A 72089-nucleotide genomic window follows, 5' to 3' on the forward strand; every position below is an offset into this window, starting at 1 on the left:
CCAAGTGCTATAGTCCAGGGTCACCTGAAGCCCCAAACTTGCGCCTGAGTGGTCTCTCCCCGTCCTGCCTGCGGCACGTGGCCGACTCAGGCGGGAGCTTCGCGGCACTGGGGGGAAGGGAGCAGCGTGGGACGACGCCGAGGGGGTCTAGACCGCCAAGGCTACGGTTGAGCAGGCGCCGACTGCGCAGGCTCAGGATAGACGCAACCACTATGCGAGGATTCGAGGGTGAGGACGTTAACCAGGTTCTACGCTCTTTCTCTCTGCTAGCGGAGAAGCTTGGGCCTTCTTTCCTTTTTTTGAAGACTATATACGGTACCATCCTCCGCAAGTTATTCATCACTAGCAGGACACTTGTCCCAAACCGGAAGCGGCCTCCTTGACCAGCTGTGCCTCTTCCCTCCCCCGTGAAGGCCACAGTGGATGCGTCCCGCCTTCCCCCGGCCTCCGGAGGTGGTTTGGCGGCCCCCTCCCCCTCCCCAGTGTCGCGAGTTGGCGCCGCTGCCACCCCCAGCTCCGTGCTCTTGGCCCCTGGGCCGGGCGGTACCGAACCCTCCGGCGTCCCCTCTTGCCCTCCTTCCGACCTGCCTTTCCCTGTGGGACTGTCACCCCTCTCCGCCCCTCAGCCCTTGTGTCTCTCCGCCGAGCCGCGGCGGCAGCAGTAAAGGAGGAGGAGCCGGAGCCGGGAGGCGGCGGTGGCCGGCGGGTCCATGGCGTACAGTCAAGGAGGCGGCAAGAAGAAAGTCTGCTACTATTACGATGGTGAGAGAGCCGCCGAGCGGCAGAAGGGACGGCAAGACTGCGGCCCCAGGCCTGGAGCTGCTCGGGGCGCGCGGCCGTCGTCGCGAGTGGGCGCGGGTGGTGAGGGGTGGGAAGGAGGAGGGACCGACGCCTGGACGCATCTTAACCCGTTCCCGGCCCGACGTTGTGGGTGGGAGACGCGAATTCCCCGGGCGACCCACTTGCCTCCTGCCTGTCCCTCCGGCCTTGCGACCCCAGGCCGGCCTAGTCTGGCTTCGTGGAAGTGGGAAGGGGCGCCCCGCCCCTGCGGTTGTCGCGCCCGCCGCCTGGGCCAGCGCAGGTTTAGGGGCGTCCGGTCCCAGCCTCCTGTACCCGGCCTTTTCCTGCTGAATCAAAATTTGAGCTTGGCCCAGACTACACAAAGCCTCGCGGCCTCGAGAGCTCCGCCCCTCTGGCCCTCTCCCCCAACCCCTTCCCGGCTCCTCTGCTCCCTTCTCCCCTGCTCCCAGTCTGTCTGCACGAGCGTCTGTCCTTTCTCTCTGCTCGCAGCCGCATCCCGGACCCCTCGACCCGGGTCGCTGGTGCAGGGTAGTTTGAGCATCCCCGCGCCCCCGCTCCCCGGGTTCGGCGAGTGGCGCCCTCACGCTCGTGTTCTGCGTGGGCTCCATCCCTCCCCTTTGTTCGCCGGGTTCTTTGAGCGCCACTTTCTCAGATTCAAATGGAAGGGCTGCGCTTCCTGAGTAACAATTAGGGTTTTGGAGTTCGAGGTAAGTAGTCGTTAAGGAAAGTAAAAGGAGGTGGTAGGGAAACGTGGAACTGTTAGTGCCTGCGTTGTAGATCAGACTCGATGAGTCCTGGCTTGCCTCTGGGACGTGGTTGCCACCCACGTCTTTGTTGCTCTTTGTTCGATTAGGAAATATACGCCCTGCTCTGGGGGTGTAGAAGAGCATTGGCATTTTGCTTGTCAAGGCTGTTTGTAGGTGGTGGGAGTCTTAGTATAAGAAAACCTTAAGAAGTAGTGCACAAAGACCAAGTAGGTAATCAGGTAAGTTTGAGGTCACAGTGCAGTGAGTTATAAAAAGTAATTTTAAGGGATCTCGAACTTGAGTGTAAGCAGTAACATTAGATCTCTGAATCCTGTTTCCTGTGCCAGTCTTATATTAAATGGAGTACTATCCTGTTTCACAGATTCCACAGACTTTGGTAGATAATCTTGAGAGATGGAATAGAAAATTTAACAAAGAAGCTAGTCTCGGTCACCTGAAAGTCCTATCAGATTTGTACAAGGCAGTGCAAATTGTGGAGCTGCTTCCTACATTTAGTGTACTAAAGTTACGTTGTAGGTCAGAATGAACCTGACTTTAACTTGAAAATGGCCATACCATCTCTTCATTTGGCAAAGATTAATCTTTTAATGCCTGTTTTAAATAGCCACCTGTGTCATTTGCTGGAAAAAGCTAAAATCTTAGAGAAAACTAAGACGAAATGGAAAAAGTCCTTTTTAATATTTTTGAGAGGACCACACCTGTTACGTAAATGGGTTTGACATTATACCATCATAGAGAGGTGGAGATGGGAGCACCTTTTAATTTTAACATGAATTACATTGCATATTTTGGGCTAATGGCAAAGTCTTGTCCTGAATTCACTGATGGAGATGGAAAGGAAATAAACTTGTTAGTGTTTTAAAAAATTATATTTTTTCTAAAATAAACATTTATTCTTCTATAGATGTGTAAAGGATGTAAAGGGAAGAGGCTTAATTAATGGTTTGGGAAAACTGGTGCTGGGACTTTTCTTGGAACTATCAGTTAATGTTGACAGTGATAGGCTCAGAAGGGGTAAGCTGCTTATAACTTGTTATCACAAGGCTTAGACTGTGGAACGAGGAGGTGCACTTTTGTAGCAGTTTTCTGAGCAGGTATTTGTTCCTTGGCCCCCTTTGTTGAGGAAGGGGACAGGCACTGTTTCCAGGGATAGGATACAGGTTTGACTGGTAAAGTGGAGATACTTTAAAAAGTCTTGTGATTATGGCTTAATACTTTAGCCCATGCAACTGCTTTACCTGATAGTTACCAACCAGATACATAACTGACAGTTTGGAAATCTGGTGGGTTATGTCTCTTACTTGTAGCTCTTACTTGATTTGTTTTTAGAGTGGACTTTCTGGTTGCTCACATTCTGAATATTCTTTGAGGGGTTTGGGGGGAGGTGTAGGGAGGTAATAAAGTTTCAGAAACTATTAAATTGGATAGTTAAAATTATGCTAATTGATATGTAATTGCATACTAAGCTCTGCACAAATAATATCCAAAATTTTTATCTTCATTACCAAAAACCCTACTTTGCCAAGCTTGGTGTCATAATTCCAACACTTGAAAGCTGAGGCAGGAGGCTCTCCAATGCCAAGGTCAGCCTTGGGCTATATAGTTCTAGTCCAGCCTGGGCTACATAGCCAGACCCTGTCTCAAAGAAAACAACTTTGTCAGTTTATGAAAGTAGTAATACGGGTGTGGCTCAAGTGGTAAAGGACCTGCCTAGAAAGCATAAGACCCTGAGCTCAAACCCCAACACTGCAAAAATAAAAGTAGCAGCCAGGCACTAGTGAGTTAGACCTACTTGAGAGGCTGAGATGGGAAGTATTGGGATTCCAGGCCAGCCTGGGCAAATGGTTCTTGAGACCCCATCTCCAAAGTAACCAGAGCAAAATGGACTTGGAAGTGTGGCTCAAGTGGAGCTCCTCCTTTGCAAGTGCAATGTCCTGAGTTCAAACTCCAGTTCAGCCAAATAAAACAAAAGTAGCAGTAGTTTTTCTTTTTTTAATTATGAAAAGAGGATGCGAGTAAAGTAGCTTCTGGTACTAAAGAACTAGATGACTTTCATGTATACAGAGTGTTTGGGTTGGGAGTGGGTAGTATCAGTAGTAATAGGTCCTGAAAAATCTAACCTAAATTAGCTGGTATTAACTTGTTGACAATAGAAGTAAAAGAAAGGAGTAAAGTAGTGAATTCTATAACCATTAGGTGTCCTGGCTTTCTGCTTACCAGGGTCATAGGCACACTCTGAGCCTCTTGCAATTCAGAATGCTTATCACAAGCTGGATGCCAGTGGCTCACGCCTATAACCCTAGCTACTCAGGAGGCAGAGATCAGAAGGATCACGGTTCGAAGCCAACCCAGGCAAATAGTTCATGAGCCCCTATCTTGAAAAAACCCATCACAAAAAAGGGCTGGTGGAGTGGCTCATGGTGCAGGCCCTGAGTTCAAGTCCCAGTACCTCAAAAAAAAAAAAAGAATGCATATCATTGAGGTTGTGTGCTGCTTTCTCAAAGAAAGGTACTTCTAAAGATACAAGTATTTTTCTTTGTATGGGTTATAATCTTCAGAATTGTATACTTTAGATCACTGTAATGCTGGTCCCAAGTGAACCTTCAGGCATCCATGCCTGTGCCTTCAAAGTTTCCAAACACATATTTCTAAATCTTGATAATTCTTTTATATACATACAGCTAATTACAGTCACTAAGATCCCCTCTGACCCTAAAATGATGTGGTTTTCCTCTACTCAAATGTAATTAGCAAACTAAGCTGGCTCTGTCTAATTGCAATGCTTTATTTAGAAATGTTAAGTATACATTGTTTTGAATTAAGCTTGGGGGGTCTAGGATTATAATGCAATATAAGAGTTCAATTGCTCTGTGCTCTTTTTTCTTCCTCTGATAGGGTTGCATAATGAAAACGTTTGGAGACAAGTGGCCCCTAGAAAATCACTTAGCACTGTACAAAGATAGAATTTAACAGTTACCAAATCATGCCTCCTAGTGTTTTCCTAATTTACTTAACAGATACAGGACTTGTACTCAGCAGCTGATTGTTGTCAGATTTTTTATATTTTTATTTAAAACAGTGGTGCCAGTGTCTTTTGTTAGATAGCCTTACTACAGCCGCATGTATTCTTAGCTGTGGTATAAATCCTTACTATCCATAAAATGCATAGTTATTCTTTGGGACATACCAGTGCTGAAGGAATTACAGTAACAGTTCAGGAATACTAATGATACTGTTTATACATAGTAGAACTTATATTTTAAATAAGACAGATGTCCTGTGCTTGAATCCTTGTTTCTTCCAGAATTCCTTTACCACTCATTTCATACTTCACCTTGTCAGAGATTTGGTGCTATTACCTTGATCACTAATTACTGCTTTATTTTTTTTATCACTTCTATGAATTAAGTTTTATCTCCACCATCTGAACTTGAACTTTGAGTTCTTGATAAATAAATGATTAATTCCTTATGGATTTACAGATAGAGCACTTCCACAGAACACTTTTTTTTTTGTAGTACTGGGATTTGAACTCAGAGCCTCACACTAGTTAGGCAGGTGTTCTACCACTTGAGCTACTCTGCCAGCCACTTTTTTTGTGTGTTGGGCTGGGGTCTGGCAAATTATCTGCCTGGACTGGCTTTCAACTGATAGCCTCTTTATCTCTGCCTCCTGACTAGCTAGAATTACAGGCATGAGCCATAATTCTTACAGCTACTTTTGAGACACAGGCAGGTAGGATAGATGTGATTTTGTCTGTTTTATAGATGAAGACAGATTTGTATTTCCTCAGTCAACCAAATTCCTTTTCCACATTCTCTTAGTTGTCCAATGAGAGATGAACACCTGGAATGTAAAGATTCCCCCCCACACACCTTGTTTATAGAGTTTCTGCTACCAGAAACAAATAAATAAATAAAAATAGTATTAAGTTATTATTTCTTTTCCTTAACAAAAGCTTTAAATGTTGACAAATCCTTAAAACAGTTGGAATTGGGGAAAGGAAGGTATGATTTCTTAAGAGAATGTTAACAAAGGGAAATGCAGGTATCATCAGATTTAAAGTCCCAGTCTAAGGGTGTTATTTGTATTGATTAGTAAGTCTTATCCTCAATTTCAGTAGCTTATACTTGTTCATGAATTCAGCTTTGGGCTCAGAAATACCAAATATATGTTAAAGTCATGTGTGCCAGGTAGACAAAAAAGATTATCTCTTAAGAGAACAAGAGGGCTGTAGGGATTATAGCTCAGTGGTAGAGAACTTGCCTACTTGCCTAGCATTTGCAAAGCCCTGGGGTTGATCCCCAGACCTGGAAAGGGAGAAAAAAGGATCTTTGATAAGAGAATCAATCAGACAATAGAAGGGCCTGAAGAAAGAGAATGGGCCAGTTTTAAAAGTTTCCATCATAATGACATTGCAAACTGCAAAGGCCAAGTAGTTAGAACTTGGCATGCCAAAGAGAAAGCCAGCCAAGAGGAAGACATGAGGGACCCATGGGATGCTCAGCTAGGCAGTAAAAGACCAGATCACATGAGGCTTTGTGTTAAGAGATTTTGAATTTATTCAGGGATTGGAAAGCTAGTGAATGTTCTGGTTTTGTTATTTTTTTTTCTTTTTAAGTAGAGGCCATTCTCATAAAAGAATTGTAAGTAATAGAATGTAGGCTGAAAGCATGAATTAAATGTGCACAGGTCTACATAGAATGAAATGGTTGTGTTTTAGATGGAAATGGACATATTTGGGGGAATAAAGGAGAATAATGGAGGGGGGTGAATTCAGCTATGATATATTGTAAGAACTTTTGAAAACGTCACAGTGTACCCCTAATACAACAATAATATAATTTTTAAAAAGAAATGAACATATTTGAGAGAGGTTTGTAGAAAACCAACAGAACATTGATGAATGAAGTTGGAGGTGAGGAATGGTGGTAAACAATAAAAGATGGCTCCTACATTTCTGAATTGAGCAGTCAGGTGGGTCTTAGTACCACTCGTAGAGATGGTAAAGACTAATCAAAGGCTCTGTTATTGCCGTCTTATATTTGAGATCTTTATTTAGTTCAAATGAAAATACTGAGAAGAGTTACCTCTTCTGGAACCCAGCAAGGAGAGGCCTACCTATAGCTGGTAAAATATTGAAGCTTTAAAAATATAGGCAAAAGGACCTAGGACTCATTCTTGAGAGATGATTTAGGGCAGAACTCTTTATTCGCTGATGTACTCAGGTATCTAGAACAGTGCTTAACTTGCAAAGTAATAGGCTCTTAATTTGTTTTCTCAGGTTGAAAAAACACTGATATTTAAAGGTTGGCAGAAGAATGGGCATGAGGTATTAGGAAAATCCAGGAGAAAATGGTATTATGGGATGTAATGAGGAAGGACCAATTACGTTAAAACCTGCTAGCTGATTAAAATTTTATCTGTGGCAGACAAAAATAACACAGTAACTTTTTCATACTTTTTTTTGTTTTTCCCTGAATCTTTTTTTAGTTAGTTTAACTTTGAGGGTAAAAGTTTATTTCATAGTCCTAAAATCTAAAATGATCAGAAAATTGTAAGGGTTTTTTTTTTTTTTTTAATAACTCACTTGGAATCAAGAGCTTAACCAGAATTAGCAATACAATGCTATTTATGTTTGTTTGTTTATTGCAGTACTGTGGTTTGAACTCTGGGCCTACACCTTGAGCCAGTCCACCATCCCTTTTTTGTGATGGGTTTTTTTGAGATAGGGTTTGGCATGCTAGTTGCTGGAGCTGCCTCCTGAGTAGCTAGGATTGCAGGCATGAGCCACTGTTGCCTAATTTATTTATGGTCTTTATTCCACTTATTGTGAATATTTACATATTTTTTGTGTTTAGAATTCTGCCAAGGCTTTAGTATATTAATACAGCAGATTGTACCATATTACCTTTAACAAAATCTGAGTAAGTCTGAAATTTGAAATGTATCTAGTTTCCAGAATTTAAGATAAGCAGGGTGTGGTGGCTCAAGCCTAATTGTAGTTATTTGGGAGGCTGAGAATGGGAGAATCACAGCTCAAGGACAGCCCAGGCCAAAAAAAATAAATTCATGAGATCCCCATCTCTGGAAAAAGTTGGGTGTGGTGGTCCGTGCCTGTCATCCCAGCTACAGCAAGGAAGCATAAAATCATGATATAGGCCAGACTAGGCAAAAAGCAAGATCGTATCTCAAAAATAACCAGAGCATACAGGGTTGGAGCTGTGGCTTCATGCGTTAGAGTTCCTGCCTCATAAGCACAAATCCCTGAGTTCAAACCTCAGTACTGCCAAAAATTTTTTTAAAAGAGGAACTTCAAATAAGAGATTGTGGACTTTAGTAACCAGTTTCATACAATTCTGATCACTTCTTGAACAGTGATCAGTTTTTAAAGTTGCAGATAAATTATTCTAAGTGGTAATTTCTTTGCATTAGCAAGAAAAGGAAGGTTGTGTTTTAAGTATTTTGATGGAAATAGGATAACATTTAAAATGCTGAAACTAGATAGCTGGCCATTTAAATGAAATGAATGAAAACTATAGGTTCATCAAACTAGGAGACATTTTGTCTTTATTAACAGGTAGATGTCTACAAAGCAGTCATCTAGAGGACTGACATTAAGCAGGAAAAAGTTAGAAGCAGTTCTTTTGTAACTTTCTTTCATTTGGAGGAATTCCTGATAAAATAATCTGTAATTTGGCTGCCCTTGTAGACATGTGTCATTTGGGCTGTACACATATTCTTTGTAGAACTAGGGTCTCAAAATATGGCAGAGAAAGCTATGTACAGTAATATAAATTTAAGGACCCTGTAACAATTAAGTTACTTTGATAGATTAGAATAGGTAACTGCTTCCCTTAATTTTCTTTAAATTAACAAAGACCCTCAGTTTTAGTTAAAAATATGTATATTCCATATTATGTCATTTTTGCCTTGCTCCTACTGTTTCTTGTGACTATAAGTGCCATTCTGCTAGTGACTACTCCTTAATAATTGACTGTGAGCTGTCATTTCTGGGATATAATGTAGCTCCTCTAGTTCCTAGTTGTATGACTGATGATTTTACTTGACTTGTCTATATCTCCTGCTTCTTCACAATTATAAAATAGGAATATTCCTGCATCACTGAATTGTTAAAAAAATTAGAAAGATAATGCATGTGAAGTGCTTAGAGTAGCGTCTTCTCTACTCAGTAAATCTTAATTGCCCCTGTATATTTTCTTATAAGACACTGAGAAATTGTCATTATCTTTTCCTTTCCATTGGATTCTTAGTATGCCTATTAACCAAAATAATTTGGTTTTAAGATGTAGATGTTAGAGGTATTTCTTCTTGTTAATACACAGAAGCAAATGAAAGTTATGTGAAGACTGGATGTTCTTCTTACTGTATTCTGTTTGTAGTGATGATAGCTTAGAAATATCTTCCTTGCCTTAATTTAAGTACTTGGTGCTTTGTAACCTTAATTGATTACCTGATGAGACTAGGCTGCTTTCAAGAAACTAGTTGTACTGCCACCATGTAGGGCAGAGCTTTATGGCAAATCCTTGGTGTAGGTAGTTTGTGTCTTGCCTTAGTAGCCAAATGCAGACTAATGCTGCATAGTACCCATAGCCCTGCTTTGTGACTTGTCTGTATTGTTTCTTAGTGTCATTGTTGGCACCTGTGTTGAAAAGGTTGCTCTTCCTTTTAAGCAGCTGTGTGTCTGTGTGTGTGTGTTTAAATTGTTTTTAAACAAGAGCTTGGGTTGCAAAAATAAAATTAAATAACTCAGAGGTATTAGTCATAATATTAGAAGCATGAATTTTTATAATGGTGGATATTCACTCAGGATGGAGGTAGAGGCATGAGGATCTTGAGTTTGAGGTAGGCCTGTGCTACACAGTGAGACCCTCAAGAAAAAGTGAATGTTCATCCTGAACTATTGTCAAGTAGATAGAGAGTATAAAAGTTCTTAGATTTTTGTTTTTGTTTTCCATTAAATAAACAAACACAAAAAAGTGTGTATTTAAGGAAGACTTTGAAAGATTTATTATCTCAAAAGTGGGTAAATGACATTTTTTATCCTAGCTTGTATTGTATAAACCTGTGTTGAAACAATAGATTTCCAAAAATTAAAAGTAGCTTAGCTGTCCTAACTTTTGTGTGTTGTGGGGGGGACTCAGATTCAGCGCCTCATGCATCTAACAAAATTTTTTAATTGTTAAAACATTGTAAGCATTGCTAAAAATGATCTTTAACTTTATAAAGGCTGTTGTAAAAACTGCACCGTACATAAGAAGAATAACTTATATTTAAGAGTTCTTGCTGGCCCTTTCTATGATAAGTATAGCATGTTACCTGGAAGTATTAATTTTACGAAATTTGATGAAAATCTGATTTCACTATTATTTGCTTATTTTACACACAATTTTTTAAGACATTGGGTCATAAGATGTTATTTTAAAAGAAAAGTTAGGAACTATAACTGTTTAGTCACAAGAAATGAGAACATAAATACCTTAAAGAATGTCATGAATACATTTTAGCATAGCAGAACTTACTTTAGAACCTAAGTTTCAGTTACCAAAACTTCTGATAGACTATGATGGGCATAGAAGAATTTAACCCTCATAATACCAACTATGAAGAATTTCTGAGGTGTCAGTAAATATCTAAGAAGCAATGTTTGCCAGAAAAAAATTTAAAAAAAAATTTTTTAATCACATGAAAGCATCTGAATTTGCAAGAATATACTAAAGTATCACTTTAGGGAACAAAAACTTTAAAAAAGGAAACAAAAAGTTAGTACAACTTTCCTTGATCTACAAATAGTAATGGAGTCGTTAGCATGTAAAAGGTGCATGATAGCTTGATTTTCTAATAGTTTGAAAATTGCAAAAATAATTCTAAAATCACTAAGATTTTTAATCTTACTTAAGCAATAAATGCCTTTTAAGGTTGAACATACTTGGATTTGAATAGTTCTGTGGTCTGTATTGTTTACTTTGTATCTTTATTTTAGGTGATATTGGAAATTATTATTATGGACAAGGTCATCCCATGAAACCTCATAGAATCCGGATGACTCATAACTTGCTGTTGAATTATGGTTTATACAGAAAAATGGAGATATATGTGAGTATACCTTTTGGTAAATATTTAGCACTAATTTTTTTTTAAACTAGTACTTTGAAATTTCATTATTCCCCTCTTTTCATCCTGTTCCTTTAGTCATTTTATACGCAGTTCCTCCTATCTGTAGCTGCCCTGTTTCTGGAGAACAACTTCATCCAGCATATCAACTATTTTTGTTAAAATAATTGTTGAGTGCCTATGCTGATAAAAAGGGTTGACCTGGGACTGTTACAAAGGAATTGTGTAGAAAATTAACCTTACAAGTATTTATTGGTAATACAATACATGAAACTTTTTTTTTTTTTTTTTTTGCAGTACTGGAGCTTGAACTCAGGGCCTACACCTTGAGCCACTCCACCAGCTCTTTTTTGTGAAGGGCTTTTTCAAGATAGGGTCTCACAAATTGAACCCCAATCCTCCTCATCTCTGCCCTCCTGAGTAGCTAGGATTACAGGCAGACTGCAGATATCTTAAGATATAACAGCTACCTTAGAGTTTTTGTGGATAAAGCAAGGAGGTATATGTAAACAAATATAAGACGCAACAGTACTTATTTATTGCATGAGAAAAGAAAGACTTGAAGCAGTTGACAATATTAGACAATGTTACATGAATTATTTTCTTGTACATATAGATATTTTTGATAGGAAGATTTTGATAAGAATTAACTCTGGATGAAGTTACTCTTCATCCAAATGTGAATGAAGTGTATCATATGAAATGGAGCTCTTCAAAAGAAGCAAATTAGAATAAGCAAAGAAAAAGGTGGATCGTAAGAATGAGTTCTTTTTTTTAAATTTTATTTATTTTCTTTTATTCATATGTGCATACAATGTTTGGGTCATTTCTCTCCCCTTCCCCCCACGCCCTCCTTTACCCCCCCTACCCCCTCTCTCTCCCCCCCTTACCCCCTCACTACCAGGCAGAAACTATTTTGCCCTTATCTCTAGTTTTGTTGGAGAATATAAGCAATAATAGGAAGGACCAAGGGTTTTTGCTAGTTTAGATATACAGGGAGTTGACTCACATTGCTTTCCTGTACATGTGTGTTGCCTTCTAAATTAATTCTTCTCGGACTAACCTTTTGTCTAGTTCCTGGTTCCCTTCTCCTGTTGGCCTCTGTTGCTTTAAAGTATCTGCATTAGTTTCTCTGCATTGAGGGCAACAAATGCCATCTAGTTTTTTAGGTGTCTTACCTGTCCTCATATCTTCCTTGTGTGCTCTCGCTTTATCATGTGATCAAAGTCCAATCCCCTTATTGTGTTGGTCACTGAATTTAGTGGATATACAGCAGAAAGTTTATGTTGAAAAATGAGTTTATTAACATGAATTTGATTTTATATGGGTTGAGCTGTTTCCACTAAAATATAAGAAGCAACTAATCACTAGTTGGTTATGCCAGTCTGTATTCATTAATATTTCCTAAAACAGCCATGTGTGAATTTGGGTTAGCTTTGAAATTCATTTTATTTGGTGGACCTCATTCTTTTGAAGGGACTATTAAGGGAAATTGTATATTCTGTGTGATAATTCTTTTGTAACAACTAATTACAGTCTGATTTTTCTTTACAGAGACCCCATAAAGCCACTGCTGAAGAAATGACAAAATATCACAGTGATGAGTATATCAAATTTCTACGGTCAATAAGACCAGATAACATGTCTGAGTATAGTAAGCAGATGCAGAGATGTACGTTGTAAAAAGTATATCTTAATATTGATGAATGTAAATGAGCATTTTTCGAGGTTTATAATTAGTTATGCAAATTGATAGTTAAATGTTAATGTAATTATTGATTCAAAAAGTTAATATAACAATTTTGAAGCTGCTTTAAAAAAAATCTATCTGAATGGCAGGTTGGATGGTTTTTTTAAAATTTTGCTTCAGTGATAACTTTGGGATAATGAATATTGGTAGGGAAATCTTGCTGTGTTGCTTCAAAAAAAAAATTATATTTTAAGTACTCTTACCCTGATACATACCTTTCACCTTCTATTTGTGTGCTTTAGTTGACCTGTACTTGTACTGTAATACATACAGTGTTTCCCCTTTGTTGAGATGATAATGAAATATTTTATTCTCTACATAGTTTTTTCTTTTTTAAGTTAAAAGCATCTTATTAGAGATGGGAAGAGTGGATTGAAGGTAGAATGCAGAATATCCTAAAATAATTGGAACAGTCTTTTTTAAAACTTGATGCTAGAATCCATTCACATCAGTGAGAGATGGACTTTTTATTGATTAACTTAGTGATGATTGTATTATTAAATTTAGTGTAGTTGCTATATTTCTCACAAATTACTAGGACTTCATTCGTACACATTTCCACCATAGCTTATCTTACTTGGTTCAAGGATGCTACAATTAGAACAAGTATTATTTATCCATGATTTTTTTAGTGGGGATTCAGATTTACACGCATGGGTAGCCCTTGTGCAAATAAATTAACAGTACTGATTTTAAAACTGCATATAAACTGGGCATAGCTGTAATCCCAGCTACACAGGCCCTATGCAAAAGCACAAGACCCTATCTGAAAAATGACTAAAGCATAAAAGGCTCAGTGTGTGGCTCAAGTGGTAGAGCAGCTGCCTAGCAAGCATGGCCCTACTCCTGGGGAAGAAAAACAAACCATAATACTGAGTTATATTAAGTTATGGTCATATCTGAATAGTGAGAAACTAAGGTTTATTCTTAATAGTGCTTGTAACTTACAGGTTTACATGGCTATATAAAGCACTGAAGAGGTTATAATTTGGACTATGGGGAGTAACTGAGAATGATACATCTAGTATATGCTTTCATTGTCTCAGTATTGAGAAAGTAACCACATCATGATGTGTCGTGTGTCTGTATGTAGATATACTTACCTAAGTATCTTTTCCTTCTGTATTTTTGCTCCCATGAGCTTAGTTAATTTTTACCATCTTTCAAGATCAAGGTTAACTATGGACATAGCCAACAGCTTTTAAGTCATAAGTGGGATGCTATGTGTAGCTAAGGCGTTTTAAAGTTAGGAAATGGGAGTTAGCTTAATTTTTAAAATCTTGATTACTTTATTGTATATGGAAGAAGAAATGTCCAGAAAACTTGTTTTTTTTTTTTTTCAAGATAGTTCTGGGGGTACTTTTTGAATTTTAGTTCATTTTTCAGATAGGATCTTGCAGTAACTTTATCTGACCTCAAACCACAATCCTCCTACCTTTACCTCCCCAGTAGCTAGGGTCACAGGCATGTACCACCACACTCAGCCCTGATATATTTTGGATTATTATTATTATTATTATTACTATTATTTTGGTAGCAGTGGGGTTTGAATTCAGGGCCTTATTCTTGTTAGGCAAGTGTTCTTATTGCTCAAGCCACTCTGCAAGCCTCATGTTTTGGGGTTTTTCTGAGACAGTCTGTATGTAGCACAGGCTGATCTGGAACACTGTGTACTGGCCACAAATCTTCTGTCCACTTGCTTCAGCCATCTGAGTGCTGCAATTACAGGAATGTAATTCCAGCTAAACCTATGTTTTAATTAAACAAAAGCAAAGATTTTTTAAGCTTTGAAAGTTTTCTTCCCCTGCCCCCTTTTTTTTTTTTTTTTTTTTTTTTTTTTTTTTTGCTGGGGATTGAGCCAAGGGCCTTGTATTTGCTAGGTAAAATGTTCTACCACTTTAGCTATGCAGCCAGACATAGTCTATTGACTTTTTATTAATAGAGCAGAACTATTTCACAAACAATCCTGATAAGGTTCGGTGATGGCTTTTCACAGGTAGCACTTTAATTACCGTGAGTAAATACTGAATTACATTTTTAAATTGGAAATTTTTGATTTCTACTATAAAGTATATATTTTCAGATTACAACAAACAACAGGTTTTGTGGGAAATAGTTTCGTAAGGAAAAAAGCTTTCAATAATTTGCTTAATATATGGAGATTCATGAAATTCATTTTCCACAGTTAATGTTGGAGAAGATTGTCCGGTGTTTGATGGGCTCTTTGAGTTTTGTCAGCTCTCCACTGGTGGCTCAGTTGGTAAGTATTTTAAATCAGTCAGGTTTAAAAGTTGATCTGAAGGGATCCTTTGGGTTATTTGTATAAAGCAGAAGTTTGGTTTAGTTTTGCTTTGCTTTGCTTTTTTTGTTTTGTTTTTTGAGACCGAGTGTCTTTGTACCCCAGCTGACCTCAAAGCCTCAAACTCATCATATTCCTGTCTCTACCTGTAAGTGCTGGGATTACAGGCATCTTCCATCATGCCCTGCTTGATGGTAGTGAATTTTGATAGCAAAAAAATCCCAAAACACTGGTCATAGTATTGTGTTCTTGAGGCTTCCATTACTACAACAATATACCTGACATAATCATCTTATAAAGAAGACAAGTTTAAAGAACCCACAGTTTTGATTGATTGACCCTGTTGCTTTGGGCCTGTGGCAGTGCCTGATGGTGGGAAAGAAGAGAATGGGCCAGAATCTCAATATCCTCCTTTATGGTCATGAACCTTCAATGACCTAAACCCTCCCACTAGGCCTCATCTCTTACTTAAAGATTCCATCATCTCCCAATAGTGCCATTCCAGAGCCAAACTAGCAAGTATAATTGTCTTTAAACCCTGTGTTTATGATCATAATGGCTTAAACTTTTTTTATTAACTTTATATTTACAGTTAAAAGACTTTATCCTTCTACCTCCCATTGTTTCCTACCGCTTTCCTTGAGTACATTTCATCAGGTCACAGCTATAAAAAAATTCCTATCTAAGGAAAACTTCTAGCTATTAGAGTCAATGGTTAGACAGTATTACTGCTTACCTTTAATGACTTTGAACTCTTTTGCTTATCCATGACGTGCTTGGCTTTACTAATTTTTTAATGTTAAAAATTTTATAAGGTTGGGCACTGATGGCTAATGCCTGAAATCCTAGCTACTCAGGAGACAGAGATCAGGAGGATTGTGGTTCAAAGCCAGGCCAGGCAAATGGTTCACAAGACTCTATCTTGGAAAAACCCATCACAAAACAAAAGGACTAGTGGAGTGGCTCAAGGTTAGCCCTGAGTTCAAACCCCAGGATGCAAAACAAAACAAAACCAAAAAATTTATAAATGCCTTATGTTTCTACTTCTTAGCTGGGGCTGTAAAGTTAAACCGGCAGCAAACCGATATGGCTGTTAACTGGGCCGGAGGATTACATCATGCCAAGAAATCAGAAGCATCAGGATTCTGTTATGTTAATGATATTGTGCTTGCCATCCTTGAATTACTAAAGTAAGTTAACTTGCATTGACATGTTTCCTATGATAAAATGTTTTAATTAAAACATTTTAAAAACCTTTTAAAAACTATCAAGTTAAAGGTAATAGATTGAAATGTTATCTTCTTCTATGAATTCATTACAAGCCAGTGTTGAAATGCAAGAAATTTTGTCCAATCCTTGTTTAAGAGTGAGAAAAATGTGTGTAAATGTCTGAAACTACCATTATCCTTTGAAAAATGTTAGAAGTAGTTGACAAGTTAAATGAATTATAGTTTTAGCTAATAAAAATCATAGATATGACTTTGGAAGTTTATATGTCTCACTTGAGGACAAAAATTTAAAACCTTTTTTAAAGGAAATCTGTTTCCCTATTGAGTGAATCTAGATAACTGCCTAACTTCTACATTCAAATGGAGCCTTACTCTTTACTAACGGATATGAAATTATATCTCCGTTGCTGAAGGGTTTATATTTTTAAGTCATCCTGACTATAGTTTGAGATAGATGAAGGTACTTAGAAATTCACAGATTGCAAAGTTAGATTTTTTTTAACCATTATCAGTTGTAACATCTTAGCAGATTCTACTTCAGATTGTTCTTTTTTTTTTTTTTTTTTTTTTTCTCCCACACCACGTCTCCCCATTCACAACACATATTAGGCATAAGGGCTGGACTGAGCTGTATATGGGGGTACATTTACTTTGCCTCCTTTTTTCTATACAGTCAGTGTAAAAACTCATCCTGTGGTAAATACCAGGAAGCTTTCAGATTGTTCTGAATTCATTTTTTCTAAGCTTTAAAAAATGTTTCTGTTTATAGTTATTCCAAACACAGTATCCATAAAGGCTAATTTGTCACTTAAAAGTTGGTGTTGGCTTCTTAAACTGTAACTGACTAGGGTCTGTAACATCTTGTTGACATATCAAGGATCACGGAAGACCATTTGAAATTTGAAAACTGTTTTTAATTGTCTGTTAATGCTGGTTCCAGTGACTCCAATTCTTTGAGCAAGTTCTTGGTGACTAGGCTATTAGACTTAAGCTTAATTTTACTGAATATATTTCCTCAGCAAGTAAAATCAAGTAAGATTTAAATATTTGCCTGAACAAACCACTTTCTTTGCTTGTCTAACACATGAACCACTTGGAAACTTAACTTTAACTTTAATCACAACTTCACTTTTACATTTTTAATTTTGTGAAGAAATTCTGCTATAATGAGAAATCTGAGTTTTCAATATTCTAGGTTTCTAAATGTTGCTTTCCAGTAAGTTGAGAATATTATGGGTGCCTATTCTGGCAGTGTCAGCTGGCATTGTATTCTTTTAGCACAGCTAGGATATCACTGGATAGTATCCACTGTTTTGCCATCTAATGGGATAACCAAATAATAATCCTCACGTCACTGTACTTTAAAAAGATGACATTTGAAGTGTATTTTGCCCTTTTCTTGCTTTGAAGTGAGTATGAACTGGTAATAAAATACTATTTGGTATCTCCTAAAGTGCATGTGAGCTGTAACTGTATTGCTCCAATTTATAGTGTTCCAAGTATCATTGTGAAGTGCTGAGAGTACTACATGTGGTCTCTATCACAATTACTCAGCTCTGCAGTTGTAGAACGAAAGAAGCTGGAGACAGTATATAAACAAATGAGCAATGAGCATGGCCATGTTTTAATAGAACATTTTACAAGCATGGGTGTTTGAGTGATATATAACTGATATGTCACAAAATAATCTTGTTTTGACTTTATTTTTCAACCATTTAAAAATGCAAGCACTTAATAGCCCAAAGGTATAAAAAGACGGTCAGACTTGGTGTATAGGGCACAGCTTGTCAATCCCTGTTTTGTAACGTTGATGGTATGCTATAGAGGTGTCTTAGTTAATATAACACTCTTGAGTATGGTATAATCGTCTGTTGTAATATATTGAAACATAGGCAATTTTTAAAGCATACAGAACTGGATACGTTTCACAAAGAGAGTAAGCACATTTTCTCACCAACATTGGTTCCAAAGGGGAGATTTAAAGGTTTTAAGTTTAAAACTATAAGTTCAAATGCTTGAATGTTCTTTTAGGCTGATGTAAGAATGGGGTTGAGCATTCTGGAATGCATGAACTCAAAAATTTTCTGAATTCATGGTGGTTCTTCCCATCTTAGAACCTTTCTTAAAAAAACAAACTTACTTACGGCTTTGTTTTCAGGTATCATCAAAGGGTCTTATATATTGATATAGATATCCATCATGGTGATGGTGTTGAAGAAGCTTTTTATACAACAGATCGTGTAATGACTGTTTCATTCCACAAATATGGGGAATACTTTCCTGGCACAGGAGACTTGAGGGTAAGATCAAATTCTGTCAAAATGAATATGAAATTAAAATTGCAAATTAGTAGTCTTGTACTTGAGCTAATATTTTTCATGAGCCACTAATTTGAAGTTTCAGTGCAGAATTAAAGGACTATAAGCCGTAACATCTGCTAGAATTCACTTTGTTGACTATAAGCAAAAATTTAATGAAGATTGCAAGGACTTTTTGGGGATTAGCTATATACTTTGGTTGAATACCTGTTTTTGAACATCCAAGGACCATGAAGTACTTTTTTTTGAAACTATCTATTAGTAGCCTACATTGGTATTGATGTAAAGATGAATGGGATAAAACAGGTCTTTATAGATGCTTTTGGTGCTCTTTTTAGGATTGTTCCTGACTTGATTTTTTTTTTAAGCCTTCTGGAATTTGCAGTGTATATCATTTGGAGAGAGAAAGAATAGCATACCTTAGTACTGCTTGTCTTTTACATTAAATGCATTTATTTCTATTATATATTTTTTACTTTTCCATTTGATGTTTTTGTTTTTTGACTCACTGCATGCATGTTGAAAAGAGTAGCCTTAAAATACTCTTCATATTCTTTTTCTTACCACAAGGTGGTACTCTTTCCTGGCATTGAATGTTCTAAACTGCTACAGTTATTTTTCCAACTATGGTTTGTCACTTTTTAGCAATCAAGAGTTTTAAAGAGTAACCTTATGCTTCAAAAGTATTCCTTTTCTTTATTGTACCACAAGGTGGTACTCTTTCAGTAAATTCATACAGTAAGAGCTTTGATGTTAAAACATTTCCTAACTTTGTAATTTCTTACTTTTCTCACTTGGCCTTCCCTATAGGTTAGTGGTTCTCAAAGAATGATCCCTAAGTGAGCAAGGTCAGCAATACCTGAGAACCTGTCAGAAGTATACATTCTCAGATCCCAGAAACAGGGTGATTATGCCAAAGTTTTAGAAAATACTGGCTAAGCCTATAGAATATATTTTTACAACCCAGTAGAAATCAAGAAAAATCTCTTCTGGCTTTTAAGTTTGAAGAACAGCATAGTGTCTTTGTAGTATAACCTCAGAAGTGGCAAATGGCTGTCTCTTAACTTCTGAAAGTATATTGTCACCATGGTCTTTTCTCATTTATTATTTTTTTTTATTAAAGTTTTTGGAAAATATTAGAGAATGCATGTCTCAGAAGGACTTGAGAAATACTTGCAACGTATGGTTTTCTCATTTAAGGTTTTATAATCTTATATGAAATTTACATGAAAAGATTCTACAAATAACATTTGACTGTTTTAAATGTGTCACCAAAATTTTGTGAGAAAACTTAACCCAATCATTTCATTATATATGTAGCTATGTTTAGACTATCTGTGAAATTCATGTGTATCTTTGGTTATGGTTAAATGAACATTCCCTTTTCTGCCTGATAATTCATTCTAAAGCAGGAAAGAAGGCTACTCTGCATCCTGCTGATTGTTAAGACTGTTTGCTTTAAATACTCTAGGTGGAAGAAGGAAATGGAAGTATAGTAAAACAGCAGTTGTGGGATAAGAATAGGGGTAAAGTTTGATTCAACAAGGGTAGCAGCTCTGAGTTGCCAGCTTTTAGTTAGGGTGAGAAGTGCTGACCAACTTTGTTATATATTGTAAAATCTAGGGGCCAAGTGTATTCTTTCTGTTTCAGCTATGCAGGAGACTAGGGATTTACAGTACTTCAGTTTATCCACATTTGTATAGTTAGTATTTAGTGCCACATCAAAATTTAAATTGCTTTAAGAAAGGAGGATGTGTGATTCTGTTTGCTTTCTCTCTATTAAAAAGTTGAGTCATTAAATCTAATATTGAAGATAAACTTTGCTTTTGTAAAAGTGGATCTATGCTGAGATCATTGTAGGTATGGGAAGAACTTGAACAAAATGTTAGTATTCCTAAAGATTATACATCTTGAGATTTAATTTAAAACACATAAGAATTAGGTGCCTCTGATAATTCGGTGTTGCAGTTAAAACACTATCTGTAGAAATGTCTCCACTGTACTATCTCTGTTAAGTGTATATATCTATACACACAGAAAGGTACATATGCAAACACACAGAAACATATACAAATAATTTTAAATATGTATTCATTTCAGTAAGATACAGTATATCTGGAGCCTAGCTCTTACTTGCTGTTCTTTGCATCTTTGGAGAGGTATTAATCTCTTGAGCAGTACTTAATAAATAGAAGCAAAACCATATTAAAAGAACAGATCTGATGCTTTAGTCTATATCTGTTAAAACCTGAAGAAAGTCTGGACCTTTCTTTCATCATAAGTAAGCCCATACCAGAATGTGAGCCCACAAAAAGGATCTTGCATTAGAGACAGTTGTACTTAAAGTGTATATTTTCCACAAGTTAACATTGTTTCCTCACCTTATATATAGTTTTGCTTGTGATGAATTTCTTGGGTTGATGTTAATGATGTAATTTAATACTACCTTTAACTATGTTAAATGTCTTTTCTCAAAAATTGTCACTCAATAATGAAGCCCGTTATTTTGTACAATTAATATAAACTAATAAAGCTTTAAAAATGCCATTGCAGATTAATTGGGAGTGGTTCTTTTAGTCTTTACAAGCAGTCTATAAGTATTGGAACATTTATTTACTTTTTCAATATGTGTTGTTTCTATCTCAACTTTTAAGATACATTCAAACTTGGGTCTTGTTATTTGGTCTTTTAATCTTTTAAATATTTTAATTAATATGTCAAGCTTTTCATTATGAACTATTTTGTAAGCTCTGTTTATGTGTTTTAGGATATTGGTGCTGGAAAAGGCAAATACTATGCTGTCAATTTTCCGATGAGAGACGGTATAGATGATGAGTCATACGGACAAATATTTAAGCCTGTAAGTGTTACTTTCAGAATTGAAATGGAATTTTGAAATGTTACTAAATGTTAATAGTTGTTATTTTGTGTATAGATAATCTCAAAAGTGATGGAGATGTATCAGCCTAGTGCTGTGGTGTTACAATGTGGTGCTGACTCATTATCTGGCGATAGGCTTGGTTGCTTCAATCTAACAGTCAAAGGTAAGAAATTTAAAGGGTGATATTTCTCCCCCTCTCCCCAAATAGTTTAGCTTTCCAAGACCTTCCCATAAAAGTTCTCGTTGTAGGTTTTCATTTGCATTTTCACCAAACTCTGTGATTTGTAATTTTTTTCATGGATTTTTTTCTTTGTGTGTGTGTGTGTCTGCAGTTATAACCTTGTTTCAATTCATTTTTATTTTGTTGAATTATATGTGAACAGATTCATGAAGCTTGTTACCGTCCCAACTGCAATAACTAGTTTTGATCTTATTGATTCTTTTGGTTTTTACCTTTCTCCAGATAACATGCATACTTTTGTTATATAATTAGATTTTAAAATTTTTATCCTGATATATTTGTTTCCCATTATGGAAGAAGGGTTTTGCTCAGCTCACTACTTTGTTCCCAACATACATGCATGCTTTCCCTATCCATTTTTACATATCATGTGGCACTCATTGTTTGCAACAGCAGCAACATCTTTTTAGCTTACCCAGTTTTTCTTTCCTGCACAACCTGTTTTTGCTGAGTTTTTCATCTGCTTAGTTTTTTTCTTTACTCATTACTAAACTACCAGTGTCTAAATGGCTTCATATGTTCAGAAATGTCTAGTGTTCTGTCAGTTTTACCTCTTCCTGTTTGGACTGAATGTTCTCTATAGACCTGACAAGACATAGAGCTGTTTGTGTCTCTGAATCAAGTTGCCCTGATTGCTGTGCCTTCTAGCTTCCTCTTAATTTTTTCTGATATTCTGGTGGGTCACATTTCTCAGGTAGCTTCCTGAGAAAAGGTATGTGGGAAATGAGGAAAGATTCACCAGCTTCTTAAATTTTGATCAACTATTGAAGTCAACATATTTTTATTATTACTAAACCAAAGTCGTCATTATGGAATGAACTTCTAGGATATAAGGGTAAATCTGAGATTTTTATTCTTAAAATTTATATGTGAGTCACAAACAGTTTATCATACGTAATTTTTTTTCCATGCGAACTTTCTGATGATAGCAAGCTGACATCCAGCTTAGAATTTTCTTAATTCAATATAAAGAATTCTCAAATCGAACTTTTTCCAGAACTCTTGCTGGCTTAAGCAGAATTGAATAACTAAATACAGATATTAAAAGCTACTTTTATGTAATGTTACGATCTCTTCTGCACTGGCCATCACTAGAATTATTGTATAATCTATTACTCTCCTTTATATTAAGTTGAGTCACACAAAATTACTTGCCTCTTAGTAGTTCAACAGTATTTGAATCTAATTAATTAACTAATTAAATTTAATTGTTGAACTGAACTATCTGTTGCCTCAAAGGTTCCTAAAGTAACCAATTACAAGTATACACTCTCTCTCTTTCTTACTTTATTTATCTATCTATTTTGTCTTCTTACCGTGCTTTGGAATCAAGCCCAGGGCCTTGCACATGGCAGACAAACACTACCTCTGAGCTACAAGCCCACCCATTCCCTCTAGTGTACTCTTAAAATGTGTACTGATGTCAGTTTTCTCCTTTAACTCTGATAGTTTCTTTAGTATTTTGTACTTCAAAGTAATAATCTTCATAATAGTCTGCAGCTTTTTATGCTTACAATGTCTGCATTGTATTTCAATGAATACAGTTATTCCAGGGTCTTTTTGGTGGTATTGGGGTTTGAACTCGGGCCACTTGATAGACACTCAGCCCTTTAGCTTTAATTGTTTTTTCACCCTTTCATGAATACACCAACATTTCCAGGTCATGAAAAGTAATTTGAAAGAATTGCTGCATTCTTAACAATGCTTAAGAGAACCAGTGTTTTTGCCTGGGCAGGCCTGCTTTTCAGTCCTCTTGCGCAGGCCTCCTTAGGAGCAGGGATAAGATACTTAGCTTTTTTGTTGAGGTGGGGTTCTCGCTAACTTTTTGCCCCTGCTGGTCTCAAGCCACAGTCTTCCTGATCTCTGCCTCTTGAGTAGCTGGAAATCAGGCATGAACCATTGTGCTGGTTGCAGTTACAACTTTTAAAGTTGATTCTAAGTTTCTCTACTGCCAACTTTGATTTGGATGTCTCAGGTCTGTTAAAGTTAGTTAATTTTGTTCATCTGCCTTCCATTTTTAGTTAATCTTGCCATTTTGTTCTCCCATTCATTTTTAATTTTAGCCTTTAATCCCTTTATAGTTATTTTTGCCCTTTTCTTGGGATCAAGAAAAAGTAAATGTCTTTGCTTTGCCAGCTATCTTTACTTACTCTGTAGGCTAATTTTTTTGTATGTTTATTTTGTTTTTACAAATATCCAGGTAGTTTTTATCTATTCTAAGAAACCATGTTTTTCTAGTAGTAGTGGTGAAAAGTGAATTGTGAATCATAATGATGTACATGTGATGAAAATGCTCAGCCTGCAATTATATGAAGAGAACAGATAATTAAACTATAAATAACACTACCTTTAGATAATGGGGGTTTTAGGTGGGGGTTTTTTTGTTGTTTTTTTTAATTTGTACCTAATTTTTTCCTAGTATGCATGAATTATTTTATATTTGGGGGATTTCTTTTTTGATGATTGAGTTATGTGCCTGAATGATACTGTACCAAGAAGTTACTGGTAACTTACAAATGATTATTGAACTATGGCATTTAGAGGAAATATTTGGTTTTATATTAGGCTTATAGTAATAGGTAAGTTATGAAACTTGTCCATAATACCACTACCTAAAAATAATCCACCATTAAACTTTATGGTGTAGCCTTCCATAATTATTGTACACATGTCTGTATGGGAAGTGGAAACAAACAATTTACATAATGTGGTCTGTTTCATTATATGTGACCTGATTTTTTTTCCCACATGTAACCACCTCCTACAAACATCCTTTCATAATAAGAATGTGTATGTTCATATTTTAATCTTAATGTAATTGCATATTTGACTGTCCTATCAGATATTTACTATAATATCCAATTACATCTTATGTGTATCATTGGATGAAAAGTAATTAATAAGTTTCAAACTGGAAATTTCTTGAATTTTTAATCGCAGAAGCATTCAGAAAGCCCATTTTGGTTGAATAAAAGTTTCCTTGGCATTTTTTATTGTAGGGCATGCTAAATGTGTAGAAGTTGTAAAAACTTTTAACCTACCATTGCTGATGCTTGGGGGAGGTGGATACACAATCCGTAATGTTGCTCGATGTTGGACATATGAAACTGCAGTTGCCCTTGATTGTGAAATCCCCAATGGTAAGTGTTCATATTACAGTATATATATATATTGTAAGAACAATGCATATGTAGAAATAGGTTAATGAACAGTTAGATTCCAAAACTAAATAAGAATACATTCAGTTTGTATTCTTTTTAAAACATTTTCTTGAAATGTTTTCTTTATTTGAACTGATTCTCTCTATGGATTTATATGGAAACTATGCTTTTAGTATGTAACTTTATTTCATTGTTTTTAATAGAATTGCCATATAATGACTACTTTGAATATTTTGGACCAGACTTCAAACTGCATATTAGTCCTTCAAATATGACAAACCAGAACACTCCAGAATATATGGAAAAGATCAAGTAAGAAATCATTGGATTATTCTGAACATTTCATCTGGACAAAGCTGTAGAGAGCTTTAGAAGACCAAATGGAGTGGGTTATTTTAGCTTTATACATCGGATGTTTCCTTTCATTCTCAAAGGGATTTTAAACCTTGAGATTACTGATTTCTTTGATTTACTAAATTAACACAGTTGTGTGAACTTCATAGGTCAAAAATACTTTCATTTATTAGTTAAAATGCATTTTTAAATTGCAAAGAGCACTCTTGGTGTTACCCTTCCTTTACATTATTGAGTGATTTATTTGTATTCTCCTGACATGTTTTGTTAATGCTCTATCTCTAAGTACACAGGTGTGGGTTAGTGTCCTTTCCTACCACAAACTAGCTGTATGATACTGAACAAGTTCACTTACCTACCTTTGTGTTTCCTCATTATTGAAATGAGGGAAGCCTTGTAAGTTGTGCAGATTAAATTAGTTAATATATATATGTAAAGTATTGATGCTTAGTAAATGTTTTCAAGCTAGATAAAAGATGAAATTTTGTGCTTAATGTTTTCATTTGCATATTAGGGGAACTTTAGGGGCTGGTGATGTAGCTTTCTGGTAGAACCCCTGCCTAGCTTGTTCAGGGCCCTGAGTTCAATTCTAGCACTGCAAAAAGAAAAGAAAAGAGCTTCAAAGAAACTGAATTTGGTCTAATAACTTTGCATGTGTAATTTAGACAGCGTTTATTTGAAAATTTGCGCATGTTACCTCATGCACCTGGTGTCCAAATGCAAGCTATTCCAGAAGATGCTATTCATGAAGACAGTGGAGATGAAGATGGAGAAGATCCAGACAAGAGAATTTCTAGTAAGATAATGCCTTGATGTGTATTCTGTTACAATTTCTGGTTTATTAAAATAACACATAAAGTTTTAGTGACTCAAAAACAGCACCATGAGACATGTTTAATAAACATGTATCAGCATCATCCTTTTCTCCATTTTTAATCTTACGTAGATTTAGCTTCCTGATATCGCAAAACCTAATTTGTGTGTCAGCAGTTTTGCCTTTTATGTCTACACATGTGATTGAAAGTTAGAAATTAGCAACTTAGTGTATATTTGGGAATAAATTGGAAAACATCCATTTGTTCGAAGTAGAATCTTGTTTGATTTTTTTACAGCCTCTCATTACACTTAATAAAGTTGTTAGATTTGTATCATAATAATATACTTAAGAAAACAGTCTTCACATCTTTGGTATTAATGTATTGCCTGTTTTGTGGGCTCCTCAGTTCTGAAGTAAAAGGGCTACTTTTTAGATAAAGACATTATTCCTCCTTCCTAGTAGAAAAAAATGCAAATTTTTCCTATAAAGTTTTGCCTTTTAAAAAAAAGTCGTACTCAAATGTTTTTCATGTCTTTGAACTGTTTCTTCATAGAGCAAAGGTTGAGTTTTCAGTATTAAACAAACCATTGGTTTAATTCAAATCTTAAAATTATTGTGCATTTGTATGAGTCTGCAGTAACAATGGTAAAACCTATGGTGGCTGTTTTGATCAACATTTACTGAAATCTTTTATATATCAGTTCGAGCATCAGACAAACGGATAGCTTGTGATGAAGAATTCTCAGATTCTGAAGATGAAGGGGAAGGAGGTCGTAGAAATGTGGCTGATCACAAAAAAGGAGCAAAGAAAGCAAGGATTGAAGAAGATAAGAAGGAGACAGAGGACAAAAAAGCAGGTCAGATTTACTTGTAAAGTTTTAATTATGTCTAAAATTTGAGAGCTATGCTGTAATCTTTATGAAAGTTAATTGCACATGTGTCAGGAGTGGATATGCTTTAGTAAATAACATTTTCCCCCCATGTAGGTGGTGTTTAGCTCGCTAAAACACCTTTTTGCTTAAAGCTTTCTAAATATACGCCTACTTGCTTTTATAATACAGGATACTTTCTTTCCTTCTCTTAATGCCATAGACTGAAATTAGTGAATGCTATACTCTTATATAGATTGAGTAAGAGAAAAAGACAGTGGTTATAAATCCTGAACAGAGCTGAAATTCAAAGATAATTTTTAACTAAATAAAATTAATTTAATGGAAACAGAATAAAAGATGAAGGTCAAAATCAGACTGTTCAGAAACTGAAGAAAACATAAACTCTGAGAAAAGATAGGAAGGAGGTTGGTAGGTGGGCTATGGAAGAGCTGATTACTTTTGATGACTTCACATACATCCAAGTGCAGTTGGCTCTAGGCAATTTGCAACCAGAAATGTATTTGTGTGAGTTCCAGTAGACTTTATGTACCTATGTCATTTTATTTTACCCAACACATCATATTATAGTACCTCCTTACAGGATTTCATATGTCTCAGTGCTATATTGAGCTGCTCACAGGTAGGGAACATATATTACTTTAAATATCTCAGCTTATCATATTTCCTCATGCAAATGATGGTGATGGTACTACTTTTGATTGACCTATTAATTTTGATACTGAGCCAGTATCATTTTGCTGTTAAAGTTAATTTGAATAAACTGGGTCTTTTATTAAAAATAGAGTTAAGAACCATAGCATATCTAACACATCTAGGTCTGTTCTACTTGTGAATTTATTCAATAGGCTACAGTTTCCATATTTTTTTTGCACAATACTGGGGGATTCAACTTAGGCCCCCAGCCCTTTTATTTTGAGATAGAGTCTTTCTTTTTGCCCTAGTGGGCCTGAGCTGCACCCCTCCTATATGTGCTTCCCTGCGTAGCTGAGGATGATAGGTGCACACCACCATGTCCAGGGTGGGGGGGTCTCAATTTTTTGCCCAGGCTGGCCTTAAACTACTATGCTCCCAATTTCTGCCTCCTGAGTAGATAGGATTAAACTACCATACCCAGCTAACCATTTTCATAATTTTCACTTCCCAATATATTACAATGGTGACTCCAGGCTGCTCTTTTGTACTGATTGACATCCAAAAATTACAGTGAATAATGGAGGTAAAGGGGATTTAACTTTTTCTTAAGAGATTTCTTTAGCTTATTTTTTTAACTGGTCAGTATGTCTTTTTGGCAACTTTTTTGGTGTTTCTTCTCATTTTAAAATCTTTATCTTTTCTATGCTTTTTCTTCCAAATTGGAAAACACTAGAGCAGTTTTCTTTTATTTCCATTTTAGCTAAAAATGGCAGTGTCATTAGTATTTAGTTTAATGCCCCAGAGGTGGATTGATCTCATAGGTTTCAGCTCCTTAATACTTTTATTGCCGATTGTGGTAACTTTTTTTTAAAACTGCTTTTGTTTTGTTCAGTAATAAGAGTCATAAGACCTTGTGATTGTTAAAATCCAGTGGCCGGTAGAAAAAAAAATTACCATAAAATCTTTTTTAAAATGTATGATTTCTGTAATAAAAAATCATAAAAGTATAATTAATAAATGCTGGGAAGAGTGGGGAAGGAAAATGGAGAAAAGATTAGCTTTGCTGAGTGCATACTGTACATGTGTATGGAAATGATGTATTGACCCCCCTTTAATATGTACAATATATCTATGTTAAAAATACAGGTCACCTCCAATGCTGCCAAAAAATAATAATAATAAAAATAAGCAAAAGTTTTTAAATAAAACACAGGTCACAACCTAGAGATGGGGCCATTCTTTTTCTCTTCTTCCCCTCCTCCAACTTACTTTTTGTACTTCAAGTTAAAGTTTACAGAGCCAAAATTAAGCCAAAAGCTGAAACAAATGTCATAAAATCCATATTGTCAGCAAATGTATTTGTATTATATGCAGTACCATTTCACATGAAATACTGTGTATTATATCTGAGGATATTGATGTTTTACTGTCTCCTTATTAGGTCATTGCCTCACAACTTTGGTTTGTTTCTTAAAGAAAATTTTCAACACTTTTGGAATAATTTGTTTTCAGTTATCTGTATTATATTAACATTGTAAGCTTTCAGTATTTAGTGAAGGTTAAAAACTGCCTGAGCAGTAGGATTTGGCTTCTGCTTGTGTCTCTGGGCTTATCTTAATCTGACTCTACTTTTTCAATATTTAGCTTTGTTAGTCTTTTAGTTTTCTCCTTCCATGTTACCAATTCTTTCTTGCCTCAGTCTTTTTAAGTTTTTCATTATTGAAGATGCTTTTTCCTTCTTTGCTACCAAAAATCTCCTCATTCTTTAAAGGACATCTTTTAAATGTCACTTCATTACAGTAGCCTTTCCTAGTCTCTCAGTACTGTATGTAGGATCATACTCTGAACATTTTTATTTCAAAATAGGGTTTTAACCTTTTTCTGATCTTTGTTTTTAGATGTTAAGGAAGAAGATAAATCCAAGGACAATAGTGGTGAAAAAACAGATACCAAAGGGTAAATAATGTTCCTTATCTAGTGATTTTTATATGCTTGCTATAAAAATAATAAACACATTTATTTGATGCTCAAATTTCTGTATACATGGGGTTTTCTTTTAGTGTTCTAAGATAAAGTTAAGAAATATTGGACTAACATAATACAATTTCTAAATAAAAACATAATTGAGTATGTAATAATCATGTATGTAATAAAAACATTAAATCCAAAAACCTTACATGCTCAGTCACACATAATTTTGTGCTAGCTTTTGAAGGAATACTTGGAATAGATTGAAAAGCCACTAGAAAGATTAGAGACATTTGTTGCTCCAAAAACATTTAGATCTTTATCAACTGATGTGTTTCTTGACCTGAACCTACAGGACCTGATCAGTAGAAAAGGTTAGTGTATTTAAACAGAGACTTCCATCTTTAATATTCCACATTGCCTTTTTCAACAGAGCCAAATCGGAACAACTCAGCAACCCTTGAATTTGAGTCTTCCCAATTTTAGGAAACCATTTAAAAACGTGAGAAAATACTGGGACAAAAAAAAGTTTTCTTTTTGAAGACTTCTGGCTTCATTTTATACTACTTTGGCATGGACTGTATTTATTTTCAAAATGTCTTTTTCATTTTTGTTTTACTTGGCAAGTTTTATTGTGAGTTTTTCTAATTATGAAGCAAAATTTTTTTCTCCACCATGCTTTATGTGATAATATTTAAAACTGATGTGAGTTATTATGTCAAAAAACTGATCTATTAAAGAAGTAATTGGCCTTTCTGAGCTGATTTTCCATCTTTTGTAATTATCTTTATTAAAAAATTGTACTTGGATTGTCTTTTGTCTATTTATTATGTGGAATCTTCCTTCAGAAGCTAATGACGTGATCTTTTTTATAGAATTAGAGCACACTGGAGATGAAAGATAGTAATTACAGCTTGAAAAATAGTTATTTACTATTTCTTAAGGAAAGAGTATTAACAGTAATAATTACTTCTTATTGCAATAGAAATTTTATCACTTTTTCCTCCTCTGTAGCTTAGCCAGTCAGTATTGGTGCATATTGACATCTCATTTATCTCTGAAATTCATAATGCATGCTATGCAATTGAAGTAGAAGAGTCATCTTTGAGCTGAACCAGGGATTGATTCCCAAATAATGGGAAATGGGAAGAAAAAAAAGCCATATTCAGAAAAAGAAACCAATCTCTGTTGAACTATATGAGATTTTTCTACTGTTTTTCCCATGCACACACTATGTACCAAGTAGATAAAAGATTGTAATGGTTGTGTTTGATTGGAATGTGCTCGTATTGTCTTGTCAGTTTAAATGAAACCTGCTAGATAGGCAAAACATTGTTCTTTACTAGACTTACATGACATCTGGGTTCTGCTATAAAATCTCGGTTTCCCAATCAAGGAAGTACTTACTCAATAGCTATTTATTGTCTGTTCATTTTAAGATTTTGGGAATCGGCTGCAGCTGAGTAGAATGAGAAATGCTTTTACCTGTAGTTTACATTGTAGTGCTAGAAAGCAGGCAGACAGTGTAGTTTGTACTACTGAGATGTGTAAATGACAAAATATTTTTAGGAACTTGCCAAAAGTGGTGAAATCTTCCTTTTTTGCCAGGCTCCAATTGATTATTTTGAGATAAAATTTACAGAATGCTAGACTGTTCAATCAAAAATATTTCTCTACCAGCCTCCATTATCTATTTCACACATTTGCAAAAGCATCGTAATGAACAGTTGTGCACCAACCCAGGCCTAACAGGTGTTTCACTTCCGCCATATTTGCTCAGGTGTCTTAAGTGTAAAAAAGTTGTAGTCCTACTTTGCCATTTATACTCCCCCCCACTCTTCAGAAACAGGCAGTATTCTCAGGTTTTTTACTCTTTTGCTGCATGTTTGGTAGCAATCCATAAACGTTTTACAGTAGGAGCTAAGGAATTCAGTCCCTCATTGCAGAAATAATGAAATTTGTTTAGTGCTTGAGAAACACATAAATTGTATTACTTACCCACTTCTGAGACTTACTTTTTTCTTTCAATATTGTGATCTGCCCTTTGACACACATAAGTATGGCTTTATTTTAATTGCTGTGTGTCATAGGAGCATACTAAAATTATGTACTTCAGTACTACTGTAGCAAATATCCTTGGATGGGGGTATGATGTTTTCCTATTTATATAACTAGACGTGTAAAACCAAAACCACACCAGAATTACCTGAAATAAACCATTTCAGCCAGGTGATATGGTATATTGATACACAAATACTAGTAATTTATATATTCAAACAACCACCACATCCTCTAGAAGAATGAAGATCTTGTTTACAATAGCAATAACCAAAGTTTCTACAAGTGTGAGAAAGATTCAGGCCAGGGTCAGTGGCTCACACCTGTAATCCTAGCTACTCAAGAGGCAGAGATTGGAGGATCACAGTTTGATACCAGCCCAAGCAAAAAGTTAGGGAAACCTTATCCAATAAAAGCTGAGTGTGGTAATGTACACTTGTAATCACAGCTGTGTGGGAGGCATAAGTGGGAAGATCACAGTGCAGACTGATCTAGGCATAAATGCAAGACCATTATTTGGAAAATAACCTGAAGCATAAGGGGCTGGTGGTGTGGCTCATGTGGTAGAATATCTGCCTGGTAAGTGAAAGGTCCCAAGTTCCAACCTCAGTGCTGCCAAAAGGTGGGGCTGAATCAGTGTATGAGTAAGGTTAAGTGTAACCCAGTAGGATGCCAAGGTAAGTTCTTTGGTACATTCAGAATACTTAAAATTGGGGAAGAAAGTAACTTAATGGCAAAAAAAATAGTTTTACTTTTCCACCAGAAGAATAATTTTAAAAGGTAAAACTACTAAAAAACTTAGAACTTTTAAAAGTAACTGGAATGGACAGGCATAAATGCCTCACACCTGTAATCCTCACTACTCAGGAGGAAGAGATCAGGAGGATGACGGTTTGAAGCCAGTCCAGACAAATAGTTCATGAGACCCTATCTCAAAACCATTTCAATAAAGGGCTGATGGAGTGGCTCAAGGTGAAGGCCCTGAGTTTGAACCCCAGTACTGCAACAATGATTTTAAAAAAGTAATTGGAGTTGGGAAGGCAAACTAAGACACCAAACACAAACTAAAATAACATCTGACAACCAAGTTCTGTAGGCCAGCAGAAACTACTTTTTAGCATAGCTTTTTTAAAGCTGCCATGTTAAAAGATTCAAAAAAAAATCAAGAGTTTGGGGAAATGTATACAGGTAAGTTGATAGACCTGTGCTTAATATGACATCACAATTATACATCTCTTCATATTTTACGTACAAATGACTCAAAAGACCTCATTAGGTAGGCTTGATTAAAATGACCTAAATATTCTAAAGGGGAGTAGTTAAATGATAAGGCTGTGCAGCCATAACAAGATGTAATAGACTGTCTAGTGATGGTAATTGACTTTCACGTTATTAACTGGAAAAAAGATAGGACACATGACATGCCTTTGTGTAAAAAATACTTGAGTAAACAAAATACTGCCCAAGAAGGGTGGGTAATCATGACACTGGGGGTACTGGGACATTGAGTGCTAAACCATGTGGGAAATGTAAGTAATTTTTAATTGACAAAAAATGTAAGTATGTAATTCCTAGACAAAATTATATAAATGTTCTATACCCTTACACCTTCCTTTCCCTTGTGTCCACTTACGTCTTGAAATAGCTTGCCAATTTATCCAGGTCAGGGTCACTGGAATAATAGTGACTTGGTTTCGTATCTTCCTAGGAGAACTTACATATATGGTCAAAAGCCCCACTGCCAAAGGTAACACTCAGAGTCATGTGGAAGAATTGTGTTGAACTGGGGAAGAGGCATCAATCATTACTCTTGGTTCCAGTTTTAAAATTTAGACAAAAGTCCTTATTGAAGATACTGCTATTTTTTCCTTAATGTTTCTCCTTTCTCCAGGGTGATCTCTTGTAAATCAGAACTGATAACTGTAAAGTCATAGTAGTATAACGACTAATCTTTGTTCTGCTACCAAAGCTACTAACATGCTGTCAGTAGACCATTCTTTAAAGTTCTTAAGTTGAAGTTGTTCACCTGATATGGTTTCTATGGCTTCAGTACAGAAATACTGCTGAAGTTTCTCTGATACCTGATATTCATAACATCTCACTTTTGTGGTATTAACGATATGATTTGTGTACTATATCAAGTGGTAACTTTGAATAGCTTCAGTTCTCTTTTCTGCCTAATAAATGTGAACTGAAATTAGTGTTTTAAGGTAAAGGTGAGTAGATGGGGCCAAAATGGTGCAGGAGAAAAATTTTAAATCTTCAAATGGTCTTGTAGTTGTGAGGTGGCTTGTGTTTGAACCTTTGTTGCAGTTTGATGCCTACCAATTTCAAATTAATAGGCCATGGTAGATACAAAAGCTAATAAGGTTTGACCAATTTATGGGAACCTTAATGCGAAATGATAGTAAATAGAAAAAGTAGGACTCTTACTGACTGTTCACATGAATGATAATGGGAAGTGATGTTCAGGAGAGCTACATTTAACCCTCAATTGCTGTATTTCCCCCACCACACCACAAGGTGGCAGATGCCCCCTCCTTTTTTATTGGCTTCACTTGTTAGCTTGTGCATTTTCTCCTGTAGTCAGTTGTGGTCCATTTAACAGGCAGAATAACATTACTGACAGGTTGTTTTGAATGCAATGTTGGTTTAAAAACTTTTAATTAAACCGAAATTTGGTTTACTGATTTAGGTTTTTCTTTAAGTAGAACAAAAAAACACTAATTCCCAAGCTTTACATCCATAAAACAATAGACTGTATCTGGTATTTAGTGGCTACTTGTGGTTTTTCTAGTCAGAAGTAGAATTGAACAGATGGTTAGAGTAAGTTATTTTTATTTTTGCTGGAAGTGAATCAGCAATCCATGCAATGGGAAAGGAGAACTGGTTTATTTCTAGGAATTGTGAGTTAATGTGTTGGGCATTGGATTATTGCTCCACACTAAACACCGCATCCTCCTAGTTTTCAAAACAGATTTATGACTAGGATTGTTAAGGAAAGAATTCTTTTGTTGGTAGAACAAATGACAAAATTGAACACACTCAATTAGATTCTATTATTTGCTCTTTGAAGAGTGTTTTATTCTAAATGTTCAAAGTATGTATATAATTATTTCTAAGATAAAATACCAGGTTTCTGAATAAGTAATATGTTTTTTGAGTAGATTTATCTTGCAGCCAGTGGTTTGTGTTTAGGAATGAGTTAAAGTTATGATTGAAATCCAGGACTAATTTCTTGGCTAAATTTTGGAGTTGATAAGCCAGAAGCTGCTAACATCTTATGTATCATCTTCAGAAATCAACACTTAAAGGGTCACTTCCAGACCTGGAGGTGTGGCTCAAGCAGTAAAGTACCTGCTTTAGAAGGTCACTTCACTCACATGGCATTTCCTTAATAGATGGAAGTAAATACCCAGCTTTTCAATAAATAGACAAGTACAGACAGTTCCAAAGGTGAAAACTGCTTTTACTTGACAAAGACCAATGAAAAGTGGTTATATTTTTGGCAGCAAACAACTACATGGTTGATTTGAAGAAATAAGAACTTCTTTTGCTCTTTTTGTTTTAGTTTTTGAGATAAAGTCTTACTATATAATAGCCCAGACTGGCCCCAAACTCATGATTCTCCTGCCTCAGCCAACTGAATGCTGGGATTACAGGCATACACCACCATGCCCGGCTTGTTTTTACCTTTTTTAATTGCACTTTTTAATTTTTTTGGTGACACTGGGGCTAGAACTCAGTCCTCATGCTAACTAGGCAGGCGCTCTACCACTTGAGCCATTTCACAAGCCCTAAAAGTCTTACTCTTAAGTCTAGCTGGTGAAATTGAGTATATGCTCTAATGAATAATAGTCTACCAGGTGTGAAGATAGGAAACCTATACCATATCACTGGTATTTCAGAAGGCATTCCTGTTTAAAAGACTATTTCTTATTTCCGTAGGTTCTAGGTATGTTCTTTTCCACACAGCATCAAAATAAAAAAGTTTGGGCAAGTAATGCCCTAAACTCCTAAAGTGAACATACAATATTTTCCAGGAAAAACTGTACAATCCAAAGTCTAAGCCATTACTACCTATCATTCTCCCCACTGATCAAATGAAAAGATAAAATATTTTGGTGAATTAAAGGATTCTTTTAAACATTTATTTGTGAAGTGTAATGTTACACGGAATGGATTTAGGTATGTTTCTGTGCTATTTCCTCTTGGTGTTGAGTATTCTTGAAGTCTTCTGTTTGAAATCAAAATTAACATGATGCAGTAGACTGTTGATATCCATGAGTACATGGTTCTAAAGAGAGCACCACTGATTTAAAAAAAATAAAAATTAGAAAAAACACTTTGTTTAGGATGCATAGAGTTCAGTAGCGTACTGTGGATACTTAGTTCACTTTTCCCATAATGCCTTCTAACTTCTGCTAATGACATACCACTTTTCTACAAATCTCAAGATTTTACTTTATCACTTAAACCAGTTACATTACTTCCCTTTGGGATTTGGGAGGATTACCATAAATTTTGCCTTTCTTTTTGGGTACCATTTGCTTTGGAGAAACAACTACTTTCACAAAATAAGGGCAGGAAAACATCACATAAGCAATTTAGACACAACTGATGGTAATGCAGGATGGACTGAGAGCTGCTTTGCATCAACTGAACTGTGTAACATGTAAGTGGAATTTAAATTTTCATTGTGAATTTTTTTTTTCATTTTTCTTTTATTATTCATATGTGCATACAAGGCTTGGTTCATTTCTCCCCCCTGCCCCCACCCCCTCCCTTACCACCCACTCCACCCCCTCCCGCTCCCCCCCCCTCAATACCCAGCAGAAACTATTTTGCCCTTATCTCTAATTTTGTTGTAGAGAGAGTATAAGCAATAATAGGAAGGAACAAGGGGTTTTGCTGGTTGAGATAAGGATAGCTATACAGAGCATTGACTCACATTGATTTCCTGTGCATGGGTGTTACCTTCTAGGTTAATTCTTTTTGATCTAACCTTTTCTCTAGTACCTGTTCCCCTTTTCCTATTGGCCTCAGTTGCTTTAAGGTATCTGCTTTAGTTTCTCTGCGTTAAGGGCAACAAATGCTAGCTAGTTTTTTAGGTGTCTTACCTATCCTCACCCCTCCCTTGTGTGCTCTCGCTTTTATCATGTGCTCATAGTCCAATCCCCTTGTTGTGTTTGCCCTTGATCTAATGTCCACATATGAGGGAGAACATACGATTTTTGGTCTTTTGGGCCAGGCTAACCTCACTCAGAATGATGTTCTCCAATTCCATCCATTTCCCAGCGAATGATAACATTTCGTTCTTCATGGCTGCATAAAATTCCATTGTGTATAGATACCACATTTTTGACTGACCTTGGTAAATACTTGTAATAAACTCATTAATAAGGCAGGCTTACTGCAAATGGGAAAGCATTCCAGACTTAATGACTATTCTACCAACCTATTTCTAGAGTTAGTAGAAAACTTTTAAGTCCATCTTCTTTCAAATCTATTTGTGACTAGAGAGGGCAAAAAAAAAAAAAGTTGATTTTGCAGATACTTACTCCTGGATCCTAATAGGTAAGGTAAATAGCCTTATCTTAAACTGGCTTGTACTCCTTTGACCTCAAAACACCGTCACTAGGAGTAACAGTATATAGAGAACAGTTCACTAAAAGGCAGAAATACAGGTCCAGCTCCACCCTTCACATGATAGAGCTTTGCTTTGGACAAGTCGTTTAAATTTCTGTGCTTCAGTTTACTAATCTGTGAAAGTGGTTACATGTCTGTCCATTTTGTGTTGCTATAACAATACTGTAGATTAGGTAACATAAAAGAATAGAAGTTTTATTTGTTCATTGTCTTGGAGTCTGGAAAGTTAAATATCAAGGTGCCAGCATCTAGTGAGAGCCTAGTGCTGCATCATACATGGCAAAAGGCAGAAGGGCAAGTAAACAGGCAAGAGAGGAACATATTTCTATATCAAGCACACTCTCAATAACTAACCTACCCATAGCATTAATTCACTCATGTGGACAAAGTTCTGATGACTTCATCCCCTCAGACCTCACCTCCCAATACTGTTGCACGGGGGATTTAAGTTTCCAAGGCATGAACTTTGGAGGATGATAGCATTAGGCAACAGCTGACAAATAACTATGCTTGCTCACCACTCCCTTTATTTTACCTGCACTAGACATCATCTAGTCTAGTCTTCCTTTTTGCCCTTAAAGACTTTACCAGTCCAGATAGTCACTACAAGTAATGAGACATGGTATTGAAGATGAAATGCTTTTGCCTTCTTTGTGCTTCAAGATCACCAAGGTCTAAACATTATGCCTTTATGTCTTTATGCACATAAGGTCATATGCTTTTATTTTTTAGCTAGCAGTCCTGCCTCAGTCTCCTGACTGAAACTGGGACTACGGGCATGTGTCACCAAGTGATATATTTTTTGATCCTTAAATGATACACACATTGGAAATTCTGCCTTGATACCAACCTGTTTCTTTTATCTTGGTATTTTCTCTGTAGAAATTTATCTTTTTTAAAATTTTAAATTATACCAGCATTGCTATTGAAAAAATATAATAAAGATCAAGACCAGAGTTTCCCTGCAATAGTGTCCAATCAAGAGACAGAAGCCACACTATAATTTGATCCTGAAAAGCTTAATGCAATCGTTAGTTTGAACAGGGTTGAGTAATGAGGGATTACCTAGTTAAAACCCCAGGAATAGCTGACAAAAGGAACAGCCCCCATCCATAGGCTGAAATAAGAGTACCCATGACAGAGCCCACCTCTCCAGCTAGGACTGAGATCCAGACTCACACATTTGTGGCTCGCTGGATGGCAGACAAGTTTTTGGAGTGTACACAAATAGAATTTGTTGAAAATTAGCCCTCTGAAGCACTAGGGAAAGTTGTTCAGAGAGGTGACTCATGAGAGGAAATATACCTTGAAACTTGTTGAGCTGTCTGAAAGTGCAGAGGAAGCTACTAGCCACTAGGTGCTGCTTATCATACGCTGCATGGGTCAGATAGTAGAGGGTTGGTGGTGCTGAAGTCCAGAAACAAAGAAGCCATGTGTGCAGCAGAGACCTGGTGAGAAGAGCTCCCCGGAAACCTGAGAAGTTCCTTTCTCCTCTAGCACCCTGTATTGACAAACCTTTACATTGTGCCAACTGGCAATGTAGAAATACAAGGTTCAATTCTTAATATTGTGGCTCAAGTCAGTATTTGGAGAAGAAAGGCATTAAATTGATAAGTAGCCTGTTTTTCTTTATGGTCCTGGTGTTAGCTGTTGTGTGTAATACAGGAATTAAGTGAACTTTTCTCTCTGTGGGCTTCAGTTGGCTAGACCTGAGTAGTTTTGCCTTACTCTCCATTCTCCAAAAGCAAATCCACCCTTCCTGCACAGCTATCAACTTAGCCACTGTCATCACCATCCCCTTTTCTGCCTTTTAAAACCTTTGTTACCAATTGCTTGACATAGATTCCTGTGTCTCTAGGAGGACTGAGTATGAGTGAAACTTAATAAACCTGTGTAGTCTTAAGGTATAACCTAGGAGGATGAACTTGTTGATTTTTGTCATCAACAACAGAGGGAACTCTAAAACAAAATTTGTTTCAGAACACTTGCTGAAGCCAAATGACATTGGAGCAAATTGTGTGTTCTTATGTTTAAGCAAGGTTATGTAGGGCATTAATGAAGGCCAGTGAAATGACTCCATCATGTACCATCTTTGTGACCTTACACATGTTTTCTCAACCTCAGTTTCCTTACCTGAAAATGGGAGTATCAACTTCAAATAGAATAAATCAGAGACATGACTAGATCTGATCCTTCTTAATGTTCCACTAGTACATGAAAAAGGAGTTTGGCTTTTTAAAAAAAAAAGAATCCAGAAGGCGAATGGAAGAGACTACAGCAGAAAAGAGAAATGATCATTTTACAGAGTTAACAGACAAGTAGTGACAGAAATCACCTGCAAGATAAAAGCTAAGAAGAGTCAGTTTCCATGCCAAAACTCCAGAAAGGTTTAAGATTATGGGCGGCATAACCTGGTGGGGACTGAAGCTGAAAATGGATGGCTGGTTGATGTCTACAAGAAGAGCAGTTTCTCCCCTGCATCCCCTCTGCCCCAGTAGAAGAGGTTTACCTTCTGCGGATGTTGATCTATATTACTCTACCCAAGGATGTGGGAAGTGAGGTGGCACACTGAGAACGAAATGAAAGTCTTCATGCTGACCTGATAAACTCTGTCATTGTTGGAATTTTGTTGAGCTTCTTAGATTTGTGCATTCATACATTACGTCAGATTTAAGAAGTTCTTTGAAAGCATTACAAAATTGGCAAACCCTTGGCTAGACTGGTAAAGACAAAGAGACTGTATGAATAACTAAAACCAGAAATGGAAGTGAAAGCATTACTACTAACACTACTGAAACAAAAATGACTATAGAAAAATATCATAAAGAATTATATGTGAATAATTAAAAACAAATGAAATAGAAAAATGCAAGACACATACAATTATCAGGACTGATTTGTGAAATAGAAATTTTCAATGGACCTACAATAAATACAGACTTAATCAGTAATCAAAAACCTCTCAATGAAGAAAAATCCAGGACCAAATGGTTTCACTGATAATTCCTACCAAATATTTATAGAATAATTAACACCAGTACTTCTCAAACTTTTTCAAAAAATATGAGAGGAAAGACTATTTCCCAACTCATTCTGTTTTCTGTCCAGAAAAAGACACTTTAACAAAACAACAGACCAATATCTCAGGAGTGTGGATAGAAAAGTTCTCAGCAAAACACTAGCAAACACAACATATTAAAAGGATTACAAACTGTGCATGACCAAGTAGGATTAATCCCAGGAATGCAAGAAAGGATCAATGTAGGAGAATCAATGTAATATGAATTAATAAACCAAAGAGGAAAAATTGTATGATTTTTGGCCATCCAACACACTTTCATATTAAAAAAGAAACTCAGAAAACTAGGAATAGAAGCAAACCAATATGATAAGGAACATTAATGAAAAACCCACAGTTAACGTCAAACTCAGTGATAAGAGACAACACTTTCTTTTAGATCAGGGAATAGGGAAAGATGCCATGCCATGCTTTCACCATCACTATTCAACATTGTATTGGAAGTTCTAGAAAGCAATTCAATAAGAAAAAGAAGACAATAAAATTGGGAAGGAATAAGTAAAATCTTGATTTTCAGATGACATGATTCTATTTACAGAAAATTTCAAAGAATCCATAAGAAGACCATGTAGAGCTGATAAATGAATTCAGAAAACTTGCAACATACAAAATTAACATGCAAAAAACATCAGTTGCTATACACCAATCAATCTGAAAAGGAAACTAAGAAAACAATTCCATTGACAGTATCATCCAAATAAATAAAAAATTAAGGAACAGATTTAGCCAAAGAAGTAAGACATATACCATATACCCAGGACTACAAAACACTGTTGAATGAAAACAGACCCAAGTAAATAGTAAAACCAAGAAAATCCCATGTTTGTGGACTAGAAGACTTAGTATTAAGATGTCAGTGCTACCCAAAGCAATCCATAGATACAATGCAATCCTCTACCAAAATTCCAATAGCCTTTTCAGCAGGAGTGAAAAAAAAGTCCTCCATTTCATATGGAATTTCAAGGGGTCTTGCTAGCTAAAACAGTGTTGAAAAAGAAGTTGGAGGACTCATACTTTCTGATCTCAAAAGTGACTACAATACTACAGCAATCAAAGCAATGTGATACTTCTGTATGGGTAGATACATACAACAATTGAGTGTTTAGCAATAAACCCATACAACTATGGCCAATTTGTTTTTTAACAAGAATATCAAAGTCATTCTAAGAGGTAGGATCAGTTTCTTAAATAGTGTCAGGCAACTGAATATCCACAAAAAAGAATGAAGTTGAACCCCCTACCTTATATCATATATAAATATTAACTCAAAAGGAATCAACTACCTAAATATAAGAATTAAAATAATAAAACTCTTAAAATATTGGGGTAAATTATGACCTTGTGTTTGGCAGTGGCTTCTTAGACATGGCACCAAAAAGCTATAAACAAAATAGATAAATCTGACCTCACAATTGAAACTTTTGTGCCTCAGAGGACACTATCAAAAAAGGTAAAAGACCAGGCACAGTGGCACAAGACTGTAATTCTAATTATTCAGGAGGAGGAGATTAGGATGATTGAGTTTCCATGCCAGCCCAGGCAAAAAGTTACCAAGACCCCATCTCAACTAATGGCTGGGCACTGGTGTACGCCTGTCATTCCCAGACAGGGAAGCACAAATGGGAAGGTGGCAGTCGATGCCAGCTTAAGCATAAAGTGAGATCCTTTCTCAAAAATAACCAAAGTAAAAGGTACTGGCAGAATGACTCAATTGGAGTAGAGTGCCTATATTAGCAAACACGAGGCAAGCATGAGTTTAACCCTCAGTACATCCAAAGCTAAAGTGAAAAGACAACCTGCAAAATGGGAGAAAATATTTATAAATCATGTATCAGGCAATAGTCTACTATGCATAACATCTAAAGAACTCTTTCAACTCATTAACAAAAAGACAACATAATTTAAAAAGTGCAAAGAAATTGACATTTCTCCAAAGAAGATACACAGATGGCTATTAAATACATGAAAAGATTGTCAACATCATTAATCATTAGGGAGATGCAAATCAAAACCACAATGAGATACAATGTCACATGTGATTTATGGAGGGAGAAAAAATATATAAGACTTGAAGAAAGTACACCTAAATATTTGTGTGAGTGATGGAATTATGAATAGTATTTATTTTACTATGTATATTTGCCCATCTTTTTCTAATGTTCAATAATGAGCACGTATTACGTATAATAAAAGTAAAGTGCATTTCTGACTTTTTTTCCTTTCTGCTAAATTTACTTTGCAAGCTCCTGCTTAGAGAAGAGGCAGGATCCAGCCCTCCCTTCTTAATAGTCCTTTTGAGAGAGAGAGTGAGTGGGATGGAGGGAAGTTCTACTTTTTATTGAGTGGTCAAAAGCCCCAAGAAAATGGTTTTTTTACAGTGTTACATGTTTATTAGCAACCTTGTTATATCAAAGCTTTGGGAAGATGGGCTTCTATATTCTTTTGACTTCACCCACCATTCTTTAAGCACTTCCTTATTCAATGTATATTCCAAGAACATCTTGTATTTTTCCTGTCCCGGCCCTAAAATCAGCCATATCTTGAGAGATCTTGTGTTCCTCTTAGTTGAGAGTAATATTTAAAAACCAAGATATGAGTGTATGCTCATTGCTGTCAGAATATAACTACTTCTGTCTTTCCTCAGTGGGACGGACATGGGAACACACAACTCTGTATCTTATATCCATGTGTATTGAAAATCTTGAATTCACACGGATCCATCATTCTAGTCTAATACCACAGGTTTCATTCTACAGTTGTCAATTTTTCCACACTTATAATATCCATGAGTATGAGGCAAGGCTCAGTTGACCTTAAGATATTCATTTATTGGGCCAATACCCTGTATGAAACCAACCTCCCTGCCCCACACGTTAAGATTCTGGTGCTATACAAAGCTGTGCCCTTATCATGGATGCCCTCATTATCCTGCTAGGGCACTGAAAATGCCATGTCCCATACCACATGTATCTCCTTCTCTCTTTACTTGTCACTGAGCTTACTTACACATGCGTCCCTGTGGATGCTTCCCTACCCAGCTCAGACTCTGGCTGTTCAGGTCATTTTGCCTCCACCCTCAAGAGGATGGATAACCCCTTCAAATTGTTCTGATGCTGGTAATACAGTTTGAAGCTCCTTCAGGAGTTGACAATTGATCCAGAAACTGGATCAATTTTTTCATATTCACATTCAGAAACTTAAGTCTACACAGTGCTTTTTCTTCCCCCAAAGTATCTCAAAGATCAGTAGTGACCTTGACTAATGCTAACTAAAGAGCTAGTCAATCCCATAAGTGAGGTGAGCTGCAGGAAAGGTCTTAGGCCAGGAAGTACAAAGTGGGCCAACAGATACTTCAAGAATATGAAGTCACAATATCAACTTTATATACAGCCACAATATCGACTTTAGTATTATTCATTCTTTTTAAAAATATACTTTGTTTTTGTACAATCAGTATATTAAAATATCAAAAATAATACAGAAATTGTAAGAAAAAACTCAGCTCTGGTGCTATCATAAATAGTATTCAGGAAACATAATTTTAACTACTTTCTATGCCTATCTATATATGGCTTTATATATTCATATTTGTAGTGTTACTGTTCACATGGTGTTCTTTAACCTGTGGTGTTTTTTAATCTATTGATTTTTAAATATTTTGGATGTCATTAAATACAAATTTACAGTTTTTAAAGGCTGCATAGTTTTCCTGTACATGAGTTGTGCTATAATTTTCTGAGCAAATCACCCTTGATGGGCATCTGTGTTTCCAATATATTGACAATATCAGCTATCCTTTCATTGAGAATCTTTTTCCATTGGTTTCCATAGAAAGTAGGTTGTACTTTATTTTGGATTTTTCCTACTATGCATGTTCTTACTGCTATCAATCTCTAGTGAATTCTTCTGTTTTCATGGATCCAAGCATTATTTCTAATTGCATTCTTCTTAATCCATATCTAACCACAGTAGATAGCCACTTCCTCCCTGTCACATGTTCCAGTACTGTATCACTGGCTACATTCTGGATATCTTTACTTGGTATGTTATTTTGTTGTTGTTGTTGTTCCTGACACAGAATAACTGAAAGAAAACAATTTAAAAAGAGGAAAATTTTGTTCTGGCTCACAGATTCTGAGGTTTCAGTCCATGGTTGCCTAACTGTATACTGTTTTTGGACCTGTGGTGACACAGACAGCCAGGAGCAGAAAGAATGTCAGGTCTAATGGGCTTTTTCCTTCCCCTTTTACCCATCTATATGATTACTCTTCTCCCTTTAGATAATTCTTTCTGGAGACACCCTCACAGACACACCCAGAGGTGTACTTTACTAATCTCCTAGGTGCTTCTCAATCCAATCAAGTTGACAATTGGGATGAACCATTACATTTTGATTTACTGCCATCACTTAATCTCACTGTGTTCAATACTAAATTCCTAAGTTTTTATTCCAAATTGGCTCTTTCCTAATTGATTATGAGTGTCAATGGGATAGATACTTTTTCACTTTGAAGCACTTGCTCTTTTCTGTCTATTGTGTTGTATTTTCTCCATTTACCTCCCTTCAATCTCTTTCTGCCTCGATCCACTCTCCTGACGCATCTTTGCTGCTAGGTTAGGTTCCCTTAAACATACACATCCCCAACAGCTTTTTACTCCATCTTGCAGAAGAGGTGCAAGAGGAGTCACAGAACTTTGCCTGTGGCAAAAATTCTCTGCTCCCATTAAAATGTTCATAGGAAAAAAAAGAAAGTTAGAAATTATTAGAAGAGGATGAGACAGTGAAAATCTTCAGGAATATTCAAATGAGACCTCAAGTCAGGTCTAAAAAGGAGCAGGATGTGGAGACGGGATGAGCCAATAGTCCGGATATTGCCTCCTTACCACTCTGTTCCCTCCTACACACCGAAGGGAGGTGGGTCCCTCCTCAGAGCTCAAGAGACCACGTCTGGGAACCCTACCAACAATCCATGATGGAAACTGGAAAAGGAAACTAATGTTTTGATTAAGCGAATATTTAAAATTATTTCATCCCAAAGAAAAATATCCCAATTAAAGTGCCAAGCATTCAAAATTCACAAACAGAAAACAGATGAAGCCTGTGTTCAGTTTGAAACTGTTTTGGGAATAATTGAGTGAGGACATGCTTAAACAATATAATTCATAACAGAGCTTTGGAGAGGTTTCTTGATGGAGACAAAAGGGTATTATACACACATTTAGTTGTCCCTAGAGTGTGTGCATGTACCAAATATAATAAATATATGTCTGCTATTTAGCTCTGCAATTTCCATATGCTCTTTAAATGACTGACTTACTGATTACATAAGACACTAAAATCTTTTTTAGACATTTATATTCTGGTAATGTTTTTAGAATGAAATTGTAAAAAATAATTAGCCAATAGAAAAAATTCTTTTCTATTTCCCTAGTTCAATGCTTTCCTGAAAAAAAAATTCTGCTTCCTGATTTGGAAAATGAATTTGGAGCCAAGATTTACTTTCTCTTAGGAAGGAACTTAAACAATTTTTCTTCATCCTTTGCACCTCTTAAGAAAATAAAAGTTATCATGCTTCAGAAAATGAAGTTCTCAGATAATTTCCTGCAATCCTTTGGCATTAAAGGAAAAAGCACTTGGGGGGTATAAAAATAAGATCATGTTTAGTTAAAAAAAAAAAAGAATTGATATCAGAACGGCTAAATTTTAGCCAGTCTTCCATTGAAGTGGATCAAAAAGTTTTAGCAGGCTCATAAATTGCTTCCACATGTTTCTAACCAAAAAGCTGATGGTGTATACCAAATTGTGACATTTCACAGTTAATACTGTCATCAGTATTTTGTATGTATTGTTTTTTATTGTTGTTTGTTTCAACAAATGGGATTTCCCACATTTTGAATGTGTTGTTTTAGCAACAGTTCTCATATTAAAAGAAAGTCACATAGAATCTATTTAACAAATACATACTGAGTGCTTGCTATGTAGAAAAATCTATATTATGCCATTATAAACTTTTCATTTGATCAAACTTTATATGGTTAATTTATAATTTAATTTTATTGACTGAGGGTTTTAAAAATTTTTTTGTTTTTGTTGTTTGTTTTGGCAGTACTGGGGTTTGTACTCAGGGGCCTTGAACTTAATAGGTAGGTCCTCTTACCACTTGAACTACTCCCCTAGTGCTTGACCAAGTTTTATTAATGTGACTTTCTTTACTTCCTCACTTTCTATGAAATTGACAATGTCCTTCTATATTCCCAGTTAGTAAAAAGAGTGGGTATAACATGTACATTAGGCATCTCATAAAATTAAAAATCATAAATTCTATTGAAAATTGTGGTATAACATTAACTGTTGTCGCATTGTTCATTGGAAATATACAGATGTAGTATATAGTCGGAGACTGGGCTGCAATATAAACATATTATGTGAATATCTAAGGTATTATATTACATCATTGGCCCCAATTTCCCCACCCCAATAGACATATCCTTTGCAATGTTCTCCCACAGTAGGCAGGGAGTTTCTACCTTGAACTGAATCATGTGAATTGTTTTGACAAGTAGAATGAGGCAGAAGTGACAATGTGCCATCTCCAAGATTAGGTCTCAAGAAATTTGTCATGTTTCTACTTTCCTCTTGGGTCTTTATCATCCATGAAAAAGAGACATGGCAAGGATAGTCCACAGGTGCCAGAAGAAGGAATTTAGACATTGGAGGTGAGTTGCCTCAGCTAAACAAATCTAGCCTACAGCAGAGCTCCAAGACAGTATATAGCTTGAGCCCAGTTGATACCAGCTGTGTTCGTTTGCCAGGACTGTCATAACCAAGTACCACAGACTGAAATGTGAACTATGAGAAATTTATTCCTCATAGTCTAAGCCCAAGGTACATTTTGGCTTCTGAGGGTGCCTCTCTTGGCTTATAGATGGCTATCTTCAGCATTCACCCTTTATACATGTCTGTAGTCATATTGGATGAGGGCCCACTCTAAAGACCCCAGTTTAACTTAATTACCTCTCTAAAGTTCTCATCTCCAAATATAGTCACATTTGACATATTAATTGGATATTAGGATTTTTAACATATAAGTTGGGAGAGGTCACAATTTAATGCATAATATTAGCCGAGTTCAACATTAGTCAATCCTCAAGCATCTCAGACTCATGGGATATAGTATTGAACACATATTTTAAGGTACTGAGTTTGGATTGCTTTCTTAAAGAAATTAGACACACAATACAGTACAAATAGTACAAAAAGATATATAAATAATTATTGGATGATGAGTTTTAGTAATTTTAAAATGTAGCTTTATGATTGTAGCTATATATTCTATTAGGCTAGTTGACTTTTTCTGAATGTAAAGTAACATTTTCTCATTATTATAAAAACAGAAAATACAGTAATATATAAAATTTGAAAACAGATTTTGTTTATAATCTACCCCCATCCCATCAATGGGAAATTGTTTTGAATACTTTACAATTATTTTCTGATTTATAAACTTACAAACTTTTGCACATACACTCACGTTTTTATAAAAAAGACATTATGTATATTTCTACTGCTTTATTAATAATTTTTTCCAAGAATACTGTTCTATGTCAATAAATATAGAGCAGGGGTTCAAGGTATAACTTAATGATAGAGTACTTTCCTACTATGTATGAGGCCCTGTGTTTGATTCCCAGCTTTATAAAATAAATACATTTAAATGAATAAACATAGAGCTATTTCATAATTTCAGTGACCACATAATATGCCAGTTTACTACCTTTTTATTTAAACTGCATTCATTCTAATTACCTTGTTTTTTCTATTTAAAAAAGGTTTCAATAATAGTTCTTTCTAAATATCTTTAAGATTTGGGGTTGAAAAAAGTAAAATTCATGTGGTTACTGTTACTTACTCTAGTTTACTGTGAGATTTCAATGTTGGCCAACTTCAGATAGATGGCGTTGACAAAGGTTAAAGATGACAGTGTGTTTGGCCTTGGTATAAAGTTTAGTGAATCAAAATAAGGATGATGATAACAGCAGAGCCACTGTTTTCATTTTATTAAAACATTAACTCAATACATGTCTATTGAGTTACCTACAAAGTGTATGCCACTGTCCTACCCACAACAGGAAGGAAGCTGACATGGGTTAGGTTTCCCATATGCTCCTGTCTAGCAGGCAGGGATGTTCTTGGGTAATCCTAAAGACTCCCCACCTTAAATCTGTAAGGTTGCATATGGGATGATGAAAGAAATTCAATGTAAATGTTTGAAAGAAACATGTTTGCTGTTCAAGGTTTTCTAATTTTGTAATGGATGAACTATACTTGTCTTAAACACACTGGATAGTCTTGGTTTTTCTTTTGGAATAAGAAAGGATAACATTCTCACTTACCTAACAGCAGGATACATATAACAATTCTGAATATTTTTCTAGGGAAGAGCCTCCTAGACTAGTATTTTCTGAGAAGGTTTTGAGGCAGTGACTTTCTTCCTTGAGGTTTGGTCAACCATCTGTTAATTTGGGGTCTGGTTTTTCTGCTTTTTGCTATCCCATGTCCTTTGGCTTGACAGGAAGTCAACACTGATCACATAAGGATATCTACTGCCTCTACCATCCAACTGCACTAAGCTTGGCTGCACAGCTGGTGCCATTGATTCTGTAGTCACACTTCTGTTATGACTTTGCACCAGAGAACCTTTACCTCTGGAAAATGTGGGGATGTTCTTGTACAATTTCTCCTCCAGAATGCAAGGCCACTCATCATGTCAAATAATACACTAAACAGAAGTATTTTTCTCTGCAAAATTGGAAACTGCCTGGGAGGAAATAATATTTTTGTCTGAGCACACAATGAATTCAAATCAGTGTAATCCAGAAATTATGCAAACTCCATGCCAACTTACTTTCTTCACTTCCATCAGTAAATTTAGAAAGCACAGATTAGTGCAGCTATGTCAAGTCTCTATTTCAGTTAGTGCTTTTAGTAATGCTATGTGTTTTCAATATTCATTTTCCAGGAAATAAATAGTCACGCTGCAATAATGTAAAGAATAAGTGTGTTTATCACATACTTAACTCTTAATACACACTCCAAGTCTGAGATGTAGAAGAATAAGGCTAGGTACCAACAAGTACGCATATTGTCAACCAAGATGACAAAAGTCTGCGCCAAGAAGAAGGATCATATTTGTACTGAAAGATTCACTGACAGACTAAATATAGGAAGTGAGAGAAAAGGCTAGAGTCATCTAACAATCACAACAATAAAAACAACTAGGGAGGACTGAAAGTTTCATGTTGCCTGGTGTCATGCTAAGCAAATTACATAGTCACCTTGTTTCTTTGCATCATAGAGGCAAATGCACCATTTAGTGTTCTAATCATTATTATTTCCATTTCTGAGATGAGAAGTTTGAGGCACAAAACTTCTCTGTGGCTTAAGTTATAAAGTAACAGAGTTGGGATTTTTACCGGGGACTGGACTCTTAATTACTACTGTACACTAGTTAACAATTTATCTTTCACTGTTGTTTTCTATACCATCAAGCTATTCTTATTTTTTAAATAATTTAATAGCAATGAACACGTAAGTTGTTTAAGCCTTTTATTTGAAGAGGATCATCCTGAAAAGAACCAAAACCCAGGTCTGCTAATGGAGTTTATTATATATATACTCATTACTGCTGTTGTCACATTTCCATATTTAGATCTTTCTAAACTCATAGTAAGGCAGGATTTTAAAGGAATTGCCTTGGGACTTTTGCACAGAGCTTCCTAGTGACAAAATGTATCACACAGGCAGAGTGCACCCTCTACATTATAGGCCCTCATTTGTCTTTTGCCTGTGCAAGCACATCCACTATTCTTACTTTCTACATAATCAACCTCACACCCTTCTGCACAAGCCAACACCAAAGGCTCCCTTTCCTCCTTATCATCTCCACTTGGCTCATTCTAGGGGTGTCAGTGGTGTTATCCATCTCTGAAGAATGATGTCACCTTCAGTCCACAGGTAACACATGCAGCATTGCAGGCAACCAGGGAGCTGGACTCATAAGACAGTATTCCTCATTAAGTCTAGTGAGGTTTGTCATACTTGGAGTTCTCATTGCTTGCAGGGGAATCTTCCAGAAAGCATAGCACGTTGTCCTTATGTGAAACTGGCCAGCAATCAACTGTAAGAAATTTTACATTCATTACCCCATGCTTTCCACAGCCACTGACTCTTTACATGCTGACCGCCATGAGTGGGTAAACTTTGCTGCCAGACACCAGAACTACCAGGCAATAAACCAGATGAAGACGGGAATTCCTAAAACCACCGCCACTCACCCCTGGCCTGGATCTGAGTATTGTCCTGTTGTCTACAACTACATGTGGGGCCTTGGAACTTTAAAATTCCCTGAAAGGGTCTACTCTGAAAAACAGAAAACAGTCTCTCCCACTACGAATTACTAATAATTATTTCATAAAATGTAGACATTATTTTTCTATTGATTTATAAAATATACCAAAGTCTCAAATATAGTAGACCCTTGGTATTTGTGGTTGTATGGTTCCAAGGAGATTGCCATTGAAGAAAAATTGTAAATGCTCAAGATGCACAGAATGCAGTACTCTGAAATTATACAAATTTACCTGCACCATTTGTACCATAGGTCTGGATATCCATAACTTGAAACAGCATGAAGTTGGCCAAATGACTCTCACAAAAATTACTATTGTACATATTAATACTCTATGAAAATGTTCATAGCATCACCACAGAAGCAAAATGGAAGCAATTCAAATGTCTATTGATTGGAATATCAATATATTGTGATAGATCTAAAACAAGGATCTAATACAAAACATGGATGAACCTCAAAACATGCTAACTGAAAGAAGCTGTATAAAAAGATGACTTACTCTAGAATTCCACTTTTCTATATGAAATTCTAGAAAGACTAAAACTATAGCAACAAAATCTAGCCAGGGATCGTGGCACATGTGTCTGATTCCAGCACTCAAAAGTTTGAGGCAAGAGGATCACAAGTTTGATTCCAGCCTGAGAGAGAGAAGAAGGGAGGGAGTTTGGAGAGAAGGAGAGAAAGAAGAAAGAGGAGGCATGGGCAGAGAAAAGAAAAGGAGAAGAAGAAAAGGAGAGAAGAGAGAAAGAAAAACAAAGGAAGGAAGGAAAAGAAGGAAGGAAAGGAGGAAGGGAAGGAATATCATAAATCCACTGGCTAATGTTTTTCAAAGAGAATGGTTTGAAATAAAGAGGACACTCGCAAGGAAGAAAATGGTCATGTGAAAACACAGAGAGAGGTTGGAGCGATGTAACTTACATTGCCAGCAATCACAAGAAGCTAGAAGAGACAAGGAAAGATTCTTCCCTTGAGCCATCGGAGATAAGATGGCTTTGCTGATACCTTGATGTTGAACTTTTAACTGCCAGAAATGTGAGACTAAACTTCCATTGTTTTAAGCCACTTGGTTCATGGCAATTGATACAACAGCCCTAGGAAATGAATACTAATTTCTGTTCTCACTAGCATTGTACAAGTATTTATTTCCTTCACAGCTCACTGATTGAGATTACCAGACTTTTTACTTTTGTAATTAAAATCACATAGAATTAATCAGGAATAAAATATTATAGCAACGGAATACAAAAGGAGATTCAGAAACAGATTCACAATTTATGATAAGCATGTACTTGAGAGTAGAAGGAAACATAAGTGGGCTTTTTATCAAGTGGGCTGAAGTAACAGTATATCCTCATGGACCAATGTGAGTGGATTCCAGTCTTACTCTACACACAAAAACAAATTCCATTTTGATTAAAAATGTAAACAAAGAACACAGAACTCTGAGCCTTTGAGAAAAATAAAGAAGAATATCTATAAGATAAAAAGGATTAACAAATCTTACTACTTTATACAGTTTCAATTTCCTGGCAGGGTGTAACACTCACGCCTGTAATCCTAGCTACCCAGAAAGCAGAGATCAGGAGGATCTCAGTCGAAGTCAGCCCAGGCAAATAGTTTGCAAGACCATATCTTGAAAAACCCTTCACAAAAAAGGGCTGGTAGAGTGACTCGAAGTGTAGGCAGAGTTCAAATCCAGTACTGCCAAAAAAAATGGAGCCTCAAGCAATCTTTATCTTGGACTTCTAGTCTCCAGAACTGGGAAACAAATTTCAGCCACCCTGTGTGTTACTTCGTTTATGGCAACCCCAGCATGTGATTATACCTATGATTGCTCCATCTTATTTCCTGAAGACAGTTTCCAGGCCATGGCGTGGGGAAGAGGGAAGCCAGGAGGAGCCCGATGGTCTCCCTGAGTTAAAGAGATGGAGCTGGACGTCAAGGTGGTGGAGTCCACAGAACTGAGCACTGGGGAGAAGAGAGGTGTTCTGAGAGAGTTTCAGAGATCTGCAGCTAAATTTTCAACTGAAAACTGATTGGTAAAGGCATATAAGAAAACAGGTTGGGGAAAGAACCATGTGAGAGAAGTGAGGGAGTAATTCTCACTGCTCAAATAGGGCAGTGAATAGTTTGTTTTTATCAGTCAGACTAGAAAACTACATAATCAGTTCGGTGATAGGTAAAGTTTGCAGAAGACCATTGCCCCAGTAATAGGACAAAATCAAATCTAGATTAATAGCTACCTTGATCCCATCTCACAAAATTCAAAAGCAAGTCTTGAAAAGCCATTTCCATAAATTGACTGAATCTCAGGATAAAGCTTAAAATTAGTTATAGAAATGCAAAAATCTAGACTCCAACAAGGTAAAACTCATGTTTGACAAGCAGGGCAATATGACCCAAAATGAGTAGAAAAAGAAGTCAAGAGAGATGAACTGATTAAATTATAAAGATAATAAATTAGAGGTATCAATAATGACATTACAATAGTTTTTATAATTATATTTTACATGTATAAGAAAGATTGAACATAACATCAGAGATATGAAAAAAAGAACCAAATAGAACTTCTAAAGATAAAAAAATCTATATGAAGTGTCTGATAAAAAATAGTGGATGGGATTAAGAGCAAATTATATATATTGCAGAAGAAAAAACTAGTAGTGAATTTAAAGCCACGCAATTGAAACTATTCAAAATGTAACACAAAGAGAAAAACTGGAAAAGATGTAAGAGAACACCACTGAGCTGTGGGAGCCTCACTAGCCTAATAAGTCTGTGACTCTAGTTCCTAAAGGAAAAAATAATTGAAGAAATAGCAACTGAAAATTGTGAAAATTAAAGACCCACAGAGCAAACAAGCTCAATGAATCAAGTTAAAAAGTCAGTGATAAAGATAAAAATCTTAAAAGCAGCTAGGAAGAATATGCATCATGTAGAGAAAAACTAAGATAAGAATAACACCAGACACCTTGCTAGAAGCAATGCAAGCCAGGAGACAGTGAACCAGCATCTAAAAACTGAAAGAAAAACAGTCCAGCCAGAATTCTGTGTTTAAAATACTTTAAACACATATAACAAAAAAACCCTAAATTAGTATATATTAATAAGAAAATGGCCAGACCTCCTGAATAAGCACTGTATATAAAGAAATCAAATGACTGATAAAACAAAAATCTTATTAGTATCTATAGAGAATTGCAAATTATAATCATACCACTAAATGTCTATCATTTGGGGCAAAAAATTAATAAGTCATATCTTTTCGTTTGCAATTTATGAAGAGGGAAAGATAGATAATATCCTTCCTTTTCTTTCTATTTTATTTATTTTTTAAGTTCTTTTTTTCTTTTTTTGAGACATGGTCTTGCTATGTAGCTCTGCTTGGCCTTCAATGCACAATCCTCCTGCCTCATCTTGTATTACCTGCAGATACCACCACACCTGGCATCTATTAGGACAAGTAGAATTCCAAAGATAGCACTCTGGTATTCAGTAAAATCGATTTTCATTTTCTCCCTGACATAGTGATAACAGAGATTGAAATGACTGAAAATACACATGAAAGTTCTTACAAACTGGCCTCCCTATTGAGTTGTCAGATGTTCTTAATTAAAATTGATGTATTAGAACATTGGATAAATTATATTAATTTTATTAATAACATCAGCAATCAAGAAGCCAGAATATCAATAATAATATTCTTAGTTTGGTCAATAAAATTGAAAGAATTGTCACAGAGATGCTTTTGTGTTTTTCTAGTTAATCTGCATAATGTGAAGAGAGAAGGAGATTGTGGTTTCACTATACAAATTCATCATATTGAAAATAACTGTTGTTATGTTTGAAAGGGAGTAAGTTGAAAAAATAGTCTCTGTTAAAGTAAAACTATCTATTACTCATTGCTTTGTCCCTTATTGTGCTTCTGGGAGTGCTTGGGAAACAGAAAATCATTCACAAGTGTTTGCTGGATAGAATTTTGATGTGTTGAGACATTTTCAGTTACCTTTGGAAAGACAGGACTAAACTGCTAAGAGTTAGACTACTTGCCCCTTTCCCTACATCATCTGGCATTTTTATCAACCTATATGCTTATATGATTTTCTTCAAACTTCAAAGAAATGAAGTTAAGGTGCAGCATATGTTCATTTAAATTGAGGCTCCCATTAGGAACCAAGTATATTCATGTCTACTCAGGAAGATAGAAAGCCAATGCCCAGAGGTAGAAGTTTGATTCCTCTTTAGTATAACCACCTATAAACAACAACTAGAAAGACAGGAAGAAGGTGATGAAATTCTTTTTTTTTAATTTTTTTTTTTATTATTCATATGTGCATATAATGCTTGGGTCATTTCTATCCCCTGCCCCCACCCCCTCCCTTACCAACCACTCCTGAAGTTCTTTTCTATAACTTTTCAAATAATATGTGAATATGGTCCTAATGAAACAAGACTCAGACTCAAATCCACTAGATATTTATTGAGCATTTATTGTGTGACCCATACTGTGCCCTCAATTGTCCTAGTTTGATCATCATCATAACAACAGTGGATCTATCCTAAATTAGAATTGTTAAATTAGAACATTGAGTAAGAGATTATATGCTGAGTTAAACAGGGTTCATGTTAACACAATGGCATTAATATGCAGGCAAGCAGTGTAGCTTAAGGTATTCTCCACTGATTGCCCTGATAAGATAAACTATTTGACAGCCATCTTGGAGACAGAGGGATTGAATTCTTGGACATCTGAATTTTGCACTCCTCAGAATTTAGTTCAATAGTCCTCATACTTTGGGATTTATAAGATTCACAGTACTAAGTTGTATTTACAAGAATAGGATCATGTTTGTTTGTTTTGTTAATTTTTTTTTTTTCAGTACTGGGGATTGAATAGGGCCTCAGACTGCTAAGCAACTGCTCTCTATCACTTGAGTTACACCTCCCGCCTTTTTGTTTTGATTTTGTTTTTGAGGCAGAGTCTCACCATCTTTAGCAGGCCTGGCCTCCAACTTGTGATACTCCTGCCTCTACCTCCTGAGTAGCTGGGCTTAAAGGTGTGTGTCACCACCATGCCAAGCTTAAGACTATGTTTAAATATGGATAATTTTATGGGTAGTTTAAGGGCCTTTTAAGAGTAACTTGGACTACACATAAATTTTAGCTTTCCTGTTCACTTTAGGTCTCACCTGAAAAAAAGATGCAATTCCACTGAGTACCGGAGCCAGGATAGACAGCTGGATTGGATTTTTATTAAGGTCAAGATCTAAGATTACACAATTTTCAGGTAAGAAAGCTGCCCACTCCTAAAGCTAGCTATGTGATTTTCCTTATAACTGGCCACCAAACCACTTCTGGTGTTCCCACTTTTGATTAAACCAACAACCCTAACCATCTTTAGTTTCAAAGGTGGAGGCATTTCCAGAGCTGGGCTCATACTGCTTATGCTGACTTCAACCATTCCTGGCATCAGCCTTGATCAGGGCCAACAAGTTCCCCAGTAAGGAAGGTGGAGGCGAGCACCAAGCAATGATGTAGTTCTTGTGGTCTCACTGTTTTCTGGGAAACAGGATACTTACTGTCTCTGAGTGTCCATCAGGTCACGTAAAAAATGGGCCTAACCACCCCAAACTATTGCTCTCTAATGACTCCAGCCCTTTGTTCAAATTGTCCCTCTGCCTGGCTGACACCTCCTCATCCTTCAAGATTCAACTTAGGAAGCCTTCTTCTGAGGAGGCCCAGGGCTCCCGGGTGTTCTCCCAGTGCTGGGATTTCCACCCACCCAGGGAGCTATACTCATCTTCTAGCTCTCAGTTCTCCCACGTAGCTCTAAGCATCTTAAAGGCAGAGTTGATGTCTAGTTCAATTCTGTACCTTATTATGACTTGCAAAAGTTTAAAAGGTTTTGGTGAATAGAAGCAGAATGAAACCCTATCTCTAGGATTTCAAATGAAGTAGCAGATATAAAATATAAAGCAGACTGCTTCAATGCCATAGACACTCAGCATTGGTCTTCTTTTCACCTCTCTCTCCCTTGCCCATGCCTTCCTCTCAGCAGCTTTTGCCTGACTCTATTCCCTAGCATGACAGGTGGCTTCAGAGGACTCTGCTTAGGGTGACTTCTTCCTGTAGGGAATGATGGGAAATGTACATATTTGGAATAGTTTTAAGAGCATAAAGATTCACCAATGAGGACTTTTTGTGGTGGCATGCAGTAGCCTCACCTCCTTGGAACATTCAAAGTAAATTAGTTTATGTTAATATATATTAACTAGGTGATAATTGCATTTTGGTGTTCTCTGAAGTGCAATAAACACTGTTGGAAACTGATAATTATAAATTATAGCAATACTGGATGGAGACAATCATCATGAATATTATGGAGCCTATTCAGTAACAAGCAAGAGAAAATGTTGAAGTGCAAATTCAGTTCTAGGTTTAATTTAACTCATTAAATTTAGATATAAATAAATGCATGGCAGATTTGATCAAGCAGTAATAACTATTTTTACCATTAGAGGGAGCTCATACTTAAAAAAAAACCCAGCTTAAACACCCACCACTGCAAATTTTTTAAAATAGTATTGACGTTGCCCTGAAATATTTTTGGAGGCTTCTTATACTATTCTGGTACCAGAGAGATGAGTAAGTGGTAAAAATTGTAAATCAATGTGACTACATTAGAAATGGCTATAAATTTACAAAAGAATAATCTCTGGTCATACATCTGTGAAACCATGGGTTTAATGAACATTTTCCCCCAAAACATATTTTATAACTGTACTCTCTTTGAAAAGCCACATTTTCCCAAAAAAGTGAAAACTGTGAAGTTATTTGTTTTCACTTATTCAAGGAGTGGGAGATTGTGTCATAATTTTATCATCGTGTGTATATGAAATGAGTCACCTCAGCCTCTGGGGCATGTCTTGAACCTGTTCCCTTTCATCCCTTCCCTCCTGCCACAGTGTGGCTCAAGGGCTCATTGTTTTTCCCCTGAATTGTCATCATCATTTCTCCATTGGTCTCCCTATCCTTGCTGACAACCCCTGTTTAATGTCTCCCAAATGTAATTGGCTTTACACATTACTTTGAGAAGTGTGTGTGTGCACGTGTGTGCTGGGGATTGAACCTCATGCGTGCCCAGCACGTACTCTGCCTCTGAGCTAGACCCTCGGCTCCTGGGACTAACTTTCATGAGATATATAGATATATAATCACATTTCCTTTCTGCTCTAGGACCTTTAGTAGTTCACTGTTTCTACAAAACAAATCAACAAACTGCCATTTGACATAAAGATCCAATTTAGTACTTCTTCCTGTTCAGGCCAACTTGCTGCAGCTGGAATAACTGTGTTTTCTGACTTCTTGTGGCACTTGTTTTCTTGCCTCCTTGCTGTTTTATCTCAGTCAGTTGTGAGCGTTTCTTACATCTCCTCCAAGACCGCCTGTCTGAGGCCTTGCTCAGAACCCGTGGGAACAGTGTGTTTCGAGGCCGGCCCAAGAGAAACAGGATCTGGAACCATCCTGAGATGGAACTGATAAAACTATTCTAGCTGCACAACAAACCACTCAGAGGCCACTGGCTTAAATAAAAAGTTATTATTACCTTTCAAGATTTTGAGGGTTGACTAGGCTCAGTATTTCTTTTTTTTATGGAGTGTTACTGGGGTTTGGTCTCATGCTTGCTAGGCAGGCTCTCTACCACTTGAGCCACTCCACCAGCCCTGACCAGGCTCAGTTAGGTGATTCCCACTTGGACTCTGAAATTCTACTACAGTAGATGGCAGCTGGACTGGAGTCATCTGAATGTTCAACCCGACTGAATGCTGGAGCTGCCATATCTGGCCACTGGGACTGGGATGGCTGACATCTCTGGGTGTTAGGCAGACATTTTTATTCTCTGCACACAACCCCTCTGTGTGGCTAGCTTGAGTTTCCTGAATGCATGTTGGTCTCAGGTTAGATTTCTTATGTAGTGGCTAAGTTTCCCTAGAACAAGCAGTTCAGAAGACCTGATGGACATGGCAAGACTTCCTGTGTCCTAACCTTAGAAACTACATTGCCTCACTTCCTCCATGTACTGGCCTGGATCCAGTGTGGGAGGGGACTGCTGAAAAGCGTGAATACCAACAAGTGTGGTTCCTCAGGAGGCCATCTTTGAGGCTAGCTACCTTAACTGTTCACGTTTTCAGTGTGGACAGTACTTTTATTTCAGGTGTGGAAGGGAAAAACCAAAGACAGGCCAACCCAAAGAATCAGAAAATATCAGGATGACAGAAATTTAATTTCAAGACAACAAGTGAGATCAGTCACTTGTTTAATGAGTTTCATGTCATGTCCACAAATCCTTTTATATTCTTCTCATGAAGAGGTGTTCTCTCCCCTTGAAATTGGCCAGGATTTCCTGTTTGTTTTAGTAAGTATCACAGAATCAATGTTATATAAATTCCAAGACAATACCAGAATAGGTGATGCACTTTCTATATTGCTTTCTGGAATATTTGTTCTTGAAAACTTCCGTTTCTATGTAATCTGACTTCCTTGAGGCTGCCATACTGTTAGGAAGCCCAAACTAGTCCACATAGAGAGAGACCAAGCACAGGTTTTGAGACTATATGAAGAGATATGGACACCCTGCTAAATCCTTCCCAGAACCCTGGCCCACAGAAATTGTGACAGATAATAAAATGGTTGTAACTGTTTTAAGCTACTATGTTTTGGGCTGACTTTGCATGTAGTGATGGATAACTGGAAAACTAGAACAGATGAGGACTTTTTAAAAACCTTATATTTAATGATCACATGATCTGCCTGCCTGATCTGCCTGCCTGTCCATCTTTCTTTGTTCCTAAAAAGACAAAAACTTCTTATGATACAGCTGTCATTACACTTGTTCCCTCCCAGAAATACTTGTGGAGGCCCATCTGGTATGGCCTGCTACCTCTGGTCCTGTTGCCACACTGCTGGGTGGATGCAATCATGACCATGGATCTACCTCATTTCTACATCTCAAACTGTTTCCAAACAAGAAGCTGTTACTAAGATTTGAGATTCATACACTACTCCTTCATTTTCCCTGGCCAACTTTAGAAGTTCTAAAAAGCAAAAATTGTTGTAACTCCTAAAACCAGGAAAATAAGAGTCTTCCAAAGCCTTGTGGCCATTTTCCATAGCTCTTGGTGACCTTCTAGGCCAGGGCAAGGTTGCTCTCCCCCCAACCTTCTCTCCCCAGTCCAAGTCAGGAGCCCTCACCGAGGTTCTGAGCCTCTGATTGGGAAGTCTTTGTCCATCCCACTCTTATGCTGAAGCAAGTTGAAGTCACTTTCTTTTTGCCCTCCCTCTTGGGAGTTGCCTTGTGTTTTGGTTTCTTTATACAAATCACTGCTGAACATCTTGGTGGGAAGAAACTCTTCCTCTTTCTGAGAAGAAGCATCTGACTAACTCTGTGGTCCTCTGTGAACTACTGGGATGCAGGTACAAAATGTCAGGGCTGAGGAGGGCCAACAAAAGTAGGTAGAAGTAGGTGACCAACTAAAGGAAATGCGAATAGTAAGACCAGGGCAGGGGAGGATAAAGGGAAGAAGAGAAGGGCTAGGAGACAAGGAGCCCTGGATGTGGTCAGGCTACTGCAGCCTACAGATGAGGTGAGATGTGACTGTGGTCATCCCTTGAGAGTGTAAAGGAATGGGGAAGGGACAGGGATATTGAATGTCATTCATTTATTGTCATCATTTGGATTTCTAGAGCAATCTTGCTCTAGAAAGATTGCTTAGATTTTCTGAGATGGTTTTCAGCAGACAGAAGTTGATTAGGGGCACTGGAGACCAACTTTTTACGTCCATAATAGCTGAATTAAGATTTGGAATAATCTTCAGTAATGCCAGCACTTGAGAGCTGAGGCAGGAGGGTCTCTAGTTCTAGCCAAGCTGGGCTACAATGGAAAAACCTGCCTCAGATGGAAAAAAGGAAGGGAAGGAGGGAAGGAGGGAGAGAGGAAAAAGAAAAGAAAAGAAGAAGGAAGGAAGGAAGCCTCTGAAGCTTTTTTTTTCTTTCTTTAAATCTCACTTAAAGGGTAAAGACTTGAAATGCGCTATGTAACTTTAGAAAAGTGGGGCAGGAAATAGAACTGGCATGATGGAATAAAGACCAGAGGGACCCTCCTGATTCCTTTTGTCCTGCCCTGCTTAACCGTCTCTGGAGCACAGCATGGCATTCCTAGGAGAAACACCATCCATGAGCCTCATTCCAAGATAATCAGTAACTACATCCACTTGTCCTTCATAGGAAAGCAGATGACATTGGGAAGAGACATGACATCCAGAGAAAAGGGCCAGAGCCACCAGCCACTCTTTCAGACTCCGTGTGGAATCCTAGTTCCTGGAATAAACAAATGTGCTGTTTAAGGCAAAGACGGAACCAGCAGAGAGGCCTTGCAGGCTGCAGCCAGGGCAGGGCAGCGGAGAGAGGCAGCGCTGGGCCAGGGACCCCTAGACTCTTCTCCAACAGCCCATGCCCCTCTTTCTGAAGCCAGGTTCTAGGAGGTACCCTGGACTAACACCTGCAGTGCATCTGAAACTCCCCAGGAGCAGCAACAGGCCATTTTGCTCTCGTAACTGGGGAGGCAGAGGTGGTGAAAGCAAGCAAGATGGAGGGTGCGAGAGATGTCCTGCCAAACCCATCCCCAGGCTTTGTGACTCTCTAGGAATGGGGAGAGACAATGCCTTGTCCAGTTCCCAGCTAGTGAAGCCCGGTGCTACAGCTGCTGACCAAAGGGCAGAGGGCTTCATGCAGGAAGGAAGGGGAGCACAAACAGGATCTGTGGCAGGCCGTTTGTTTTGGAAAGGAGAGGGTGCGGCACCGGGTGGGGCAGCAGCCAGAATGTGCCATGAGGTTCCAGCCTCCCTATCCCAGGATATCCTGCCTGCTGGCCTCATGGAATACTCAGCAGCCTAATCCAAAACCCCACTGCCCATTAATCAGACACCAGGCACCTTCCCCTTGAGCTGCCCAGGGGACTGTGGTTTCCTGAGTTAACTTTTGTGATACGAGTAGAGTATTTTTGCTCATTTTTAAACTCGATCGTTTGGTTTCCCATTTTATGAAGATGCCATTGTCTGAACTGATTGTACCTTGATTTTTCGTGTTTGTTTGTTTATTGTTTGTTTACTTTGTTTTTGAGACAGGGACTTACTATGTACCCCAGGCTGGCCTTGAACGCTCCATCCGTCTGCATGTTGAGATTACAGACAGGCATCGCTATGCCTGGCGCTGTGCTCTAATTTGGTATGTTTCCACGTTAATGAAATTTAATAGTAAGTCTGCATGAGCTTGATGAGCTACAGGCTCCTCCATTTTGACTAAACCTTCTCAGAGGGTTTGGGGATGGTTTTAGGACTTAGGGTCTGGAAAAATGTTCACATGGTTTTATCACCTGGGATTTGGTACCAACAAAATGTGGAATTTGGGTTTTAGAAAGAAAAGAAAAAATGGCACGGATCAAGAAGTCAAAAAATCACCTAGCTCACAGTCAAGAAATGCTGGCTGGGGACCTGGCTCAGGTGTGTAGTGCCCTAGTCCTGAGTTCAAACTCCAATACTGCCAAAAAAAAAACCCCAAGAAATAAGGACTTCTTTGCTTATCCTTTTTTTGTTTTCCAGAGCTCTAGTATAAACAGAATGTATCAAAACAAACAAGAACAAACCTCTCCTAAGAATTTTTTAAGTGGATTCAGCTTGCTGTAACCAGATAGCGCATCACGACTCTGGTGCTTTCTGCTGTGGTCCCCTGCTAAGTTAACTTCACCTTGTTACAATGTAAATGCTGCCATGTGGTCTTGGAAGGGATAGTGGGTACACCTTAGAGACCTATGGGCTCCCTGTAGAGTAGCAAAAGGAATGGGCAGCTTGTCCAGTCCAACATAGGCAAGGTTGCATCCCAGGAACTTTGGTGGCTGCTTCCAACTCTAAATAAACTGCAACACAATAATTTCTTTGCAGGCTTCACACACGTTCCACAGACAGGATCTGGATCGGGCATGGCCTGTCTTGATTTTTTTTCTTTTTTGAAGAAAAAAGGACATTATACTTTTTTCATTTCTTATTTGGTAGTTTAACTTGGAATTTCTCTAGCAAGGATTAGTCCTAGATATCATTGGGAGTCACTAGCCATGCTGTATTCTTATAAGGGAAGAAATGTCTCTTAAATAAAATAAAGCATCCTAAAATGCTTCCTGGGAATTTGTGGACTGTTTGTGGAAGAAACATTGGTTGCTCAGCTGTTGGTCAAGGCAGTGCTTTGTCAGTGTTGCAGGAGCTACAGTGGAAGCTTACCACAATTAAGATCTATCTCTTATGAAATGGAAATATATTATTATTTATATCTGTAAGAACATCACAGTTTTAAGGTATCAAAGGCGACTGTATTTGTCTCCTTCATTTTCCTTACAATGAGTGCATTTGAAGCTGCCCAAATTCAACTACTAGAGAGAAGAGATGATACATGTGTCTGCCAGTTCACTCTGGAGTAGGTGATGGCCTGTGCTTCCAACATAACAGTTCTTCATCTGGTGCTCAGCCACAGTGCTATGTTTAATGTTGAAGGGGTGTTGGGGCAACAGCTACACTTGATTTACTTAAGACTGTGTGGTGAGCTGGGTGCTGGTGGCTCACACCTGTAATCCTAGCAGCTCAGGAGGGAGAGATCAAGAAGATCACAGTTTGAAGCCAGCCTGGGCAAATAGTTCTTGAGACCCTATCACGAAAAAACCCATCACAAAAAAAGGCATGTGTTGGGGGGAGCTGGTAAAGTGACTCAAGGTGTAGACCCTGAGTACAAACCCCAGTGGCGAAAAAAAAAATAAGACTGGTGACCCAGGGGAGTCGGGGGGAGAGGTAGCCTAAACAATGTATATACATGTGAGTAAATGTAAAAACGATAAAATAGCAATATAAAAAAAAGACTGGTGGTCTATAACACAGAGTCTTCTGGAAGAAATTTTAGGATCACTCTTGACCTTCCATTACTTCTGTTAAATATCTCTAAGATGTGAGTCCACATGGGCACATGGAAATATTCTAAGCCTATTCTGAGAGCCAGTAATAGGAATTTAGGAATAGATTTCCACTGGGCCATGTTTGCTTGTACTTCTAGAATATCCATTGGAATGAAAGCTCAATGCGTTTTCTGGGGAGCCATGGGCTCATCCCTCCATTTCCTGAGTTTGAGGAAGACGTAGTATCACTGTACCATTGGAACTGCTAGTGCCTGTGTAGTTATTGGTTAATTTTTATTTAACTTTCCATTTGTTAAACCACTACCTAGATGCACTGACAAATACAAAAAGTTGTATGCACAAGACTGTTCATTGAAGCTCTGTTTGTTTATTAGAGACAACTGAAATGGCCATCAATAGAGGACCCTTAATTATCTTATTATGGTACATCCACAAAATGGAGTAGTATACAGCTCTAAAAAGAAATGAAGAATAATATCTTTATATATGAGTATGGAAGATTTTTAGGATTTATTACTAACAAATTTTAAGATGTGATCATAAAGCTCTAAACAAAATTTGAAAACTGAACCTAATTATGTATTGAATTGACAACAAATCCCCTCAGGGAGGAAGTGTTTCAAGTGATTTAAGTTGCTTTAAAATACAGGAGTGAATTAAAGATCCCAAGTGAAACAATACTCCTAGAACAAAAGGAACTGCAAAACCCCCCAAAATACCAAGAAACAAACAAACAAAACAAAAATTTCAAAAGTTTTGCTATTCTTCTCCTGAGACTTTTGTGTATGTTTCATGGACTACAAGTAAGCTATTATGTAAGCATTGTTGGAAACCAGGATTTGAGGTTGGAAAAAGACATAGATATAAGACAAAGTAAGTTTAAATAAAAGCTCTGTAGTCTTGAATTTGAATAGGAAACAGGAGTATAAAGGTAATAATTTATCTCTGTCTTTGTTTGTCCATCCACCCACCCACCTATCCATCTCTAGACTCCCAAAGAGGCCTATAAACTGTCAACAACTTATTAGCAGTGAGTGTCCTTCACACAGAAATGATTCTCTCCTTAGAACCAGAGCTCCTTAGAGAAATACCTGGCTTCAGGTCTGGGTCAAAAAAGATGATTCAAGATGAACCTTGAACATCTGGCTGCACCTGAAAATGAGACACTGCTGAAGACTACCATGGTTTTGTTAAAAGGAGTCAGGAGCCAACTTGCAGGGCCCCCCATTTGATTAGCAATAAAGATAATGACTGCAATAAGATGAAAGCACATCAGTTATATTTAAATCGACGAGATTACAATTAGCTTAGGTTAAAAAAAAAGTTTCCTGGAAAGTGATGTCAGTGTGGCAGTGACAAATCTCTAAGACAGGTCAAATGTGAACACAGCAACAAGCGGCAATGCAGCCGAGCAGAGATAAGGATTGATCCTGGCATAAGAGCAGCAGCAGAAATCTGGAGGTCTCATGGGGAATGGGTGTACCATGCAAGGGCCTGAGCAGGAGACAGAAATACCAGGGCAGGTGCAGGTGGGACTGGGGTCCAGGGACGACTGATGAAGTCTGCAATCTACCAGTAATTCTCATCATCCATTTACCTCCATGTTGTCTCCCTGATGCTATGACCTGTAAAATTATAAGCATTAACCTAAAGAAATTGAAGTCTATTACTCTGAGAATCTCATATTGTTGTAGAAAAAGGTAAATAGTGCTTTGATATGAAAATCTATTTTATTAGGAGCCAAAATACTTTCTCTGCTTTTTTAGTTCAAGTAGAAAGTTTGTCTGGAAACTAAGACCTTCTGCAGCCATCTCACTGAGATTTGTGTCTGCAAATGGGTTTTCCCTTGCTGAGTAAACCTCCACAGTCCACCAGGATTCCTCCTTCCCCCTGTTCTCGAGAGCCTGGGCTCCTGATGGCTCTCCATTGTCTGCAGGGGCTATCAGTCCTGTGTGGGGGTTGTGTTTGAGTAGCGACTGGGGCTCTACGTGCTTGGGTCCTGAGGCCTGATGTTTTTCCTGACTGAGGTGCTGTGATTGAATTTATGTATTTTTATAACTGCAGGCTTATTTCCTGGCTTTTTCAAATTTAAAGAAACTATTTGATATAATAAACTTCATTGTTCTTTTTTGATTGAATCTATGTTGGTGGAAAAAAAAAAAGAACGAAAGAATAGCTGTGCAGAAAGGCAACAATTGACTCTAATTTTTAGCCAACTTTGGATGACAATAAAGGCCTAAAATGCAAGAGAACGAAAATCTTCCTAGGAGAAAACAGTCTAGTAAATCTAACTCTAACCTCTGCAGTGTCGATGGTGTTGCATATCTTAGAGAGCGAAGCGATCCACAGTTTTAAACTGTGGAGAAGCACAGGGAGAAGCACTTTGGCAGGATATCCTCCTAGCTTTCTGGCCTCATGTACAATTGGCCCTGCATATCTGTAAGTTCCATATTCATGGATCCAATCAACTGTGGATGGAAAATATTTGAAACAAAGATTGTATCTGCACTGAACATGTACGTTTTTTCCTTGTCATTGTTCCCCAAACTTGTATAACAACTATTTACATTGCTTTACATTATATTGGATATTACAAATAATCTAAAGATGATTTAAAGGATAAGGGAGGATGCACAGATTACATGCAAACACTAAGCTTTTTTTTTATTGGATTAGGGTTAGAACTCTGGACTTTACACTTGCAAAGTAGGTATGCTATGGCTTGAGCCACACCTCCAGTCCACACCTTTAGTTCATTTTGCTCTGGTTATTTTGGAGATAGGGGTCTCATGAACTGTTTTGCCCCTGCTGGCCTCCAATTGTGATCCTCCCAATCTCAGCCTCCCAAGTAGATAGGATTACAAGCATGAGCCATTGGCTCCCTGCTAACTGCTATGCTATTTTACGTAAGGGACTGACCATCTCAGGATTTTGATATCTGCAAGGGGTCCTGGAACCAAACCCTTGCAGATACTGAGGGACCACTGTACCAATACATCTGGAACCCACGAGTTCTCCTTTCCCATCTCTTCAGGTGTACCCCTAATCCCCAATGAACATAAACCCTTCAATAGCTGGCCTCACCTTAGACCAAGGTAGGAAGGAGTTGAACATTGTCTCAAGGAAAGTGTATAGATTTCTTATATAAGGAGTGATAACATATTTTAAAATAAACATTTTTGTTTTTTGTATAAATACTCAATTTGAACTAGTAGTGTGCTTTGTATCTGCATTTCTTTTTGTGCAGTACGCCAGCCCTATTTTTTTGTGAAGGTGTTTTTTTTTTTGAGATAGTGTCTCGTGGAAGTATTTCCTCTGGCTAGCTTTGACTCACAATCCTCCTGATCTCTGCCTCCTGAGCAGCTAGGATTACAGGCATGAGCCACTGGTGCCCGGAGTATCTGCAATCTTAATATAAGATTAAGATTATATATCTTTCTGGCTCATTTTCCCCATGAATCTTGTATGGTTATAATGGTTATATATGATTTTCTGAAATTGAGCAGGGCTGATTTCTAATGTCTGAGACTTTGGAGCTGGCTTGAAGTGGTTGTACCCCAGGAAAGCTTTACAAGATTTGTGATTGATGAGAAATGCTGAAGAAGGGAAAGTACAGAAAAGAGAAAAGAGAGGCCACGGGAAAGTTTGTAGAGGAGCAGAGGACTTGGAAGTGTTGGAATAGTGTCAAGTGATGTGGAGTGGTAAGTAGAATGGAGAATCCTATCTATACTGAGGCAAGGATGCTGTGGAAGTGACAATTTGTAACTAGCCTTACACTCGTGACTAGGATCTTTCATTTAAAGCAGTAGAAAAATGGCAACTTAGATCTGTTGAATGACTGAGTGAAAGTCTTTGGTAAATTTGAGAATTCTCCTTCTCTGTCTCTGTAAGAAAGTCTGGAGGAAATTTCAGTGTGTAGAGAAGGTGGAGGACTCAACAATGGGGCCCAGAGGTCAGGTCAGTGCTGTCTGCAGGGATAAGAAGCATTGGGAAAGAGCAACTCCAAGGTTAGACAGGAGGAAAAAGAAATACTTTGGTTGAAGGGAAGTCCAAAGTAGCAAGTCAAGAAAATGGGAGGAAAGCAGTGCCCCTGGTGATGATGGAGAAAGTGGGAAGAAAGAAGGTCAGCAGCAGTTAAAAGAACAGTTGCTGGATGTAGAGCAGTAGGGTAAGAACATGAGAGACAAAATCGGGAAAAAGTGGTGATGCATGACACTTTTTGCTGAGGTCTGAAGGTCATGTTTAAGGTTCCAGTGGACTATATATGGGACTTTCAGAACTTCTATCGGTAAGGACTATCGGCCTTACCGATAGAAGTTGGGCTCTCACATGTGTCCTTTAGCAACTGGTGTTTTCCTCCAGGGTGCTCACTGGCAGGGGGCGGGGGGATGGTTGAAAAGCTTGCAACATGGGGTACTTCTACAAAAGTAGAGGGAACAGGGAAATCAGGCAGATTAAAACAGAAAGAATACACTATGCCAGGAAACTTAGATTTTCTTAACAAGTAATAGAGACTCATTGCTGCTTTTTCATATAAGTTACTTCTTAAAAAATACCTATTTGGCATATTGACTCAACTACTTATGCAGAAATCCACTCAAATGACTCAATATCGCTCAAAGAATTAACAACACTATTTATTGTTTTTTTGTCCATGACTTTGTGGAAAGGTGTTTTGAAAATCGACACATCAGCCTTCTACAAGCAAGTCTCCTTAAGGCACTTTCAGCACACTTGAGCCTTCAGGAAAAAGTGTGAACTAAGAACAAGGTGAGTCATTAGGAATCATATGCACATACAGAAAAAGGAAATAGCAGATCATTTCATTGATTGCAGTTAGAGTCGAAGAATATTGATTCTGTTTACTGTAGTCTAGCTCCGGACCAAAATTTGCTTCAGGGTCTCAGCAGTATAAATCAGTTAGCATTATTCCTTTAGAAAAAATGAAAATGCTGTGAAGAGACTTCACAGCTGGCATTTTGATTCATATCAATCATAAAAAATTTAGTTGGTATGACAGCACACACCTGTAATCCCAGTGCTTGGGAGGCAGAGGCAGAAGAATCACAATTGAATGCCAGCCTGAGCTGTATAGCAAGACCCCATCTCAATAAACAAATAGAAATAATAATAATAATTTTCCCCTAAGAGCCTATCCTTCAGAAGATGTGATCATCACCATTTCCTGTAATAGGCTCCCAGACCAGGCTTTGAGACAAGCAATTAAAAAATCTTTGTGTTCTGAGAGAAAATTATGTTCCTCTACATCAAAACTGTTTCGATGGAAAGAAACATAATGAAGGAGAACAAAATGGTGACACTGTCTCATTCTTTTCAATCTTCATTTAAAACATTTTTTAAAATATTTATTTACTTATCTTTTTTTTTTTTGTGGTACTGGGGTTTGAACTCAGGGCCTACACCTACAGCCACTCCACCAGCCCTTTTTTGTGATGGGTATTTTTGATAGTGTCTCACAAACTATTTGCCCAAGCTGTCTTCAAACAGTGATCCTCCTGATCTCTGCCTCCAGAGTAGATAGTATTACAGGCCTGAGCCACCGGTGCCTGGATAATCCTTGTTTTTATTTTAAAAAAAACTATTTTATAATACCAGGTGAGGCAACATATTAAAGATATCAAAAGACTAAGAAAATGTAAATTAAGGAAAAGAAAGCATGAGACTGATGAAAGAAAAGAGAAGGGCTGGAGGTGTGACTCAAACGGTAGAACACCTACCTATAAGTGCAAAGCCCTGAGTTCAAACCCCAGTGAGAGGGAGAGAGAAGGGAAAAGGGAGGGAAGGGAAGGGAGAGAGAGGGGAGGGGAGGGAAAATAGAAAGAGGAGGGGAAAGCAGCCAGGATGGTGTCTGACATAGAGCTGCCCAGTTAGAGCTGGTTATGATGCACTGAAATTGGACTTTTTAATTAAGGTGGTGAAAATATGGTAAGTAGTACTTCACTTGCATTTCTGAAGTAGCCCATTCATTCTACAAGTATTTACTGAGCTTCCACTATCTGCCAGGCATAGTCCAAGGTCTAGGGAATCAATCAAAACCTTTGTGGTTGATTCTTCTACTATGTCTTTCTCAGGCCTGTGCATAATCTAGGTAGAAAAATGTATTTGAAGTATGGGATAATTTGATCTCATAAGGAAGAATCAGAAGATTAAAAGAAAATACAAAAATTCTATTTCTCTGGTGCTACATTTTTATTTTCATAGAAGGAAGTTCTGGTCATTATTCCTTCCTAGACATTGCCAGCCAGATGTTATATGATTTGCCCAATCTTACACTTGTCCAAAAGCAGAAAAAGAATATAGTGTGTTAGTTTTCCATCACTGTGATAAAATACCTGAGATAATCAACTTATAAAAACAAAAGTTTTATTTTGGCTCAGTTTTAGAGATTTTAGGCCTGTCCCCAGTCTCCTGACCCCATGGCTTTAGGACCTGTGGCAAGGTAGCACATCCTGGTGGGAGCATGTGGAAGATGATGCTGCTTACTTCATGGCAGCTGGGAAGCAAAAGAGAGAAACAAGACGGGTCCAGGGTTCCAGCATCTCCTTCAAGGACACTCCCAATTGCCTACCTTCCTTCCACTAGACTCTAACCCTGCCCCAGTAGTGCGATGGGCTAGAGACCAAACTCAACAACTATGCATTGGGGGATGTTAAAGACGATAGCAGGGGGCTGGTGGAGTGGCAAAAGCATCTGCCTAGCAAGCGTGAGGCCCTGAGTTCAAGTCCCAGTACTGCCAAAAAAAATTTAAAAAGACTACACACATAGATAAATAAATGCACATAAATCCAGCAATGCTGTGAAATGGCTATCAATAATTTCTCTTTGACCTTTAGGAATGGAAGTTTTTAAGAGTTTATGATAACTTTTAGAAGAATTCTTATCTTTTAAATATATAGGCAAATATTTCCAGATATGACACCTGGAAATGTTTTGAAAATAATCTCTCTCAGGTAGATGAAACGTGAGGATTTAGATGAAAGAAAAAGCTAGAAGAGAGGCATGTGGTATTCCTCCTCAGCCTGCTCTATACACGTTTGAAAATATCCATAGTAAACACTACTATTATAATATAGAGTGTGTTTCAGACTGTCTTCAGTGTTTCCAGTCAGAGCACGAATCACAGATAGATTGGGCTTTCAGAGTAAGAACACTCCTGATGAATGGGTCCCTGCAAAATCTTTTCAATTCACTGAATAAACAAGTTGATGTGATTTTAAAAATTGTATCAGTAGTCCTGATAACAACATTTTGGACCTGGAGGTGTGGCTCAAGTGGTAGAGCCACCTGGTTAACAAATGTGAGGCCCTGAGTTCAAACCCCAGGACTGCTCAAAAAAACCTGCCACCACGAACAAAATAGTATTCATGTGTAATACTATTGGGGGTGATTTGTTTTAAGTTAACTTGAGAGAGAGAGGGAGCAAAATAGAGAGAGAAAGAGAATAAAAGAAATTTTAAAAATCTGTAACAACTCAACTGTTTAATTTGGGAAAAAAATAAATAAAAGTGCTTCATGAGCCAAACTGAACATTTGGTGTCCACAAAGAAATGAAAACAATCTGTGGATTGATATAAAGATACAGGACAAACAATACACTCACCAAATGGAAAACAGGGACTGTGAGTTGTCACAGCGCGTGTTTTGCGAGTGCTCTCTCTTGGTGTACTCACAGGCCATATGTTTTCAAAAGTACTTATGTCAAGTGATTCCATAAACACAGAGAACACGAAGAATGGGAATTATGAGACAGTGTCTACACAATAACACCTATCTGGTTGGAAAGTTTAAATTGTAGTTAATTAATGCAAAGTACTTCTGATGCTTTGTATGCATTCAACAAACATTTATTGGATGATTACTATGCTATAGGCACTGTTTGGGAAATGAAAAAAAAAATAGGTGAGAAGTAGGTGAAATTCCTGCTCTCATGAAGCTTATATTCTGATGGGAAAATTCAGACAACAAACATAATTTATAGATAGATGTCGCAGAGCAAAATAAAACAGGAACCGGAAATAAGGTGATGGGTTGGGGGGAGGTACACTGTCATTTTTTTAAAAGGACAGCCAGACTCAGTACAGAGATGTGTGTGGATGCAGAGCACACAGATATTTGGGTAAAATGATTCTAGGAAAAGAATAGCAAATGCAAAGGTCCTGCCTGAGGTAAGAGCATACCTGGGACTTTTTTTTTTTTTTTGCAGTACTGGGGCTTGGAAACAGGGCCTTCACCTTGAGCGACTCCACCAGCCCATTTTGTGATGGTTATTTTCGACGTAAGGTGTCTCGAACTTTTTGCCGAGGCTGGCTTTGAACTGTGATCCTCCTGATCTCTGCCTCTTGAGTAACTAGGATTATAGGCGTGATACCACTGCCCCATACCTGGGATGGTGAGAAATAACAATGAGGTCTGTTGTCTTTGAATCACCATGCACACAGGCAAGGGATGGGAGATAAGGGTGAATCAGAACATGACACAGCTCTGACAAAGTCTCTTCACTCCCATGGGGCTTTCCAGAACTGAGTCTTCCATTAGACGCGTCCTGGGTTGGTTCAAAATGGTGAAGCCCCTGGGTCACGACCTTGGTCACTGCCAGGGGCCCCTGTGATAG

The 72089-nt window shown here is 37.3% G+C and overlaps 1 protein-coding gene and 1 non-coding gene across 3 annotated transcripts; one reads left to right on the forward strand and one right to left on the reverse strand.

Annotated features, from left to right (window-relative positions):
• Positions 1 to 443: 443 nt before the first annotated feature.
• Positions 444 to 30056, forward strand: Hdac2 (histone deacetylase 2). Of its 2 annotated transcripts, none has more exons than XM_074076195.1 (14): positions 444 to 762; positions 10573 to 10685; positions 12258 to 12375; positions 14639 to 14713; positions 15804 to 15942; positions 18140 to 18281; positions 21067 to 21159; positions 21235 to 21343; positions 24421 to 24561; positions 24786 to 24894; positions 25602 to 25732; positions 26455 to 26610; positions 29178 to 29235; positions 29681 to 30056. In XM_074076195.1, the coding sequence occupies exons 1-14, from the start codon at positions 711 to 713 to the stop codon at positions 29709 to 29711; spliced, it is 1467 nt and encodes a 488-aa protein (XP_073932296.1). In that variant the 5' UTR covers positions 444 to 710; the 3' UTR covers positions 29712 to 30056. The 2 variants fall into 2 exon arrangements, with proteins under 2 accessions (XP_073932296.1, XP_073932300.1); XM_074076199.1 differs by lacking the exon at positions 444 to 762 and adding an exon at positions 1375 to 1508.
• Positions 16561 to 16694, reverse strand: LOC141416670 (small nucleolar RNA SNORA51). Its single transcript, XR_012441290.1, has one exon. It is a non-coding gene; the product is annotated as a small nucleolar RNA SNORA51 (small nucleolar RNA).
• Positions 30057 to 72089: the final 42033 nt, after the last annotated feature.

This window comes from Castor canadensis, chromosome 1, assembly GCF_047511655.1.
Source record: "Castor canadensis chromosome 1, mCasCan1.hap1v2, whole genome shotgun sequence".
Classification (NCBI taxonomy): Eukaryota; Metazoa; Chordata; class Mammalia; order Rodentia; family Castoridae; genus Castor; species Castor canadensis.

Excerpts from the sequence above, each read along its gene's own strand:
- Hdac2 (XM_074076195.1), top strand. The coding sequence starts at position 711 with ATGGCGTACAGTCAAGGAGGCGGCAAGAAGAAAGTCTGCTACTATTAC. Across the intron at positions 14,714-15,803 it reads CTCCACTGGTGGCTCAGTTG|CTGGGGCTGTAAAGTTAAAC; the intron begins GTAAGTATTTTA and ends TCTACTTCTTAG. Across the intron at positions 15,943-18,139 it reads GCCATCCTTGAATTACTAAA|GTATCATCAAAGGGTCTTAT; the intron begins GTAAGTTAACTT and ends CTTTGTTTTCAG.